This window comes from Musca vetustissima, unplaced genomic scaffold (genome assembly GCF_032173495.1).
Source record: "Musca vetustissima isolate MV318-11 ecotype Yass unplaced genomic scaffold, APGP_CSIRO_Mvet_v1 utg91773, whole genome shotgun sequence".
Lineage (NCBI taxonomy): Eukaryota > Metazoa > Arthropoda > Insecta > Diptera > Muscidae > Musca > Musca vetustissima.
In genome coordinates this window covers 69,017-133,219 of record NW_026872647.1, presented here as the reverse complement: position 1 = coordinate 133,219, position 64,203 = coordinate 69,017, and the positions used below count along the sequence as shown (strand labels likewise).

At 35.3% G+C, this 64,203-nt stretch overlaps 2 protein-coding genes across 2 annotated transcripts; both read right to left on the bottom strand.

Annotated features, from left to right (window-relative positions):
* Positions 1–8,215: 8,215 nt before the first annotated feature.
* LOC133334705 (transmembrane protein 120 homolog) lies at positions 8,216–18,231 on the bottom strand. The gene is made up of 8 exons (XM_061543067.1): positions 18,132–18,231; positions 17,911–18,029; positions 12,308–12,437; positions 12,081–12,220; positions 9,355–9,572; positions 9,059–9,285; positions 8,835–8,987; positions 8,216–8,326 (listed from the first exon to the last, which is right to left on the bottom strand). The coding sequence occupies exons 1-8, from the start codon at positions 18,201–18,203 to the stop codon at positions 8,216–8,218; spliced, it is 1,170 nt and encodes a 389-aa protein (XP_061399051.1). The 5' UTR covers positions 18,204–18,231.
* A 3,033-nt stretch (positions 18,232–21,264) lies between these two features.
* Positions 21,265–37,591, bottom strand: LOC133334810 (protein white). Its single transcript, XM_061543159.1, has 7 exons — positions 37,487–37,591; positions 23,341–23,575; positions 22,623–23,277; positions 22,435–22,566; positions 22,187–22,376; positions 21,944–22,075; positions 21,265–21,879 (listed from the first exon to the last, which is right to left on the bottom strand). Exons 1-7 carry the CDS (start codon positions 37,565–37,567, stop codon positions 21,265–21,267), a joined length of 2,040 nt encoding a protein of 679 aa, XP_061399143.1. The 5' UTR covers positions 37,568–37,591.
* Positions 37,592–64,203: the final 26,612 nt, after the last annotated feature.

Sequence of the window (64,203 nt, the reverse complement as noted above, 5' to 3'; positions counted from 1 at the left end):
TAGAAGCGTTTAAATGCCTTAAAATGCCTTTTTAGACCACAGAAAATTAAAATGCGTTTTCTAGGCGTTAGAAGCGTTTAAAGGCCTTAAAATGCCTTTTTAGACCACAGAAAATTAAAATGCGTTTTCTAGGCCTTAGAAGCGTTTAAAGGCCTTAAAATGCCTTTTTAGACCACAGAAAATTAAAATGCGTTTTCTAGGCCTTTTTAGACGACAGAAAATTAAAATGCGTTTTCTAGGCGTTAGAAGCGTTTAAATGCCTTAAAATGCCTTTTTAGACCACAGAAAATTAAAATGCGTTTTCTAGGCGTTAGAAGCGTTTAAAGACCTTAAAATGCCTTTTTAGACCACAGAAAATTAAAATGCGTTTTCTAGGCGTTAGAAGCGTTTAAAGGCCTTAAAATGCCTTTTTAGACCACAGAAAATTAAAATGCGTTTTCTAGGCGTTAGAAGCGTTTAAAGGCCTTAAAATGCCTTTTTAGACCACAGAAAATTAAAATGCGTTTTCTAGGCGTTAGAAGCGTTTAAAGGCCTTAAAATGCCTTTTTAGACCACAGAAAATTAAAATGCGTTTTCTAGGCGTTAGAAGCGTTTAAAGGCCTTAAAATGCCTTTTTAGACCACAGAAAATTAAAATGCGTTTTCTAAAATTAAAATGGTTGTCGTTAGAAGCGTTTAAAGGCCTTAAAATGCCTTTTTAGACCACAGAAAATTAAAATGCGTTTTCTAGGCGTTAGAAGCGTTTAAATGCCTTAAAATGCCTTTTTAGACCACAGAAAATTAAAATGCGTTTTCTAGGCGTTAGAAGCGTTTAAAGACCTTAAAATGCCTTTTCGTTTTCTAGGCGTTAGAAGCGTTTAAAGGCCTTAAAATGCCTTTTTAGACCACAGAAAATTAAAATGCGTTTTCTAGGCGTTAGAAGCGTTTAAATGCCTTAAAATGCCTTTTTAGACCACAGAAAATTAAAATGCGTTTTCTAGGCGTTAGAAGCGTTTAAAGGCCTTAAAATGCCTTTTTAGACCACAGAAAATTAAAATGCGTTTTCTAGGCGTTAGAAGCGTTTAAAGGCCTTAAAATGCCTTTTTAGACCACAGAAAATTAAAATGCGTTTTCTAGGCGTTAGAAGCGTTTAAAGGCCTTAAAATGCCTTTTTAGACCACAGAAAATTAAAATGCGTTTTCTAGGCGTTAGAAGCGTTTAATGCCTTTTTAAAAAAAAATTAAAATGCGTTTTCTAGGCGTTAGAAGCGTTTAAAGGCCTTAAAATGCCTTTTTAGACCACAGAAAATTAAAATGCGTTTTCTAGGCGTTAGAAGCGTTTAAAGGCCTTAAAATGCCTTTTTAGACCACAGAAAATTAAAATGCGTTTTCTAGGCGTTAGAAGCGTTTAAAGGCCTTAAAATGCCTTTTTAGACCACAGAAAATTAAAATGCGTTTTCTAGGCGTTAGAAGCGTTTAAAGGCCTTAAAATGCCTTTTTAGACCACAGAAAATTAAAATGCGTTTTCTAGGCGTTAGAAGCGTTTAAAGGCCTTAAAATGCCTTTTTAGACCACAGAAAATTAAAATGCGTTTTCTAGGCGTTAGAAGCGTTTAAAGGCCTTAAAATGCCTTTTTAGACCACAGAAAATTAAAATGCGTTTTCTAGGCGTTAGAAGCGTTTAAAGGCCTTAAAATGCCTTTTTAGACCACAGAAATTAAAATGCGTTTTCTAGGCGTTAGAAGCGTTTAAAGGCCTTAAAATGCCTTTTTAGACCACAGAAAATTAAAATGCGTTTTCTAGGCGTTAGAAGCGTTTAAAGGCCTTAAAATGCCTTTTTAGACCACAGAAAATTAAAATGCGTTTTCTAGGCGTTAGAAGCGTTTAAAGGCCTTAAAATGCCTTTTTAGACCACAGAAAATTAAAATGCGTTTTCTAGGCGTTAGAAGCGTTTAAAGGCCTTAAAATGCCTTTTTAGACCACAGAAAATTAAAATGCGTTTTCTAGGCGTTAGAAGCGTTTAAAGGCCTTAAAATGCCTTTTTAGACCACAGAAAATTAAAATGCGTTTTCTAGGCGTTAGAAGCGTTTAAAGGCCTTATATATGGGTGCTATATCTAAATCTGAACTGATTTTTTCCAATTTCAATGGGGTTCGTCCTTGGGCCAAATAAGAGACCTATGCCAAATTTCATCCAATTCGGATCATAATTTTTTTCCAATTTCAATGGGGTTCGTCCTTGGGCCAAATAAGAGACCTATGCCAAATTTCATCCAATTCGGATCATAAATGCGACCTGTACTTTGTTCACAATTTTATATGGACATACAGACGGACGGACATGCATAAATCGGCTTAAAAAGTGATTCTATGCATATTCTCAAAAGGAACCATGTGTCTATCTCGTTTCCTTTTGTCTGTTACAAACATATGCACAAAGACATAATATCCTGTACCACAGTGTGGTGAAGGGTATAAATAGATCAGATTTTAGCAAATACGTACAGGTTCCACATATAGTTTCATTTATTACTTTTCGAGCATATAGGTACACATTTTTAAGACTACCTCCATACCATCACCACCACTAAATTTAGTATCAATTACTTCCAAACACAGTTGGCGATTGGGCCTTGTTAGTAACTTTTAAACGAAAAACGATATCTTCAGCCGTTTTTTTTTCACAGCTCAGAAAACAGTCATAGATTTTTTTAAGAAAAAAAATTGTTTAAATTTTTTTTTAATTTTTTTAACTTCAATAAATAAACTTTATAAATCAAAATTATCTTCGGAATCAGAATCAGACATATCTGGATGTTTCATTAAAAGATATCTCTTGACATCATCGTCTATAATAATATTTTTTTGCAGACGAAATTGAAACCCATTTGACAATGAAGATATCAAAGGGTCTGGCGAAACTAATAAATCATTTATGATATCATTTTTCCTTAAATTTTTCCTTGTATTGCTCTAGCGTATGTTTCGATAGTCCTTGTTCCTGGCTTCAAGAGCTTCTTCGGACATTATACCAAGGTATCAGTTAAATGGTACCAAGGTATCAGTTAATTGGGTGTTATTATTATTTGATTTTGAAAACTTTCTGGGCGTGCTTCAATAATCCTAGCAATCATATGGTTTGTAATGGTACTTCAGCGAAATTATCAGTGACCGTCATGACACTAGGATAGTGTCACTAGGATAGTGTCAATGCTACGACAACGCAGTTTGTCGTAGCATGGATATATATCGACCCTTTAGCGGCTCTCTTTGACAAATTCCATGTGTACTTGATATGTCCAACATCTACAAATAGCGCCAGTGCTTTTTCATGAGACCTGCTTTAAAATAGCAATCGTAAGTTCAAATTTAAGAATTTCAGCTCTGTCTGTTCTCCAAATTGTACCAGATTTGGTACAATTCTGTACTTTTCATACACTCCCACAGTAACCTAAGTGGCAGCTTTCCGAATTCGAGTTCTAACCGTTCACTCAAGTCCACATTGTACCAAATTTTGTGCTTTTCGTACCCATAAGTACGAATTTCCAAAACTACCTCAGTCATGCACTCCAATAATAACCTTATGCCATGTTCTGACGGGCATTCGAACAACGTAGTTCGCTCTCAGAATTACGTACATGAATTAACCCGTTCATACAGCACTATTCTTAATTCATGTCATCAGAGTTTTTTATTTCAAACTTTTTGTTTCTTGTTTTACACCAAAATTGTAACATATTTGCGTGAATCACATATGGATCTAAATAGAAAAAATAATTCTCTTTCTCCTGACTATAATATCAACCCCTATCTCTCTACTTTTAATTCATGTTTTCCATTTTTTCTGAAAATATTGTTGTTTTCAATAAGTTTTTATATTTTCTCAACTCAAATGTCACATTTAAAAAATTTGAGAATTTTTGTTTGGGTTTCCCAGCTTTTGTTTCTCGTTTTGTACGCTAATTAGAACCAAGGGGAAAGAAATGCATATTGCATTATGTAGACAACAAAATTTACATCCTTCTGAATATATAAAAATTAGAATGTTGGTTACTTTTCATTCATCATTTTCAATTTTACTGAAAAAGTTTGAAAAATTTAAAAATTTTTTCATGCTGTCAAAATTAATTTATTTTCGATAAATTCTCTCAATTGTTAGAGATGGGACAAAATTCTTGGTGATTCAGAGAGTGATTCGAATTGAACAACGTACAAAAGTCGGTGTTCGCTCAGACAATTTTGTATGGGGAACTAAGTAATTACTTCATAATTAAGGGTCGAACAACGAATGAGAGAGCGAACAACGCTCGTCTGTACATGGCATTAAGTGCACATTTAAATATCCCAGCTCTATCCGTTCACCAGCATCCAAATTGTATCAAATTTAGTATCATTTATTACTTTTCGTAGACGTTAGTAGGAGGTTCTAAAACTTCTCAATTTCACACTCCAAAACTTTATTTTTAATGACAAATTTCAGGATCCCAGCCCTATCCGTTCATATAGATCCAAATTGTACCATATTTAGTACTTATGAGTTCGAATTTCCAACACTGTCTCAATCCTGTATTCTAACAGTAATTTTATTATACCCTTCACAACACTGTGGTACAGGGTATTATGTCTTTGTGCATATATTTGTAACAGGCAAAAATAATCGAGATAGACCAATGGTTCCTTTTGAGAATATGCATAGACTCACTTTCTGAGTCGATTTATGCACCAAAGTCTCTGAAAATCATTTGATTTGTACGAATTGTGGCATAGCGTATTGAATTAAATCTAGAATGGCGTATGCTAAGTTTTGTGAAAATCGGTGCAGATTTAGATATAGCTTCCATATATAGTTTCACCCGATTTTAGGTAAATTGTGCACCAAAGTCTTTGCTAATTTTTTTATTGGCATAGATATATCGTAGCTTCCATATATAATTTCGAATTATTTATGTTTATTGTATACCACATAATCAATAGGTGTCTGATTGAGATTAAATTTTAAACAGTGCAGCATACCGAATAGAGTTTGTCAAGTTGGCTTTAAATCGATTTACACAAATCTGTCCCACTGAGCGCAAACGACTCTAAACTTGCCCAAATGAAATGAAATTTAGCATAGGTTCCAGAAAGACATTAAAATCACATATTTAAGTTCGTTCGATTTCATGTCAAAATTCCTTAAAAAAGGCGACGTCTTTTCGGATACATATGTAGAATATACCCAAAGTGGTGAAGGGTATCATACAGTCCGACTTTACTACTTTCCTTACTGGTTTTTAAATATACGTTTTCCATCTCTATCCTTTTATTCAAATCTGAATTGTACTAAACTTAGTACCATTTAGTACACATAATTACGCATTTTTAAAACTAACTCCATGTCTCATCCTACAATCCAATCCTTAATTTTAATTCAAAATTTTATGATTCCCGCTCACACAAAACAAATTGTAACATATTTAGTACCATTTTGTGCTTCTCGTATCCATAAGTACATAATTCCAATACTACCTTAAATCTGTAATTTTTCATTCCAATTTTAAGTTTTCCATCTCTAACCGTTCACTCAAATCTATATTGTACCAAATTTAGTACCATTTAGTACACGTATTACGAATTTTCAAAACTACCCACATATCTCAATCCTGCATTCAAACTGTTATATTAATTCATAATTTCAGGATCTCGGCCCTATCCATTCACACAATTGTTCAACAATTTGTAAACCATTTGGTACCAGTTAGTACTTTTTTTTGTACACTCCAATAGTATTTTTAATTCGAAAATTCTGGAGTCCAGCTCTATCCGTTCACACATAATTAAGTTGTGCCAAATATAGAACCATTTAGTACACATAAGTACTATGCTTCCATATCTCAATTCTATATACCAACAGCAACCACTATTCCAAATTTTAGGTTTCCAGATCTCTCCATTCACCCAAATCCAAATTGTACCAAATTTAGTTCCGTTTAGTACTTTTCGTACATATAAATGCGAATTTCAACTGTAATCTTACTTCCAAATTTCATATATAAAATTTCAAGATTTTAGCTATATATGTTCAATATATGTAGAATTAGAACTACATTTAGTACTTTTAGTACACTTATAGGTCGAATTTCCAAAAACCCCTTTTGTACATCTTTCTAACTTTCCATCAGTGACCCACATTCCAAATTTCAGAATTCTAGCTCTTCCCGTTCGCCTAATACAAAGGGTACCATATTTCGTACATTTTAGTACTTTTCGTACCCTTCTAGTACGAATCTCCAAAAACCCAGCCTTATCTCACGCCTAAACACCAACAACAACCCACACTCAAAATTTCAAGCTTCTAACTTTAGCCGTTTCGTCTGGGCGATGATCTGTCAGTCAGTCACTCACTCACTTAACACTAAGCTCTTTTATATATATAGATATCTTTACATAATTATTACATAATTATTTGTTTTTTTTTCGAACATTCCTTATGAAATATTCCAATTATTGCCTCATAAAAATACCGTGGTGCAGTAACAAATCCAATTTCAGTGAACTAATAATTTGTATCATTGTAATATACTTTATTACTACTGGGAATTTCCTATGCAATCTACAGAAGCTCTGTATGTACATTTGTATGTATATTATTAATATAATAAATTATGTTCTACGTTATGCAGCTGTTCACAATTAATAAGCATAATCGGAATGAAGAGAATAATGTTATCAACCAACTATGAAGTAATTAATGCAAGAAAGATTATAATTTTGAATTTCCCCTAGAGAAAAGCCAGCAAAAATCATTGGCGATGACTAATACAATGAAATGGAAACAATGTATTTATATTTAAACGTTGAAATAATCAATGGGAAATGTGGAATCAATCTGATTATTGTTTTAATCACACATTCACCTTCTGGTGTGGTGGACCACAACAGTACAAAATTAGTAAATCTTATATGAAGCTAATTGAGAATCCGAATTGATCTTTGAATTAATCCAAACTCTGCACATCGTAGTATTTTTGTCAATTCTTGATCATGTACGAAGATATTACCCACCGGTCCGCTAATTTTGGTACCTTCTCCCATTTGATGCATCGATTTCAGAGATTCAGCTTTACTTCAGAAATACGCTGTGGAAGAAGAGTAAAAACACTGACATTAGGTGTACAGCTATGCTATGCTCGTTTTATGCCTTTGAGAACGGTTTCATTAAAATATTTCCTTTTTAGTACTAAAATGTCGTATTTTTATTATCTGACCATATTGAATATCTATCCATAAAAGTAAAATAAACAAACACTGTTTTCTGAAACTTCTTTCTTTATTCCATTTTATGTTTTGGTTTCTATATTATTTTTTTATCAATCACATGGAGATATTTATAAATTATTTTAAAATTGTTGTTGTAATTCTTAAGGATATTTTCCCAAAATCCATTGTTGTTTTTGTGTTCTTAAGAATCCAAAAAACGGAAATACATACAAACAAAATACTCGTTTATTATTCTAAGGGGGGATTACATTGTTATTTGTAAAGTGGGGATAATGAGGGGGGTGGCATTTGGTTTCAAAATATTTTTTTAATTAATAAAAAATATAACCTTAACAAATGAAACAATTTAGTTTAATTAAATGCTAACAGTTGTTGTTTTTTGTAATGGAAAAATAATAATACAAACAATACAATTAAAAATTAGAATAATCATGCTAACTAATTCAAACGAAAAGAGGTAAGAATGAAATGACGAACATTTCAAAAAATAAAGTAGAATTGCCCATGAAAAAATGCAAAGGACACAATTCAGGATTTGTTGTTTTTGTTGAGTGTGTATATTGGTGGAATGGGCTATTCCTGAGCTGACTTAAAGCGAAAAATAACAAACATAAATAAATTAAAATAGATGGTAGAAGGAACATTTCTTTAGAGCTTCCATTTGTCCAGAGGCATATCCAACCTTCAAGTGTGAGGGTTCCGGCTATCTGCTTTCTCTCAAGAAATAAGAAAAAAGTCGTGTTTGATTTGTTTTAGATGGTCTATGATATTGAGTTTGTTTTCTTTTTGTTGTTGTTGTTGATTTTGCCCTGAAATTGTTGTTGCTAGTGTTTTTCGGTAGGTTAGTTTCTATACTAGAAATTCATAAATATTTCATCGGTCTTTAAAATTATCGACTTTGATGAAGTGCAGCCTCTCAATTGAGTCTACCTTCATAAAAGCGGGGTTCTATTGGGTTTCCTTTGGAGCCTCAAATATCACTAGTTGTCTTTTTTATCCTCTTGAGAATTTATTGGTTTGCTGGAATTTTCTGTCACGGGTGATGATGCTGGGCTAGTTTGTGCTGAAACATCGGATTCACTCATGCTATTCTGTAATGAGAGAAAAAAATGAAATACATATTTAATAAAAAATATTAGAGAAGACGAATGAAAAAATTTTATTTTGAGGAATATAAGTGGATAACTCAACGCTGAACATAGGGGAGCTGTCGTGGTCTAATGAAAAGGTAAAGGCGAGAAGAATGTGGCAAATAGTGAGGTCAATTTCAGTACGGGAATCCACAGCAGTCTCAACTCCGATATAAATAAAATATAATGAGGGGTGACATGGGATTTCATCATTCGGAGATAGTTGTGTTTGTGAAAATGTTGGACAACAATCCAAAACGAGAACTGGTTGAATAGTTTAGGGAATAGCTCTATGCTCGATGATTTATTGTGATAGATTCCTCATTCATTCCCATACTATATTCCATAAATACAATTTATTCCTTTGACCACAATATAGATGATAGTTTACATAACCTCTCTTAACCTCTTTTTTCTGTTACTCTGCTCCAAACCCAATATTTTTTCTTTAAGCATTTTGTCAACGTACCTTCATTTGTTTTCTCAATTTCATCGATTTGCCCATACTCAATAGACGATAACGTTCCTTGGCACGTTCACGAATCTTTTCGGGTACCACCAACAATGTTGTTGTCATGTTACCAATAAACAATAATGTGAACAAACCGCTCATAACCGAGACCTGAAAACAAAATAAATCAAGAATCAATTAATAGTATAACCAACCTATTAATAGAAGTTCGTTTAACATACATGCCATGGTGCATCTGGTGGATTGAATGACAATTTATACAATGTCCATGCATTATAGGCCTGGAAGGCATAACCAATAAAGAGAAAGGGCAATAGAAAACTCAGTCCACGCCACATCCACGAATGGAAACCTTCAATGGTAATATCCATATTATGACGTTCACCCAATGCCTTTAGACGATACAATAGACCCTTTTGGTAACCAAATTGGAGATATTGGACAATACCTAAAACAAATGTGTCGGAATATTATGTTAAAATCATATTAAACAAAGTAGTTACATTGTGTTACTTACTGATATATGCATTAAAGTACATAAATTGGTTACGGAATAGCTGCCAATGTTCTCCTTGTGGCCACACCAATAATACACCAGCTGCCACTGTCGAAATAAAGTGGTGGGCCCGCCACCAGCCCTTAATACGTGAGCCATTTACTTTTAATATCGATTCGCGAATAGTCAATGTACAATAATACCAAACCAATAAGAATATATATGATAATTCCAAAGCCCTGTTAAGAAAATCAAAGCAAATGTGATGTAATTTTTAGTTGCAGAAAATGTATGCAGGGTAGGAAGGAAATGATGTGGATAATTTGCGTGTGTAAAGAAGATTAACATTTGAAATATTTTTACAGCTAGACGATACTACGATGAAGGTCATTAACATATTAAAATATCCTTGTGTACGAACAAGTATTAATTACAAGGACATTGTGTTTTTTAGTTTAATTTGGTCATGGCCTCCAATCTCAATTTATAATTTTAGTTCAGTAACAAGGTAAAAATAGAATGTATATGTAGCTGGCTTGCGACAGAACGTTTTGCGAACTTAGAAAAAAATTTCCAGGAGCGTGGTTCTTGTGTCCAAATTTTCCAATTTGAAGGACCCTGTTCCGATATGTCTTCCTCTTGATCTTTCCATCGAATTCATGGCCTTCCTCTTCTGTGTGAAGCACCAGTTGGCTCCCTTTTTTATGCCCATTCTCAAAAATTGGCATAGTCAACGTAGTCGCTGCAGCTCGACACGTCTGATTATGTCAATGTACGAGAATACAATTTACGGCTCATTCGACGGCGATATTCAAAGTAGATGTAGATCGGCTCATATATCTTAAGGAGAATTTTTCTCTCTAAACACTCCAAGAGCTATCTCATCTGCTTGCGTAAGTACCCATGCTTCAGATCCATACAACAACACCGGTAGTATCAGCGTCTTGTAGAGTGTGAGTTTGGTCTGGCGAGAGGTGGCCTTGTTTTTGAATTGGTTGGTCCGTGCCTACTGGACATTTGCGCGTTGATACTATCAGCTTGGTCTTCTCGCCATTTACTGACAGTCCCAATTTGGTAGACTCCTTCTCAATTCGTTCAAAGGTGGCTGATACCACATTCGATGTTCAACCCAATATATCGATGTAGTCGGCGTAGGGACTCCATTTGCATCTCGTACGACCTTTTTCAGCAGGATGTTAAAAAGGTCACACGTCAAACAATATATCGATGTAGTCGGCGTAGGGACTCCATTTGCATCTCGTACGACCTTTTTCAGCAGGATGTTAAAAAGGTCACACGTCAAAATGTCACCTTGTCTGAATCCTCGTTCGGTATTGTAGGGGTGCGGGAGGACCTTTCAGGTTTTAACTGCTGATCTTGTGCCACTTAAAGTTATCCTGCATAGCCGTATTTATTTCGCCACTCTGAGCGAATTGGGCTGTTGAATGCGGCTTTGTAGTCGACGAATAGGTGGAATGTTTCGATGGATTTCTGTGAAAATGGAAAAGTGTGAAAATCTGGTTTATAGTGGATTTGCCAGATCTGAAGCCGCGTTGAAACGATCCAATAATATCATTGACTATCGGCTTCAGTCGTTCACACAACATGCTGGATAACACTATATATGGGATGAGAAGAAGACTAATTCCTCTATACTTGGCACATATCGCCTTGCCTCCTGTTTTGTACCAGGGAAACAGGATGCTGATGTTCCAATAATTGGGCATGCATTCCTCTATCCAAATTGTAATAATCAATTGGTGCATGCACCGGATCAGCGTCTGACCACCCGTCTTGAATATTTCGGCTGATATTCCATCGACACCTGTTGCTTTATTATTCTTCAGCCGATTAATTGCTCTTCTGACTACATCTTTAAATGGTTCTGGGTTATCCTTTTCACCGTTACTATTTGATACCAGAAGCATTAAAAATGCTTCTTCCAGGTCCTCAACACGCAGTCTGTATGTATCACCAGGTTTCCTTATTCATTCCTACTGGAAGATGTGCCTGGAAATTGGTAAAATTTCCGGACTTCAATCCGACTCGATTTGAAAATACGTTTCTCCTCTCTTCTTTTCTCTTGATAATTCTCTCCCGCATTACGTGTTCCTACTGTTTGCAGGGTTGCCCTATACGCTGCGTTTGTTCACTTCAGTAGCATTACATGCATGCTCCTCAGATGAACTCCATGTGAATCATCATGAAGATTCCACGTGACGTGTCTGGATGAGGGTAAAACTGTTCAAAATTCAATGACGAGGATGTACCAATGTATGGCTACATCTACACACCTTGTTAGATAACCGGCCTTAAATAAGATGAATTTGTCTTAGCGGTGGCTTGGTGGGAATCTGAACATCATTACAGTCTTCCATGTGTTGAGCACTGTTAATGTTATAGCTCCTGGCTCCCCTGTTTCCAATTTCAGACTACGTGCTGTTAAACAGGTGCGTATGGTACCAGGTAACTAGCCTAAAACCGATTCTGATAATACAAATTTAAACATGTGGAGTCATTGCACGTCAAGCTTTTAAACTGCTTTAAAACTGAATCTTGTAACTTCGGAGATTGTCTAATACAAAAATAAATCTTGGGATGGATGCTGAAAGGGTTCTAAATTTCTCTAATGCTAGACTGTCATTGTCATAATAGTTTTAAAACTTCTCAGTTGAATATCTAATCATAAGTTGCCAATTTTTTTGCACATCATTCCAATTACACAATTCTTGTTTGTCCCAACTCACCTGTAATTAAATATTAAATTTAAAAATGCCAATAACAGTCCAATGACATTGAGTATCAATTTGAATTTTTCATATTCATCTTTGTAACGGACTTTGTCATTTCTGTTCAATATCGAAACATTTACATCACCAAGAATTATCTAAAAAAATAATAATAAATAATAAAAGTTATTTAAAATTGTATTCCTAGAATTTGATTAATTACACTCTCGATTGAGTTCGCTTACCCTTAGATAACGTCCAGATTTTGTGGGTAATGACTGTTCAATTTCATGCAATTGTGCTTTACGTTTAAGAGTATTTTTTTGAAGTTCGGCAACTTTTTGTTTTTCCTCTTCTGATTGGGTATTTCTAAATCTGTAGAAACAAAATAAATAGAAACAAATAGATATTGAATAAGTAATTTATTATTTTTATTTTTAAAATTAGTTATTGATACATATTAGTCAATGTTTTTTTTTTAATTGTCCAAAAAAGTCATATTGCAAAAAAGTTAGCAATGTATTCTTAATCGGTTTCCAGAAAACATCTACACATATACATATATTATATATGTATGAGTGATTATATATATACAAAATGTTATCACTATAATTATACATTTCTTTTTTAAAATAGGTAATTTAATAGTTGCACTAAAAATATATGGCATTGGTCGTATCTACTTTAATGGGGGCCGCCGCCTTTAACAAGTGCGCGATCGATTGGAGGAATGATTGCAAAGGTCATGGTTATTGCACAATAAAAAAACAATTATAAATATAAAAAAATAATATTTATTTTCTAAGGTTAATTATTTATAATTTAAAATTGTATATTATTATTAAATTGTATTGGTAACAAAAATTCGAAAATATGCTATCGTTTTTGTCAACACTTTTTGCATTATAACATTTCACAGAAGGGTATTTACTGAACAACATCATACTCTTTGCGAGAGAAGAGTGACTTTGCTTTTAAATTTTTTTCTCTGAAAAGAGATGTTCTGGTGTGATGCCAAATGTCCGAACTGGTTGAATTTAATACGTAGATGCACAATTTCGCAACAACATTTAACATAAATACAGCATATCAAGCAACGACATTTGTAAGCCACATTACCCAACATGCCTGATGAGCCGCTTAACCAACGGCGAAATGCTTCGCATATATATGCTGGGAATATAGTATCACTACGGTTTTCCTTTTCATTGCAAAAATTTTTCCGAAGTTTCTAAATCTCTATGAAACCGGAATAGCCAGTTCGGTTGAATAATAAACTTATTGAAATGGGTAGCTGTGTATATGGAGGATGTGTCAAAATATGGGCCAAAACCGTTTTCTGCAAATATGTTTTATATGTTTTCACCCTCCTAGAACCCGAATGCCAAATCGAGTCACTTCGGTTCGTAACGCTGAAAGCTGCCTTAATATACCGAAAATATGGCGGTGTCGTTATATGCATATTATTTACTAAAAATCAAAGGATAATTTTGCACATTAAGATTTTTATTGTGGCTTATATGGTCTCCGCCGAATATTTCGAAGTGTGCAGTGGATTCGAAATCTAAGCTAATAACATGTTACATGAACAAAAATGCTCAAAAAATCATGTATCAGCCTACAATCGAGTCTACGATATAAGTTCCAATACCCTATGTCAAGTTTGTAAAAATACTTCATAGTCCTCCTATGTGAGATAAATCCGAACAATTTCCGAAGTTTGCAACCGACAGTCTGATACTTAAGGATGTCTACCATGTGTTACGGCATCTATCTGCCAGAAAGGTACGAACGTCACACTTTCCTGAATGCTGATTGGCAACTTTTTACCAGAGTTTTTTAATCGCCGCTTCAGAGAGCTTTTCATCTCCTCCGATTGGCGGAGAGCTGAGAAGAATGTCGGAAAAATACCCAAAGTAAGACCAATTTCCCAGAAGAGGTAACAGTATAGGCCAGTAAACGACAGAAGCTTCGTTGTGCGACCCGTGAAGACCAAATGGTGAGAGAACTTACTCTTGAAGTCAACATGCTAGCATGCGAGCGCAAAAGGAAGCGAAATGGAATTTATTACATCGGAAAAAGCATCCTCCCAGTCTTGGAGGTACCCCCATAATTTGCGAAGGAAGGTGTTGCAGATGCAATTGTTGCAATTTTGTCGTTAGTATCCCACATAGTTCCTAAAGCCTGGAAAAGTAAATGGGGTGGCAAGGATGCTAGTAGATGTGAATAGAGGTCGATTTCACACTTGAAACGCTACATCTCCCATCAATGAGAAACAGTTTTCCAGTAACCCATCATCAACATGGATTTCGTAAAATATGTGGTATTACAACAGCATTTCCCCACAACTAGCCATCAGAAAAGGAAAAAGAGGTTTTTGAGAGAATGTCCGTAAGGATTCGGTCTTATTTTCGAAATTGACTGCAGCAAATTTGGCCAAGTTTCATCATAATCAGATTTCATTTGCGAATCAAAAAGAAATTAATTACTCCACTTTATTAGGAATAGAGATGTGTCTAATATTTCCATATCAAATCACTCGAGTTAAGCTCTTAACCAAAAAAATAAGTAATAATAATACAAAAATCTACGCAACGCTTCCTCTTGGAGATTTCAATTGTATTTTACGGGACGTAAACCAGATAGAACTATATTTCCAAATGTGGATACAAATCACACACACGAACTAGAATGCACTTGCATTTGTAGTTATTGCAACAACTGAAAATAATATATTTGGTGATGTGAACTTGTGCACGTTTTTGAATAAAACAACAAAACTTTTTCCACTTTTGAAATTTGAACATTGGATTTGTTTTGTTTTTCGTTTCTATTTTTCCTGTTGCTTTTTTTGTGTTTTATTATTATTATTTAACAATAATTCAAGATAACGATTTATACTTGGTAATTAGTTATTAGTGGTGGTCAAACACCGGCTAAGCAATAAAAAATTATTACAAAATGCCAATTAAAAAAAAAATAAAAAATAAAAATATCTTTGAAGAAAATTATGCTTGGTATCCAATAGCCATAATGAATGGCAAAAAAAAAAAAAAAAAAAAAAAAATTTGTTATCCATAAATGAAAATGCAAAAACAATTCTTTTCTAGTGTTCATCGACAAGAATTTTGATAAGAATACATGTATGGGTATATTAATCAATATACAATTGCTGATATAATGTGTTTTTTTATTATTTATCAAAGTGTCAGCAAATTAAACAGAAAAGAAAACATTGGCAGTAATGTTTCAAAGTCCGTAGATATATCTATGAACAAGAAATTTTCAGAAATAGCAACAAGAAATCCTCAGGTGCCAAAATAAATATTTTAAAAGGTATTAGTAATGTTAATGATATTTGAGTGTCACGGAGGGTGCAAATGATTTTGGTGGAAAGTTTGCATATATGGTGTGGGAGGTAAATCTAATCTAATTCTAATTAAATTAAAATTATTTTACATACTTAATCGGTGTTTGGGGCGATGATACAAATCTAATCTGATTCTAATTTTATTAATGAATAGTTTTTTATACATTGACGATCTCACCTTCTTTTAGTCTCTTTCGCTTATTGTGTATGCCATAACATTCATACATTGTATTAATAATTGGCTGCTTTTGTTTCTTGATATTACTAATATTTTTCAAAATAGTTTCCTTTCGTGCTGGTGATTCAATAAATTTAATATTTTCATTTTGCATCTGCTGCTACTACTGATTCATTTTGCTTGGGTTTCTACGTCAACAAAACAAGCACACTATTGATTTCCACCAGGGGAAAATTCACTTGGAATCAGCATCTTTGTCATAAACATTTATATACGTCGTATGTATGTATAGTTCATGCATAGCTTCCCAATTTTTTTTTGCTGCCAGATTTATGAGAACGTGATAATTTTGAAATTTTCTCAGGTTCAAGGTTAAAAAAATTCCGTCGTCATCTGCAGCAATCTTCCCTCAATATAAATGTATTCAGTCTAAAAATAGAAAACTATTTTCCAACCAAACACAATTTGTTTGGTTATAGAATGTCCCATGTTTATGCATGCAGTTGTTGAAAACAAATTTTCAAATTTATTCAGATAAGATGTGGAATGATTTTGAGACCCCTTATGAAACTATAATTGGACTTTTTGATAGACTGATAGGCGGCTATATATAAATACTAGACTAGAAATAAAAGAATGTGCCAGAGTAATCGAGGGGAAACATATTGCACTAAGTACGGAACAATGTCCCATTATCAAAGTGGAAATTATAGGGTTAAGAAAATTTTATGAAATTATCCAAATACACTTGAAATTTTTTGAAATATAATTTAACATAAATAAAATAATATTCCTTGTCCAGCCCTCATGCCAGAAATCTATGTTTTGATAACCCAATTGTCTGTAATTATGCATAGGTATGTTTAAAAGATTATCGCGGTTTTTAGTACTTTACTGGTTAAAATAAAATTTCCAGGAATGATGAGAACAATATTTAGTCAGGGAGATATGTTGACAATTTTAAGTTGTTATAACCTCAGACTTATGGTTAATGCAGGGTATATACACCTTTTTGTTATATACCTCGTTTCATTGGGCCAAATCCGTTACAGATAATTTAGAGCTGATTTCCAAATGTCCGTCGGTTCCCCTGTCTGGCCGGCTGGTGCGCATGATAACGCTCGAAAGGAATAACAGATTTAATCCAGATTTTATACACCGTTCTTCCAAACTTATAGTTCGAAGATGGGGTCCACTCCTTCTGGTACCTGCCTCACAAAATGGCCAAAACTTCGAAGATTATTGATTTTATATTATCATGCAAACGGACTATCAGAAATGAAACAAACTTTGCAAAAGCTATTAATTTTAGCAATCCTATATAAAGTCCGAAGATGGGACCCCATCAGCCCACTCTTTCTGATTTCTCCCCCACAAAGGGCCCACATTTTCAATATTTATAAATCCAATATTAGGCAGATATAAAGTCCAATTTGAGCCAGACTGTGTCTTCTATCATAATATTTTTTTTTTTTTTAACTCAAATAAAGTTCGAAGGTTGGACCCATCGATCCACCCTTTCTGGTACCATCCACGCAAAAGTTGCATGCATAACCTCACATGCATTGTTGATAATTTTAATCGCTTTTTGAGCTTCGGGTCGATTGTTAAGGAAATGTTGGCCTACCCCGGGAGATCATGATTTGGTTTAATATTCGTAACGTCGTAACCAAAACGTAATTATTTATGCATTGGATACTTCAGTAAGTTGTAACATTCTGAAAATACGTTAAATCGAAAATATATAAAAAAATATTTATAATATACAGTACGAAATTTACTTAGCCAAATACTGTCATCTATGCCCATTAGATGCTAACATTGAACACATTATCAGAAGTCCTCAATCAATCAATCAATATTTGCCAAAGCTGAATTAGTTACCCAGGAAGTTTTTGTTTCGTCATCATAAGCACCATGACATGACTTAAATATCACAATCAATGTCATTAATCCCGCATACAATTTTAGCATGGTTTTCAGTTTTTGCGAACTATGTCAGCTAAACAAACATTTGATCTATACACAAGACCCCACTGCGAACTTTTTGAATGTTTATTTTTTGTATTGACAACACACTTCATTCATACTACGTTAAGTAGTATATTAGCCAGCTACTAGGCAACCGGTTTGTGTAAAACCTTTAGTACCCTAGCCTTGTTTTCGCATATCTTTACGATAACCGAAACATCATATAATCACTTTATCTTAATTTAAAGTCCAAATTTCAAAATATTGGCGGCGATACGTATTTAAAATTCACATAAACACACACACAAACACGCATTGCTGTTACTTACTGTCTTAGAGATGCGCTGATTTGATTCATGCGATATCGCTGATGTTTGATTTCATTGAAACATTTGTGTTGGTGGGAATGTAGCTGTTCCAATAGTTCAATATATTTACGATTGCATTCCTATAAGAAAGAAGAGGGGGAGAGACATAATTGGTTAGCCAAAGTTGTTCGGGAGTAGGTCGTATTTGAATTCCGAATAAATGGAATTGTACCACAACTCACCTCTAGATCTTGAAACTCACGATTGAGTTCATCCCATTCACTGACTAGGGTGTCAATATTATTTTTGGCCATTTTGTGTTGCTGTTGTTATGGTCGTTTTCTATTGTCTTTGCCAACAAGGCGAAAATGTTGGATTGTTTTTGGGGGGTTTCTAACAAAACGTAAGAAAAAAGACGTTGTTCCAGGTTTGGTCAATGCAGTTCGGTACAATGCCAAATAATTGAAACAAAAACTATTCAAATCCACATTTGGTGGCTCATATATGCTTCACCGGTTTGTTTCTTTTTTATTGTTATTTTAATGATGGCCAACTTGATGAGAGGTTCTTGAACTTTCCTCGACCAAAGCTTTCTGCAGACACCACACACGCACTTCAACACTTCTTGTGTTGTTATAATGAGTTAAAATTTAATATCACCTGCTGTTGTCTTTCCAAAAAATCGAAAGAACAGAATATCCTTTTGTTGTCGGTCGTTCGTCGGCATTCCAAAATTAGAGGGGTTTCCACGAAACAGCAATGACAACAAATAAAGGCATGCCATGTGTTCAGTTGTTTTTGTTTTTATCCGTTGTTTCATCATTTTGTTGTGTGTTATCGAAGTGGAGATTAATATGATGTGGCGCGGGGCACACATTGTAGGTGGAGGTAAAAATATATGGGGAAAACGGGAAAAAGAAATGAAAATAAAAATATTAGATATCCAATGGAAATATTTTATATTTCAGAGAGCGATACTTCCCCCATTACTGGGGTGATGCACTCACTACTCTCATTTAATAAAACGTAAATTTATTTTTTTAGATTTGCTATAAACAGCAAAAACAACGAAACAAGGTAGTTCGACATTGACTCTGGGGGTCAACAACTACCTAGACAGCATTAGTCAATCTCGAATTGTCTGTCGTTCTCGATCGTCCACCACCTCCATACCTTTGTAAATTATTTAAATCTATCAAATCCGCAACTTTTAGTCCATGTCAATCCACCAGTAATTTACGGGCAATGGATTCTTCCCCTAGGCCGCCTTGTTGCTGCTGCTGTTATTCTTCTCCAGCAAAATACTTTAACAAACTAAATGCCCGATTCGCCGACTGACTGGCTCGTCGCTGGCTGATGATTGGGGTTACGTTAAACGAATGTCAAAAAATGTACCTTCTACGTGTGTTGTTGCTGCAGCTGCTCGCGCCGCTGCCGTCGTTGTTTTACTTCTGCTGACGTCGTCGCATTCGTTTGACGGACGACGATTTGCAAAAAAAAAACATACAATAACAACAACACTGTCTGCCAGCTCGTATACAAAGTGTATGCATATAATGGACGGACAATCATCCGCCTTCCCGCTCCGTTGGACAGATATACGAAAACAAGCAATTTTGTTTTAAATTTTTGTATTGTTTTATTTGCTTGCTGCTTGATTAGATTAAAAACTCACACAGCCGACGAAGAAAAAAATTCCTAGTCGAGATGATTGATAAAACCAAAACACACATCACCCACCCCCTCTAAGTGAACCCGATGGCACCCCATACACAACACAAACAGTACAGCGCACTATCTTTCCTGCTCACCGCGGTAGGTAATAATAAAAAATGGACAGCGGTAATCGACAAAATAACATGACAACAATAACAACAACTATGCGTCAATATGAAAAAAGCTTCGTTCGTCTTGAGAACATACGATTAGTAGAGCAACAACAACTATACACATGAACACAACAGAAAAAAACAACGTCAACAACGTTGATGCCAGACACCATCGTCACGTCATATAGACCCGGCACAACAACATGAATTAGTTTTATTGTTTTTGTTGCAATTTTTCTTTTCACGTCATTCCACGGAAGTGCCAGTGCAAAGGAAATACACAAATTAAACACAAAAACATATTTAATTTATTGCGTTATTACACTCTTTTTGTTTATTTTTATTATCACCACTGTTTGTTTTCAATTATTTATTTAGTGCATTTTGTTCTTGTTTTTTTTTTGGTTCAACATTTACCCGCTGTTCTCATCCAAACAATCTTCTCACCGGCTTTGACACTTTAATTTTTTTCTCTGCTAGCATCGATTAGGGAGAAGTAATTCGATATGTTTTAACTAATCGATTAATCGTGGGGATTTAGTAATAACACAGTTGAAAATTAAGGTTATTTTCTTTAAAAGCTTTTCGCGTATATTTTTTGTTTTAGTTTTTAGACTGAATGGCATCAAGAATTGATGCTCTTGTACAATTGTTGTTTGCTGTCTTGTTACGGTAAACAGAGTGCAACTAGAAATCCCTATGTATGATGCGCTGTCACACGACAACAACAACAGCTGAGTTTGCATTTCTATGGTTAAACAGAGTTGCCCAACGGCGGAATATTCACTTCTTCGACAGTTGTATAAAAAAGTAGTTGGATGAAATACATGTGAGGAAGGTTGGCAACGCGAATGTGTATAAACCGTTTCTTTTGAAAACAAACTTTAATTAATATATGGTTAATTGGGATTGTTATTGGAGAAATAAAAGTCGGCTACTTTCTATAAAATCAATATTTAGTTAATGCAAAACACAATATAAACAAACAAAAACACTACACTCAGAACACAACACCTGTCCTGGGAAGAGACTATAGATGTCTTACTCCTAGATTTCGCTCTCCCAACCATGGTTTCGAAACCTTTCAACGTACAAATTTAATTGGAAATCACGTTTGGTCTGGCGAGAGGTGGCCTTGCTTTTGAGTTGCTTACTCAGACCATAGTAGCATCTGTTGGCTAACACTATTCTCCTCCGGATTTCAAAATTTGGATTTACAAATGTCCGTTCCTTCATTTGTACCAACGATTTGAACCAACCTTTGCTCAGCCTATTATCTTTAACAAGCCCAGATGAAGTCCGAATTTGGGACCCATTTGTCCACTCCTTCTGGTACCTCCCCCACAAATTATGAACATTTTGTAAATTGTTTAGATTTCCTACTCAAATATTCACTGATTTTTTGGATACCCATCTATATTTTTAACAATATCCAAAATAATACACAAACATTTTTATTATTTTATTGAATGGAAAAAATGCAAAAAATATATATACAACAATTATTAATACTATTATATCCCGATCCAAAGATTGCTAACTTTTTTCATTCTTTACGACTGGCACGCCATCTCAATGCAAGATATGCTGAAATTCTGAAAATCAATATCAGAGCAATTAGTCCCAAATAATCGAATGGTAAATTATTCTCCGAAAAGTTCAACGTCTCCAAAATAACTTTGCCCGAACTGGGACAGGTGGTGTTCGTGGAGGTGCAAGTAATTTCACCCGGTTGTACATCGGCCCATTGATTGATGAGTAAACCTTCGTTGGCATAGCGGAACCAAGAGAAATACGATAACCATTTAAAGTAGACGGGCACCGAACCGGAATTTAAGAAGAAACCACCAAATAGCAGGAATGGTATGGTCACCGGTGGGCCGACAGATAAAGCCATTGATGTTGAGGAGGAGGCACAGGATATGAGGTAGCCAAATGATGTGGAGACATTAGCCACCAGGGTAACCAGGGCCATGGCAACAAAGAAGTGTATGAGGCCAGGACGTAAACCAATCATCGGATAGGCGATGGCAGTAAAGACAAATGGTACAACTAAAAACAACGGCAGTTCGGCAATGGTTTTCCCCAGAAAATAGGTGTCACAGCGATACAGACGACTTCGAGTTTCACGCATAAATACCGGCAGTTCAGAAGTAAAGACCTGTACAGGGAGAAATATTTTTTTTATTTAATACAGGATTTTTATACAATTTGGAGATACTTACATTGATCACGGCAAACACATTTTGGAAGGTCATGTTGGTGAGAAACAAGAAAATAGCGCCGTTGATATTCATGACGCCAACTTGGGTCAGTGGCTGATTTAAAAATATTAGACCAATCAAAATGGCAACCATCTGAAAAGAGGAAACACAATATTTGATATTATACCAATAGAAACTCTTGTATATATAGGAGATATGTAGAAGGTCTTATCAGCCTGCTAACTATAATGGATCACCCCTTACCGTTGTTTGTATCAGTCGCACTTTAACCAGCAAAGGTTCCTTCAATGTTGATATCCATGAACGCCAGATAATTGCACGGAATTGAGTAAACCAGGAAGCCTTGTAAGTGAAACCATTTTCCTCATCTTTGGTAATAGCATCAGATTTGGCAGCTATCTTCTGGACACTTTGTTCCATTTCCCGGGCAACTCTGCAATTTTCAATAAGTGTTAGAAATAACTTATTTTGGGTTTTCAAAATCAACTAACTTTCCCACAGCAAAATTGTCACAAATCTTTGAAATACGATCTCGAGACTCCACCTCACGACCCGGTACTACGGCCAAAACTTGAACATAGAAATCAGCTGGATTGTAATTGTTGGGACATTGGGCGCCAATACTAAACAGAACAAAAATTTTAATGTGGTCTCATTTCCAATATTTGGATCGACTTACAATGAAAAGAAATCGACTGCCTCATTTGGAGTACCCAAAAATGCCACCCTACCCTCAGCCATTAACAAAATTTTATCAAACAATTCAAATAATTCCGATGACGGCTGATGTATGGTAAGTATAACAGTTTTACCTCGCTGCGACAACTTCTTCAAAACCTGTACCACACTGTGTGCCATAAAGGAGTCCAAACCCGACGTGGGTTCATCGCATATCAACAATGGTGGATCGGTGAGAGCTTCTGACGCAAAGGCCAAACGTTTACGTTCACCACCTGACAGACCCTTAACACGACCGGGTACACCAATAATCGTATTTTGACATTTACCCAATGACAAATCCTGTATAACTTGATCGACTCTTTGGATTTTTTGTTTTTGACTCATTGTGCGGGGCATACGAACGGTTGCCTGGAAAATCAGGTGTTCTCGTGTCGTCAACGAACCAATAAATAAATCATCCTGCTGGACATAGGCACACCGTGCCTGCATTTCCTTAGCATCAACAGGTGAGCCATTCAGCATACGCATACTGGATGGGGAAATGGTAACACCACGAGCCGACCGAAAGGCCAATGCATTGAGGAGGGTTGTTTTACCGGCACCGGAGCTGCCCATAACTGCTAATAATTCTCCCGGATATGCAATGCCACACACTAGGATTGGGAAGGAAAATCAATTCAGAATATATTTGATAATTTAAAATTCACATTTTTTACCATTTTTAATTAAATGCTTCCTCGGCTTGGGTATGTGCCTCTCATTACAGAAAACTCCTCTCACACGATTCATCAATTGCTTCCAATTCGATCCCGGCTGGTGGACTTCTCCAAATACATCCAAATTATACCAGGAGTATGTGAGTTTTTCCGACACGGATTCATTTGAGGCCAACGATCCATAGCTTTTATTAAATCCAGAATTTATGGCCGACTGTTCCAAGGTTCGTTGGGGCTGCAAAAGGATGGGGGATAGAATTAGTTTGAAGTTGAGATCATTTTCTGTAACTGAATGCTCGAAATACAACTGATCTTTCCGAGCAGAAGCCAGAGGAACTCTAAAAAGACAGTTTCATGTCTAGAAACTTTACAACTAATATTCGGTAAGGATAAATTGAAAAAAAGGACCGACTTGTCAGAGCTTCAATCCTATTCCCATCTACGGAAGGCTCGTCTTCAAGTACTATCTAGCTCAGTAGGGTACGTTTTAATCAGGTCGAACAACTCTAAAAAACCAACGACTTACTTGTGTCTAGACTTTTGAATCGTTGGATTCCGGTCACAGAAACAAAATACTAAACATCTGAACTATGTTCGATATGGTTTCAGAAAACTCTCTATGAGCGTGATGTTATTAATTACATTTTGGGGTACTTTAATTTTTTTATTTTGGAGACATTATCACTACTTCTGACGTAGAGGGTTGATTTGTAGAAGGTCTTCAATGAAGACGATGTATTTGAGAGAAATTATTAGATCAAGTCCGAAAATAAGAACCATCGTTCCACTCTCTTAGGTACCTCCGAAAAAATAATAACCTGTGTGTAATTTCGTAGACCTCCGCAACCATAGGCTGAGGGTACATATTTTCATCTCGATATACACAAGGCCACCTGGATTTCTCCCGATCGAACAACGATAAATCAAATCGATTCTCTTGTGATAGACGGAAGGCATTCATCCAGTATTTTAGACGTTCGATCGATACGAGGAGCGAATATCGATTCGGACCACTACCTTGTAGCAGTCAAGCAGTGGTGCGATCTAACACATCACGGAAACTCGACGTCGAACAGCTGCAAACTCAACAGGTAGCAGAAACTTACTCCGCTCATCTTACCCACCTGCTTGACGAAAGCACTCCTTGCCCCGATAGTAATATAGAAACACCATGGCAAAGAATTGCCCATTCCCGACAAACTGCAGCAAAAGCAACACTACGGTACTAAAAACCATCATTAAGAAACATATGGTACGATCAGGAGTGTGGTAATTCTACTGATGTGAAAACGCAGTGTATACGGTAACCCTGCAGACAGTAGCAACGCGCTATGCGATGGAAAATTATCGAGAGAAAATATAAGAGGAGAAACGTATTTTCAGAAAAAAAGAAGAAATAACAAGAAAAACGAGAGTGTCAGCAAATCGAGTTATACCGAATGAAGTCCGGAAATTTTACCAACGAGTAAAACACCAAACCGAAGGCTTTGGTGTAGGCACATCATCCTGTAGAGATAAAGATGGTGACAGATGTAAATATCGTGTTGGATTTGGAAGGAGAATTTTGGAAAGCTTCTGGTATCAAATAGAAGAAGAAGATGCCCCAGAACCAATAAGAGATGACGGTATAGAGTGTGTACCACCTAGCCAAGATGTGGTCAGAATAGCAATCAATCGGCTGAAGAATAATAAAGCAGCAGGTGGCGTACTATTCAAGGTCGGTGGTCAGATGCTGGACAGGAGCGTACACCATCTGATTAATACAATTTTGCTAGAGGAATGCATGACCAATGATGCTAACCTCAGCATACTGTGTCCCGTACACAAACAAGGAGACAAAGCGATATGTGCTAACTATAGAGGAATAAGTTTCCTTCCCATCGCATATAAAGTGCTATCCAGCGTTCTATGTGAACAACTGAAGCCAATGGTCAATGTCATTTTTGGACCATACCAATGCGGCTTTCGGCCTGGAAAATCTACCATAGACCAGATTTTCACACTGCGCCAAATCCTGGAAAAGGCCCGCGGAAAAAACACATCGACGCATTCCATCTATTCGTCGACTATAATACCACATTCCACAGTTATATTCGTTCGGAGGTGTTTTAAGCCATGTCTGCGTTCGACATTCCTGCAAAATTAATACAGCTACGCAGGAACAAGATCAGCAGTTCAAGTCGAAAAGGACCTCTCTAAGCCCTTTAAAACCGAACGGGGATTCTGATAAGATGACAGTTTGTCGTGTGACCTTTTTAACATCCTTCTGGAAAAGGTCATTCTAGAGGCAAAGATGAACAGAAGTGGCACAACACATGTTATTCACCTACGCCGATGACATCGATATAGTTGGTCGAACAATGAGAGCAGTAAAAACCAAAGTGGGTCTGGCAGTAAACGGCGAGAAGACCAAGCTGATGGCATCAACGCGCAAAACGTCCAGTAGACTCGGACCAACTGTGGAACTTGAGAACTACAGCTTCGAGGTAGTTAAAGACTTTATATACCTTGGTACCGCCATAAATAAAACGAATGGCGAAATTCGGAGAAGGATTGTGATGGCCAACAGATGTCTAGTAAGCAGTTTAGAAACAAGACGCTGATAAAACCCGTGATGTAATATGACGGTGAATATATCGGTCGAATGAAGCATGTCAGACGTATTGAGTTGAAGCGATTACGTTGTTTAGGTCATGTTGTGAGAATGGATGAAGATGCCCCAGCTCAAAAGGTATATACAAGCCAGTTCACGCAGAAGGGAAAGGCCACGAATTAGATGGAAATATCAAGTGGAAGACAACATTGCCGAACATGGTCTTTCAAATTCGAAAAACTGCGCAAAAGACCGACGCATCTGGAAATCTATTTTAAGCTCGGCCTATGGAACGAAAGTTTTGTCACAAGCCAGCTAAGTAAGTAAGTAAATTTTTACCCTTTGTGGTGGAGGTACCAGAAGGTGTGGACCAATGGGTCTCATCTTCGAATTTTTAACTAAGTTTGGAATATTCTTCTGTTTCATTTAAAATTATAAGATATTTTTTGTTTTGAAAACATTCAATTGTCTAAGAATAATAATATTTCCATCTCAGTCCCAAACAAAAAACTATTCATTCCGATACTACTTTTTAAAAATCATTATCTTTATATCCAGACAACATATTTTTTATCTCTATGAAAAACAGAAACATTATTTACTCGAGATTTGTTATGTCTTCGCCTTATATGCATTTCATTTGTTATTAAATTTTTCAAAAAAAAAAAAAAAAACACAAAAAGAAAATTGAGATAAACAAATGTTAATACGAATGAACATGGTAATTGGAGATGGTAACTTGGCCAAGCATCGTCATATCAATGTTGGTGCCATAAAGACAAGTTATTTTCTGGATTTTATATCTTGCGTTTTAAAACGATATTATGTTTTAATTTGACTAACTCCTACGTTCTCATTAGGGGACTTATCATAAAAAAATTAAGCACTCAAAAAACATTTTCTACCGTAAAATACAAAATTTTAAGAGAAAGCTGATGAATTAAAATGGAATAGATTTTCATGGTTTTGTAGGTGGCAATTTGGAGAATCTTTTTTTTTATTGTATCTTCGTTTTATTTAAGGTAACAATCTGTTTTTTGGATGTATGTTCGAATGCATTGAAGTGTATTTTCTATAATGAAGCTTGCCTGGCTGCTTGGCTAACATTCATTCTTCGTCCATTGTTGTGGACCATACTGGGTCTTGTTTTTTCGTCCATTGTGACGAACAGATGAATTTGTTATCGAATGCAGAAAAAAGTGAGAGCAGAAATTCTCTGATTGTTATATTCTATTGCAAATTGAAGTGGAGTGTGTAGAAGCATAACAACAACAACAAAAAATTGTATCATCAACATGAATAACAAAATGCAAAGGAGAGTAAAAAAAGGAAACATACCAAATGTTTTTTTTTTCACCTTAACAGCAGATAGCAGTTGAATTGGAATTTTTTAAACGATTAGATTTCAATAATGTAATACCCTCAATTTGCAGGGTACATACACTTTGCTACGGCAAAAATATGCCTCATCGAAATATTGGTTTTAGATCCATGCATTGAATAACATTCGTTTCCTATAATTTTGAGTTGATGTGCTAATGACCGTCCGTCCGAGTGTTTGTCTGGCTGGTACACACGATATCTCGAGAAGGTAGTATTCGATTCCACACAAACTTTAATATTTCTTCCAAACATAAATCGAGTTCGAAAATGGGGGATATCGGTCCACTCCTTCCATTACCACCCTCACAAAATGGACAACCTTTTTCTAACGAACTATCCGATTTTAACTAAACTTTGCACAGCCAAATATTAGGTTGGGGGAAAAGAAATCAATTATGAATATGTCAATAAAATCGGAGAAATGATCGAAGTTAACTGGCATGTTAGCAGGAGCTAAACATCGACCATAAAACAGTTTTAAACCAATTACACAACGTTGGATTCAAAAAGATAACTCGATGTTTGGTAGCTGCACCAATTAACAGAAAAAAATAAGATGGATCGAATTTCCATCTGCGAAGCCTTTGCCAAACGGAATGAGATGGACCCACTTCTTGGCTGGAGATGAGAAATAGTCAAAGAGTGGTGAAGCACCTCAAACGGTGGCCAAACCCAGACTAACGGCCAGGAAGGTTCGGCTGTACATTTGGTGGGACTGGAACGGGATTATTTATTATAAGTTGCTTCCATATGGCCAAACGCAAAGCCACACACATCTACATTGACTCACCAGGAACTTCGGGAGCTTGGATGGGAATTTTTAATGCATCCGCCATGCAGTCCGGACTTGGCACTAAAAGATTGTCATCTTTCTCTTGCATTGCAAAATGTCTTTAATGAAAAAAAATTGGTATTTAGGGAGGATTGTGAAAATCGACTACTAGATTTTTTTTTTTGCAAATAGAGAGCAAGACTTCTATGAGAGAGACATTATGAATTTACCTTTAAAATGGCAAAATCATTCCAAAAATGGTGCCTATTTGGCCCGATATAAATGTACCAAATTTAGTACCAATTAGAACACATTACAACGAATTTCCAGACACTCCTCAATCCCACACTCAAACAGTAATCTTAATTCAAAATTTCAAGATTCCAGCTCTAGCGGTTCACCAAATCCAAATTTGGTACCATATAAATTAGTTACGATCCCACCTCCAAATTCCAAAACTATCAGTTCACCCGAAATTACACCACATTTAGTACACATAAGTACGAATTTTCAATATTTCCTCCATAGCCAAAATATACACATCAAAAGAAATCCTAACTCCAAATTTCATGATTCCAGCTCCATCGGTCCACTCAATTCCATATTAGATCCCATTTACTAAACATTAGTACTTTTTTCCAAAAACTTTCTGCATATCCCAATCCTACACCCCAACAGTGACCCTAACTCCAAATTTTAGGATTCCAGCTCTATAGATTAAAAATGTACCAAATTTAGTACCATTTGGTAACCATGGTTAAGAATTTCCAAAACTACATCCATACCCCAATCCTACAACCCAACAGTAATCTTATTTCCAAATTTCAATATTCCAGCTCTACTCAAATCCAAATTGTACCGATTATAGTACGATTTAGTACTTTTCGTATACAAAGGTAACAAATTCCAAAAGTACGTACATATCCCAATCCTACACTACGGCAATAATGTTAATTTCAAATTTTCTGGATTCTAGCTTCATCCGTACTTCCAAATTAAAATTGTACCAAATATAGTATACAGTACTTTCTTTGGAATAGTACCATATAGTACTTGAGTACACACTTCCAAAACCATATCGATGCTACATCTCTACCTTGTTTCGCATTCCAAATGTCAAGTTTTTAGGCTCTATCCGTGCACATGGTACGAAATTGTACCAAATTTAGTACATTTTAGTACTTTTCTTATACTTATAGTTTGAATTTCCAAAAAATCCTTCAGTACATCTATCCTACACTCCATGCCTGAATTTCATTTCAAATGTAAGAGTTTTAGTTCCACCGGTTCGCCAAATACAAATTTAAGAGTTTTTACTCCTTTTGTTCCGTTTTAGCATGAATTTCCGAAAACCCAGCCTTGTCTGACACCTTCGCATTAAGAGTGACCCTCACCCAAAATTGTTCAACTCTCTTAATACGTTTTCCGAATATTTGGCACAAATATAATTCACATACATTTATTGCCTTTTAATTACATATATTAAAACACCAATGACCTTGATTGCAGTATAATTTTACTGATTTGGAAGTTACGAATCACATTTGATTCTAAACACTTTCATGGAAGTTTTTAATATAATTTTACAATTCAGTATTATTCTAAACAAAAAAACATTTTAGTGCGTGTCTTCTTGTAATAACAACACAGCATTATTATTGTTACAATTTTGTTGTTGTTATTGTTGCTAATCATGCATAACAACTGTGCCAATTCCATGGTCAATGGCTGTATGGAAAAAACTAAATATGTGAGCTATGTATGTAAATATAAACATGTGCATGCATGGATGTATGTATGCATTTATTTTTTTGTTATTTCTGTTCTATATTTTTGCTGTGACATGTGTTAGGAAATACACATGATTGTATATATACATACAATTACACCTACACACACACATAGATTCACATGCACACAATTGCAATATTCGAATACATAACAAAGCATTATTTACCGACCGCAAAATAACCTCCTTTTTCCTCAATAAGTGTGGAGCTGCTGCCGCTGTTGCTGCCGTTCTTCAAATTCTATTGTGTGCAGCAGATATTTTTGTGGTAGATGTGTGTGTGTGCATTAGTATTAGAAAAAAGGAATATTATATATATATATATATTGCACTTTTGAATATTAAATATTTTTTACAATTACACACATTTGTTATGAATGAAAATTGTCATAACAACGACCGTTGCAAAAAAAAAAAACACAGATTGGTCAATGGACAAGTGAACGAACAAAGGCGATTGTTAGGATTTGTTAGATTATGTTTCGAAATCTTTGCAATATTTGAAAAGTAAGTGCGGTTAGAACATTTTGAATATATGAGGAGTACGGTGTGTCATTATGGCGGTTATTCTAAAATATGGATCTATCTAAACTAATAAAAGAGTAAAGTAATTGACTGACTTAACGATTCATCGACGCTCAGATGAAACGGCTGGAGCTGGAATCTTGAAATTTTCGGTGAGGTTCACTCTCAGTCCCAAGTTTCAGCTAAGGCTGGGTCTTTGGAAATTCGTACTAGAACGGAACGAAAAGTAAAATGAGGGTCACTGATGTAGTGTAGAGCAGATGTAGCAAAGGGATTTTGGGAAATTTGAACTATATGTATCCGAATAGTACTAAGATGTACTGAATTTCGTACAATTTCATAGCATGTGAATGGATAGATCTAAACACATGAAATTTGGAATGCGAATTAAGGTTGGGTAGAACGATCGATAAAAGGTGGTGGTTTTGAAAGCGTGTAGTCAGGTACACGAAAAGTACTAAACTGTACTAAATTTGGTACAATATGACTGGTGCGATATGTAGATAGTTTTTAAAATGTATAAGTACACATTTTTAAATTTTTAAAATGTGGGAAGAAAAATTTGAGAGCAGTTCACGGAAGAAGATAGCTATGCATCGAACACGAAGCAATTAACAAGAAGAGTTCCATTAACGACGCGAAGAAGTAAAGACGTTCTAAAGACGGCTTGCATTACGATTACATTTCATAAATTTTTTTATTGTTTTATACGAATTTCCTTTAATAACCCTGAATTAGTGATTATATTGTTTAACCCTAGACAAAAGCTTTATATCATTAATAAAGAACCCTGATATATGTGTACGAAAAGTACTAAATGGTACTATATTTGGCACATCCTGGGATATTGGATTTTGGATAAATCGATAGAGCTGGGATCCTGAAATTTGGAGATTGGCGTATATAGGACGTTTTGGAAATGCGTACTAATGTGCACTATATGGTACTAAATTTGGATTTGAGTGAACCGATAGAGCTGGAATTTTGGCATGTGGAGTTAGAATAACTATTGGAGTGCAGAATTGATCTACATAGTAAATTTGGAAAATTCAAACTAATGTGGGTGGACCGATAGAGCTGTAATCCTTAAATTTGGAGTTAGGGAAGGTTTGAAAATTTCTACTAATGTGTATTATATGCTGAAACTTTAGAGCTGGGAGCCTGCAATTTCGTGTTAGAATCATTTTGGGTTGTAGGATTGGTGTATGTAGGACTTTTTGGAAATACGTACTAATGTGTACTATGTGGTACCAAATTTGTGTTTGAGTGAACCGATTAAGCTGGAATCTTAATATTTGGAGTTAGGATCACTGTTGGTGTGTAGGATTGAGCTATATATGAAGTTTCGGAAATTCGAACTTAATGTAAGTGAACCGATAGAGCTGAAATTTGGAGTTAGGGTCACTGTTGGGGTGTAGGATTGGGATAAGCAGGAAGTTTTGGAAATGTATACTATATGTTCCAAATGGTACTAAAATTGGGTCATTGTTGGGGTGTATGATTGGGGTAAATAGGAAGCTTTAAAATGGTACTAAATTTGGGACATTGTTGGGGTGTATGATTCGTACTAATTTGCATTAAATGGTACCAAATTCGGATTTGGGTGAACCGATTGAGCTGGAATCTTGAAATTTTGAATTAAGATTGCTGTTTGAGTTTGGTTCTGTTTGTACTAAATTTGGTATAATTATAAAAAGGATCGGACTGGAATACTGAAATTGAGAAATATGATTTTTATTGCATTTATATGCATGTGTACTAAGTGGTACTAAATTTGGTAAAATGAAGTTTTGGGTGAACATATAGAGCTCGAATAATGCAATTTGGATTACGTTTTGGAAATAAGTACTACAAGGGTACGAAAGGTAATGAATGGTGCCAAAATTAATATAGAGCTAAATTTGTGTTGCGGTCTGAATTTATGTGTAGTGTTGAGATATGGAGGTAGTTTTGGAAATACGTACTATATGATGACAAAGGAACTAACTGGTACTAAAATTGTAATTGTGGTCAATATTAGTGTGTAGGCAGAATAGCTCTTCTGTGAAAACAAAATAATATATTTAGACATGTTTAAATAATTCTCACTTTCGTTTACGAAGTAGGGGCATATGCTAGTCTATATATAAAAAAGAGTAAATTACGAAATTTTCAAAATGGCTTATAATCAAGGGCCGGACGGCTTTTGGTGATAACTGACATGCGTGTAGATACGAGAATCGACAAGCATCTAGATACGAATATTCTTTAGGAAACGTGAATAATGATTGACATTATCATCGGTCCAGAAGCAATGTTACATAAGCATATAAGCATTAAGTATTAACTTTTGAATTTTCAAACTCGACAAGCTTTTGGAACATGAGGAGAAATTATCGCTCTCATACATGTATAAAGTTTGGCAAATCAGCTAGAAGTTAATGATTTTTGAACCTCTTCACATCCTTAAAGCGACTTTCAAATTATTGGTAAATTATAATATAATCTGGTCTTGAAATCTTTCACTTTAAAGACCACGCCGCCTTCTAGGGATAATTCCACATATCGGGATAATTGTGATTCGACAGTTTTTTCTTAACTTTAAAAAAAAGATGGAGACCTCTGAAACACTTTTGGCTCTCTATAATCCAGAAACACACCTGGCTCCCTATAATCAATAAGAATTTGTGGACGTCTGGAAAAAAGAAGACGTTCCTATAAAAAAAGAGAACATCTGTCTTGTACGAAGATAAACCGCATGGAATTAACCTTTAACTTGGGAGGTGAAATTTTTGAACATATTTTTTTGGATGTGGTGTAAATTTTACCACAAAATATTAGACATTAAAATATTAGTCTACAGAATTCATTGAGGTCCTAAATAAACCCATTTCATGATCTATTCCTTCTATTACCCGGTTTAAATTTTGTACTGGGGCACATTTTCAATCTATTCCATTGGATTCCATTTTAAAAAGAAATCCTGATACAATTTTCTATTCCAATTTTTTTCTTATTTCCCTCTTATTTAGTAATTGACGGGGTAACAACACATCCATATAAGTTGGTTCTTCTCGATTTATTCTTTTGTGGCAAATTTTTCCGGGACACTATTTAGTTGTTATTGTTGTGGATAGGTTTATTTTTTTCGTTTCGTTGCTGGATGTTGCTGTTCGAATGTCTCATTCAATTGCATCCTTGTCGTATTTTTTATGCTACCATAGAGGCATAAAAATGTATTTGTAGAGAAAAAACACACACACATACATAAACAAACTCATGCACTGATATCAGCATATTGAAAAGCATGTAAAATAATAAAGTACCCAGTAGGGATATGTGACTAAGAATTTTACAAAGATCAGCTGTTGGCAAGAGTTTAAAAGGTCGCAAATGACCTTTGATCATAGTACATTTGTCCATTGCCCTTACCAAAAATAGTCAGATTTTCATAATATATTGTCCAGGAATATCTAAAATTTTTTCAGTACCGGAATTTTCTTCTGAAAATATTTACTACTCGCCACAAGTCATGTTTTTCCTAGTGGCTATTTTTGAGATGATAGAAGACAACATTGTATTTGACCAGATATGGACACTGGATAATACTTGTATTCCATTTGAAGTCCGTCCATACTCATTCGTTCATTCATGCATAGTTGCCTTCATTCGGCCATTCATTCATTCATTTGTACGTTCATTCAACCGCTCTTGTATTCATATCATCCATCCATATGTGGTAGGAGGAGAAAGTTATGGAGAGGAAGAGGAGCTACTGGAGCTATATACAAGTGCCACTACAAACATATATATGTGCTTTGTTAGGCATATTGGACGAACACCCACAAACAAACTAACATGAACAGTGTTTTTTTTCTAAAGAAACTGGACAACAGATGATGGTGTCATTGGTCCTTCTTGGACATATTGTTGGGTAACAAATGATTGCGGCACTCGGTTTGTTGCACCAAGAAATGACCAAAAAAACTAACAAAAAAGAAATTTATGAAACAATTCCAACCCAACAACAAAAACAAATGAACACATAGATTTGTGTCTATTTTTCTTTCATTCACTGTGGTGCATGGCAGCATCCCAATCACCTTTCCTTTCGCCCCCTCAATTTGACATATAAAAAATATATATGTATCTGCTAGTTCTCCGCATGGAATAATGTAATACAATTGTTAGACATTTTTGTGGCCAAATTGAAATGCACACAATGACAAGCGTACACGAGACTCATCAGACAGCTCATTGTTGTTGCTGCTGTTGGTGAGTGCGCTAGCCGGACAACCGTTGCAATTGTCTGTTCGATGTTCAGTGTAGACCCCAAAAGAAATTTCCGCCAAAACTGACAATGGTTTTCATAATAAAGATGAACAAAAGAATGTCGGCTGTTCTACTCCACAATTTAGCTAACGCTTATACACAGAGTAGAGGAGTAAGCAGAAATTTAGTATGTCCTCAAACCAACATAGCAATTTGTTAGAAGAAACATGTCACTTGACGGTAAAGGAAGTTGTTAAAGCGGTTATCGAAATATTAAATTTAGCAGAAAATAATATATTCACATTTTTTTTGGAGATTAAAGTGATCGATATATGAAAGGCATAGTTCATGAAATCAATGAATTGGTTCCTAACACGAATTTGTTCATAGAAACTATGAAATAATTCGTAAAAGTGTTCATGGCATTTTTCATTAAATGATCCATAAAAAACATAATGTTTCTATGAAACACTGATGTAGCAAATTAATTTCTATAGAATGGTAAAATGATTTGTAGAGGCGAATAATTATTTATAGGCTAGTTTATAAAATTACGTTAAATAATTCATAAACGTTGCATAGAATCAATGAATTGGTTCAGAGAACATATAAGTCCGAGACGAACTTGTTCAAGGGATCTATTCCGCAAAAGAAACGATCGGTAATAGGTATGGCTTTCGTTTCAACTATTTCCTTTGCTCCAGTCGTTTTTGATCGTTTATTTTTAAGCAACTATTAATTTTTCTTCCCCTTCATTTAGTTAATCTAGCTAATATGATTTCATCCGATCAAAAGAAATAAACGGTAATAGCCCCGACCCGTTCGTTGAACAATTTTCTTTTGTTACAGTCTTTTATTTTTCCTTCCTGTTAGTCTTTTTGGGAGCATAAGGTTTCAACAAAGCATCGCGATTTTATTCGTAATTTCATTATTTTTCCGTTAAGTAAATGATTGGTCTACTGTAGTCTGTCCTAGGTGATGAAGCTGTCATCTATCGTTGCCTAGAAACAACTTATCCTTGTACTATAGTGGTTGGGGTCGTTGCTAATTTAGTGTTGGCATTCTTCTCTGGGTGGCGCTATATCGTTTTTTATCCTTTTTATTTGTGATCGATATTAGAAAAGAGGATTTCGATATTTTTCACCTGGAGGCGGATGTAAGCAAATATTCGATAATCACTTTGGAAAATGAGAACCAATGATGTGTACTTAAAAAAAAGAAAAGTTCATAAATCAAAAGACTACTTCAACCAAATTCGTAGAATAAGAGAATAATTCATAAAGAACATGAATCGGTTCTTAGAATCAATGAATGATTCATTGCAACACTGAACCGGTTCGTAAAAATAATGTATGGTTCATAAATGCGCAGACATTCACGTATAACTATTAATAAGTTCTCAGAGCCGAAATAAGTATTCAAGAAAAACTGCTAGATCGACTGTATAGATACCTATAATAATTCAATGAATAATTAAATGGTTCTTCAAATATTCAAGTAAATTCAAAGAGCTTAACTTCTTTCAAAAGAGTAGAGGTTCATAGAACAGAAGAAATTTTTCAATCGAGAAAAATTATCACAAATTCAGATAATAGCTAATATAATTATGTAGTAAATCATAGAAAATGGATTTTAAACCAAAACAAAGAATTTGTAGCAATAAAGGAAGATTCATAGAATTAATGAAACTGTTCCTAGTATTTATAAATGGTTAATAAATTTGTTGATCATTACGTATAATAAAATGTTGTGTGTTTTACCGTCATAGAATAGTGTGAGAATAAATAAATGGTTCATAGAAACAATGAAATTGTTCATGAATTCGAAGACTTTCACTTTTTTCGGTTCTCAAAGCCGGCTCATAGAATTTCACTAAAGCAAATCGAAAACTATGTTCATATATCCAGATAATTACTGACAGTAGTATTTAAAATCAAATGCCGGAATTTATAAAATGAAAGAATAAATTATAATATCTACAAAAGGTTGATAAATTTCCTGGTAATGCTTGGTAAAAGAATCATTGAATTGTTTATAGAATCAATGAGCCGTTCATAAAAACATAGAATGGAATGTAGACCGTAGATTGTCTCATATGATAAATTTATAGTTCATAGATTCAATGAACAGTTCATAGAATCAATGAACAGTTCATAGAATAAATGAATAGTTCATAGATTCAATAAATACTTTATACATTTAATGTTCATAGAATCAAGCATAAATAAAATAAAAAACTCAGAGAATGGTGTAAATTATAAATGAATGATCTAGAATAAATGTATGGTTCATAGAATTATGAACAAATTCATAAAACCAATGAACCACTCATATCTTTATAGGTAATTTAAATTTTATGAATAGGCTTAGAATATTAGGCAACCCTTGAAAGTATTCCGACACTTTCACATTGTATTGGAAATTTATATTAAAACATTGAGATTTTTTTCGAATATTTTACTGAAATCTTCTTTCCACGTGATCTATGTATGTATTTGAATTTCACAACTCACTTCTTGATATAAATCAAACAAAAGTGTTATCTAAAACGTGAACATTTTTTTGCGTTTTACAAAGTTTTTTCTTTTTCTTTTAAATTTATGTTGAAATTCGATACCGCAAACCACAATTGAGAATAAGGGCGCCATCGATTGCATTAGCAGCTATACTTTTTTTCTAAGGCAACTGAAAAAGGGCGTTCTAGTCAAACGTTCTAGTTATGCGATTTAATTTTTAATTATTTTCATTCATTAATATTTTTTCGAAAGATAAGAAATTTCACTGAAGCAAATCTCAAAACGTCTGGTCAGATTATTTCACAATTTTTACTCACATTGTTGAGATTTTCGACAGATGCTGCGGTACGCTTTCGTGTCGTTTCATCGATAAGCAAATCTTGATCTTCTTGACCCATTTTAAGTGGTTATTAATTGGTTCTAGATTGCAAATTCGTTTACACACACATACACTTTATTTGAAATGATTTATTTGAATTAATTTGTTTTTTTTAAATATTTTTTTATTTCTTATTTTTAGATTTATTCCGTTGAGGTACGCGTTTAGACCGCTGTTGTTCGCAGGGCTATCATTACTAACTGATTGAATGATTAACTGAGAAGAAAAACACAGAGGTAAGTAACTAAATGAGAAGGAGACGATAACAAATTACAGTTAGTTAATGTCGCCGGGCATAGTGTTGCTGGTGCCGCTCCTCCCTTCACATCTTATGCTTTATTTAGTTAGTTAGCCCTGTTAGATAGACAGACGTTTTGTTGGCTGCAGCAAGCGAGCAGTCAGTCCGCTAGCCAGTCATTCAGCAGCATAGAGAACTTTTATGGGTGCACTGCATGCGGATAGACACAGTACGATTTTTGTTGTCAGTCAATTGGAGCAAATGCTTGGCGAGCAGGGCGGCGGCGGTAAAGCAATCCAGTCAGTGTGCAATGGAGATGATGTACACAATGGAGACAATTGTGTAGTATTAGATATGTAGATGAGATTGTGGAATGGTATGAGATTAGATGTCGCGTTTCATGTACTACTATTATGAAGTACTTGGACGGGATGGTTTGGAGGGGATTGGTGTTATCAAGTATGATATGAGATTACCATTAATGCACATAAAGAAATGTGTTTTTTTTATTTATTTATGGACAAAAATTTTGGATATGAATTTTTCTTCGTACAGACAGAATTAATTATTTTTAAAGATAAGCTAAGCTAAAAATTATGAGAAGATAAATGTTGAGGGCACAAATACACGTAAATGTATTGAAATGTATTTTTTTAAATAATGTTGAATTTTTGGGTCACTATTATTATGATTTTATAATCTGAAAGTAGATCACTTACTTCAAAATACTCAAATATGGGGTACACCAAGTCGAATCCGATACTTTTATACCATACACAAATATGTTGTCAGGGTATTATAGCTTTGGTTGGCCCCAAGTGTTTGTAACGCCGCGAAATATTGGCCCTAGACCTACCATGTAGTGAAAATATTGCGATATATTGACCAGACTCTGAATGTAGTTCCGCCAGTGGAAGTTTTTTAGAGTATCATATGGTCGGCTCTGTCTGACTATACCGCTCCGCTCACTGGTTTTATTTTATTTTTACCCATAATGTGTTTGTCGTCGAATATTTTAAAATTTTGTGTCATTCAATTCCATTCAATCACAAGATGGAAGCCTTTAAGAAGTCAAAACACGGATCTATATTGAGGGACTTAGATTGGAACCGAAGTTGAGTTAGTTCGACCTCACATCATATGAGTTTTGTAGTAAGAAGGGCTCCCTCCATCATGGAAGACAGATATCGTTGGGAAATTATCCAAATCCTGTTCAACACCATATACAAAAAATACAAATCAACTATAAGCTGAGGGGAACCTACGAATCATAATAGAACTACCTATAAAATGAAGAACTCACCTGTACCTACTGTTCATCGATCTCAAAAAATCTCTCTACATAACCGGACGAACTCAATATGGAAATAGTTGAGCAAGAGTATGCGGAATCTCATTTTTTCACACAGAAATATAAGCCAACCCTTTCGAACTAACGCGGTTGTAAGACAAAGATGTCCTCTGTCTCCCCGACTCTTCATAAATTGAACCGGAGTAAGAAGGGTAGAAACTTCATGTGAATATCTCACGTCTACTCGCGGACTTAGATTATGCGGATAATTATGTCTGATGATGTCTTAATATGCAATCAATGTTGGACTTGGCCATGAAAATTAAAAAAATCAGTACAGAAAACATCATGCTTGATAGCCCTGCGGCTAGGAAGCACTGTAAAAACAAATAGTGGTGCAGAAATGGACATAATCAATTGGCTAAACAAAACTAGAGTAGCGTTTGGACGACTGTGAGGTATATAGAAAAGCTTGTAAAAATCGATTCTGTTATACGGTAGTGAATCCTGACTTGGGTCTAACACCATAAATAAATGTCTCAGGATCGTAAGCAGAATATTCTGACCCAACACCATAAGTAACGTAGAGCTATGGAACCAGGAACATATACAAAAGCAGATTAACCGTACGAAATGGATATCGATTGACGCATTAAGAAAAATTTCCTTAAGGAGACCCCTCCATTCTCGGGGTCAAAATTTTTGTTGATATAATTCGAATCTACACTAATTATAGAATGTGCCTACAAAATTTCAAATGAAAATCTCAAGAACTCTTGAAGATATAGCCGATTTATTGTGTCAGCATCAAGTGACGGCTAAAGGGCTTATCAAACTTTAAACGCGTTTTTCTCTAAACATTTTTTTGCGAATGGCGGGCACGATAACTTAAAAACTAATAACCCAATCGATTACAAATTTTTACACGTTTCTCTGTGAGTGTATAGCTATCGTATGAACTAGGATAAAGCCAATCGGTGAAGATCTTCCCTATTTTTTAACTTGGTTTCTGGTAAAAATCGGCGATTTTCCAAAAATGGGGGGGGGAGGGGGGTTCCCTTAATATAACCAACATATCGTTAGAATGGAATTTCCAATGATCACGAAATTGGGAAGAAATGCCTGACGATCAATAACCAAAGGACAATGACACAAAAAACCTTACATGGGAAGATCCAAAAAAGAAAACTATCCGAGAGGTTTGAAAAGTCCATCAACATACCCAGACAGAAGCAGAACTTGAAGGCTATGTGAGAACAGGGTTCAATGTTGGACATTTATTCTACAAAAATGTGTTCAACCTTACTAAAAATACGGTCAAAACCTTCCAAAAATAGGATAATACCTTTATAAGGGTTTCATATATACCATAACATGGACCGATATATCTCATTTTCAATAACAAATATCCTCGGAGAAGCAGCAATATGCTTCCAAATGTTCAAATATATATGGTGATTTCATCTGGCAGACGGGTGTAGCAAAATTGACATAAAATTGTATTTTAATCAGGATGATATACATGTCATAGTGTCTTCGATTATTGGGATGATTGGGTTTTTGTTTCAATTTTATATTCATGTACTCATGATTCAACAGTTATGACTTTTAGAGGCAAGCTGGATCGTCGATAGATAACATCGAAGTGTACCAACTCGAGAAATTTGACCTTTTGCAGATTGTGTTATTTTTACTTAAAAACTTAGTGATAAAGAAGGGACAATACAGTTTATCAGTGTAGATTAAGAGCAGAAAAGATGGGTGTTTTTGGTGAATATATACGGGAAAGGTCAATATATGTCTGGACGCCCTTGAAAACTTTTTACACAATTTCAGAACAGTTATACGGATTTCTGCCCCCAAGGATAGAAACGTCGGCTAGATATTTAATGCCAAAAGCCGATGGTGTACTTTTAAAATCAAATAATATAATATTGATTTTTCATTTCTCATTTTTTCTATTTTATTTAAAAAAATATTTTTTCAAAAGAAAAAAAGACGACCATTCCAAATTTGTTTATTTTTTTAACTTTGTTTTTTTTCAAGTGTATTTCTTTCCATATTTTCCTAGTGTAACTACAAACAAACAAAAAATGAAAACCATTCCAAACCACTATCGCCACAGTCACCGCCACCACTACCACCGCCACCTTCAGAGTACACTTAGTGTTGTGGTCTATCTTGGCGGACATGTACTTGCTAGTTGGAATATTTGCATTTTGATAACTTTTAAATCGTTTCATCTTATTATTACAATTTTAACACTTCTCTCACGTTTCTGTTCTGCTTTTCTCTTTATTTTAAGTTTTTTTTTCCTATGTATGTATGTATGCGAGGGAGAAATAAACAGTGTTTTTTAATAGGAAATGAATTTGTTCTACAAATGTAATATGGGTGTACGTTTGTAAGTATTGCACGTAAAACTATCGAATTCTAATACTTCGGGAAGCAGAACAACTGGGAAATTATACATCAAGATGTAATGCCAACCTTTAAATTATTCCTCAGTTCTATGTTATCTAAAAAACTTTAAGGGGTCGATTTTGAAGGTTTAGGTCCCATATTCACATTGGATAGAAAAAACTGTAACTGTATGTTTGTGGAAAAATAAGATCCAAAGAACGACGAGGTATGGGCAACATCAGCAATATTCTCAGCTGTGATTTATCGAAGTGTACGAGTTTTATTTTTCATGTTACCAACTTGTCCATCATTACGATCCGACATAATCATTCATGGCGATCCAATAATGCGTTAGTTTTACGAACTTTGACTGACATTTTTATACCTCAATCTTATTGCTAATCAAGGAATCCGCTTGTTTTTGGCAAAAAGACCACCCCAGGTTGAGAGGAAAAAATGTTATATATTTCTAATCTGGGGACTTTGAGCTTTACACCAGTAAAATTTTTTATCATTGTGGCTCGCGGTTTACAAATGACCTGAGGTCAAAGTCAAAATGTCATGTTTTTTTTCTGAATAAAATTTCTATTTGAAAAATAGTATATAACCTTGAAATGTCTAAAAGATTTACATGAAATCACGGTTCATTAAAGAGGAGTCGTATATACAACTCATAAATATGACTTTGAGTTCCAGATCCTCGTGCCAAGCAGTGCCAGAGGATTTTTTTTATTAATAAAATTTTTAACAAATTTGACCGCCATAACGGTCCGACCTATTAAATGTTTACATTTTTCTTGCAGAATCGTAATCAGCGTCACCTAATATGTGATATTTGTTTATTTCATAAACCTTCTGCTCTAGTTTTGGCCAGAAAATGGAATCTCTGGCCTGTAGTGCTATGCTACGACAAAAATGTTTTTTTTTTTTCAAAATACGGTTTTAGAACCCAAATTTCATTGGACCGGGCCAACATAAAAAAATTGGTAAATCTCGTATGAGGCCAACGGAATATTGACTTTTAATAAAACATCATAACATTTATGTCAGACCTTCGTGAAATCTGAATATGGCCAACCAGTCCTGCCCTTTTGGTACATCACCAAAATTTTTTCAACATTGTAAAATTTTTTAATCTTATATCAATAGAATTGAGTGTCCGATTCAATTTCAACTTTGCACAAAGTAATAATTTCACCAGAACCAGACTACATCGAATATCGTAAATTTTGTACCAAACCTTCATCAAGTTCGAAGATGGGTCTATCGGACTTTCCACTACTTCAGGTACCTTCCACAAACGGTAATAATTTTGAAAACGTGATATTAACCAAATGGAGTTTCCGATTTATACGTTAAATGCCCATTGGACCCATCGGACCACACTATTCCACACAAAGGGTCAATATGTTGAAAACCTATGATGCGAGTAAAAGAACCGATTAGGCAAAATATTAGGTTTGGGAAAAAGATATCCATTAGGCCGGTCGTCGAAAATGTCAATTAAAAGTTGACCGGCATGTTAGCAGTCGTAACATCGGCCAGGAGCTAAAAATCGACCATAAAACAGTTTTAAATCATTTACTCAGAATTGGCCAACAAAAGAGGTGTCGTCTAACAGGACAACTCTAGGTCACACACATCTACAGTGATTCGCCAGAAACTTCGGGAACTTCATTGGGAAGTTTTAATGCATCCGCCATACAGTTCGGACTTGACACCATGCGATTATCAAATCGGACATTCCGAAGTCCTATAGCTCATATAAAAAATAATCGATCTTTTTCCACCAACCTAATATTTTATTTAGATTTAGAGCAACAGTCGTATAGGTCCATAATTTGTTATATCTCCTCCCCCTACATACATCAGTCAAACTACTATAGCTCTTGGATTTTCTGGAGAGCGGAAAACCGTAGTCAGAGAATAGAAAGCTTTAAGAGTAAAAGCTACCGAATACCGCGTTAATCATAATATAACATCATGTTGGAAAGCACTGCTATATGGTCTGTTCCCGAACTGCAAGAATCTACTACTTTTTACTACGATAACGAATTTTCCTTTATGATATCGAAGAAAATAGTAAAATCGAGTACATTCTTGCAATACGGGAACAGACCAATAGTATATACATTCATATGCCGACTATATGAGGATGTTTTTGTGACTGACAATTATCAAGGCCTTACTGGAGCCACTGGACAACACCATTTTAAAAATGTGTAATAACCTTCGGTTAAAACAATGAGTATTTTACCATCCGTGATATGGGTTAAGGAACTATATATATAAATTTGTTCGAAGTTAATGATACTCAGTCGCATATTCTTTTCGTCTTTGTATTTCAATGATTGGTCTTTTTCCGCACTGCAAGAAACTACTACTTTTTACTACGATAAAAAATTTCTCTTTATGATATCGAGCAATCTGTTTATTGTAAAATCTAGTACATTCTTGTAGTACGGGGAAAGGTCAGATATATATTCGTTTTTGTTTTGTGCCAAAACAAATATAAACTCCCACATAGCATCCTTAATGCGAAACATTACATCTAAATACATCAAACTTGTTGAATTACCTTTGACATTTTTATTTCCCGCATCTAGCCCCCACCCACCTTGTCTCTCAACGCTGTCCAGTGACGTCACGAACAATTTGCATGCGGTCAGTTTTTATTGATTCCACTTCGTTGTAATTGTTTTTATTGACACGATGACGTTGTCGTTTTTGTGATTGTCGCGACCGATTCGTGCGATTTTCCATTGTGGCTTATGTTTCAATTTTGCAATTTACCACCTACTGCGATTGTGCGGTCAGTTAGTTGTTGGGCTCATCTGTCGATTATTTCTATATGTGAGTGAGACTTGTCAATGTGTGTGTGTGTGCGTTTGTGTTTGTCAGCATCATTTGTTGTATTGGTTAAATTAATATTAAAAATAAATTTTTCCAAAACAAAAAGAGAAAAATCGTAACAGAAATATCCATTAATGCTATAATTTATTAATGATGGCATTTTTCCACTTTTGTTTTATTGTCAGCTCGGCAGTCAGCCCGCCAGTCAATCCTGTTGCTGGCTGATGATGACTCGACCGGCTAATGATTATGCATGAGAATGTTAACACATTTTTAAAATTTTGTTTGTTGTACAATTGTATCGATGTGTTTTTGTTGTTGCATTGGCTGGGGACGGGTCATATTAACATTTGCCTGCTAATATTTTTGCCACTCGGCCGGCGAAGGACATTAAATATTGGCAATGATGTACGATATTTTTATTTGAAATTCATGTTTACAGGCTAGGCCACACACCTCGACATTCACTCTGTATTTCATCTTGGGAATAACATCCATTACATGCTGTAATTTGAAAGAGTTACCAACGTTCACGCGTTGGTCTTTGGCCAATCGCTGACGCTGAATGGTTATCTTCTTGCATTATTTATTTTAATGATAAAAATTAAAACAGAAAAAAATCTGAAATCTGTTTTATTTTTTAAGCTGTTAAGCAGCTAAATAAACATGGATTAAAAATGTGATATGCGGTCGCAATTGCAAATAATTTATTTTCAAAAAATCTTTAATGCATGTATTCTGTATGTGTGGGCATTTTCAAAATGTAGACTGACATATTTGTTGTCTCAATGCCGGTTTGATTCAACTGGAGATGTATATCTTTGTTGATATATGATATTTAATGGAACCGTGTGGCAAAATTAAATCAATTTGTTTGTCATAATGTGTTTGTGGGGGTATACCCAAAACAAACACGGTTCGACCATGTTTGACCCCCACATCTACCACTAGTTTTTGTTTTTTCTGCAATGCTGAATCCCGAGTCTGGAAAATATCCCCTATGTGCATCATTATAATGAAATCTGCCGAAACTGTATATGAGACGAAACACTAAATTCTAGACTTTGGATAAACTTTGTGACATCGAACGAAAACATATTGGGATCTATATCTGCATGCTAATCGATTGGGATGAGTGCTATGTCGGAATCATCCATTCTATCACCTCATGGATGGGATTCCCCTAGGGAACCTCGAGGTCAGACGGGAACGAATTGCATTGACATCGAAGCTGTCTCTCAAACTATGGACAAATATCACGTGAATGCATCTCTTGGAATCCAACCACCATCCATAGCAGCAGAAGTACGACAACTACCTTGGCAAACGAGAGTGGTTTAGACCAACATATGAGAATATGGTGCAGCTGTCTTTGTTTGTTTTGGGCTTGAAATAACTGCACGATATCAAACATATGCCCTGCATATAGACTAGGACCTCATGAAGCTCTTTTGTCGCAGTCAGTCTGGTTACAATAACAACATATCGACTCAAAAGGTTTCATTTTGACCGGAATTGATGGCTTATCCGACGTAGAGTCCTGATTTGGCAACCTTTTTTATTCTCACATACAATGTAAAAATGCGAAATCGTGATTTTAGTCGCCAGTAGCTTTAAAAATCATGCCTTTAACAGCTTTTCCTTAAACAATTACTCTTTTATACATTTTCACACTTAAGATAAATGAAAATGCCACATTATCGTTTAATCTGTAAATCTGTCCTTGGCATCTTTAAAAGATTCGTTCGCATCCTCACCCTCCATTTTTTGTTGCCAATCCATCAAACAATTATTGTTGTTGGCCACTGATCCGGTTGGTGTTCGTTGGCCTGTTGTTAGTCGTGTTATTATTTCTTTATTTGCAGTGGTTGTTGTTGCTGTTGTCGTTGTTGTTGATGTTAAACAGTAAATAAAGTTAATTTTTGAGCTTTGTGCTGGGCATTGATTAAAAAACTTTACGTTTTAATTGAATTCGAGTAATGAATGGACTGCAATCTACCAACTGTGCTGTGTTTTTTTGTTTTTGTTCGTATGTCTGTTGGTATGTCTGTTCGTTTGTTTGTTTATTGGCGGGGGAGAATGCATTTCTGAATGCCATTGTATAGGGGGTGAGAGACCGTGGAACATAAGTATTAATTAATTTATGAAAATTGATATGGATGACAGGATATTTGGGCCAAAATCGTATATGTTTTATACAAGCATCTTTACGCCAATAGGCGTGAAGTTGTTATGAAAAAAAATCCAATATTCTTGAATGCCATTTACAACATTATAATAATTTTCCAATATCCTTTAGGTATATATGCATTCATTTTTTCCAAAAACATTTAGGCCAAAAGTTTAGTTTTTTTTTAAGGAAAAATCCTAGAACCAAATATCTTGGATTTTTATGAATATTTCGTCCAAAGATTTTTATACCAATAAGCAAGGATTTAACGGCTCTGATTAGCTTTAATATGTCACCTGGGGTAACTACATTCATCATCTGTTGAAATAGTGAGCTGATATGTGCCTCGAGTACACCCATAAGAACTATAAAAAATGGGTTGAGGCGTCGATAAGAAATATCGGCAGAAAAGAAGAAACGTATTTTCAAAAAAAAAAAGTGAAAAAGCGTTAAATTCGGCCGGGCCGAACTTTAGATACCCTCCACCATAGATATACTGACAGGTACTTGAAATAAAAATATAGGGAACATACCAAAAAGTGTACCTAAACCGACATTTTTACAAACCGATTATGTTTCTTAACACTAGAAAGACGGGAATTTTGTATATACCTATATTGCCTAAAATCGGTCAAAATGACTTCATTCTGATTTTTTTAATATTTGTTACATTATTTACAATCATACAAAACGTTGTTATTATTTGTTTTCGGTGGTAGGGCTCTCGGGTTTCCCCTTTTGAAAAATAAGAGCGCGGACAAAACGTTCGAAAAAAGAGGAAGACTTTACTCTAAGAGTGAAATCGACTGGAAATATAAAATAAATTTTTCCCGATTTGTGTGTTCGTATGTGTTTCTAAAGCAAACGGGTTTCGATGTTGTTGTACCGATCTGGTCATATAAGAAATTTACTTTATACAGTAATAAAAGTAGTTTGATTATTTAATATTTCAAAAAGGTCAAAATGACCACTTTTAGGCTATTTAGGTATAGCACATGTGAATACGGGGAATGAAAGAGGGGAAGAAGCAGCTACTATGATTAATAAACTACATGTGGTACCAAATTTTAAAAAGCTGGTTTTAAATTGTTTTTGTACTTTTTAAAAACCAAACTTGATTAAAAAATGTTTGATTTAATTTGTTTAAACAATTTTTGATTTCATTCAAACTTTGCCCATCATATTATTTCTTCAAAATTAGTTCATGTTCGAACATGGGGAATATCGGTCCACTCCTTCTGGTACCTCCCATACAGGGGCTAGACCTAAATGCGGGTTACAGATCATATATTTGAATATATATATATAAGGTTAATTTTCGAACCATATGTTCTAGTTTTTTCGTATCTTCCGCAGATGAAATGAACCAAATCCAAATACGGAACAAATCATATAACTATTTTAATATAAAAAGGGGGTTATATGGGGACGACCCCAAAAAAGGGGTGAATATTAAAAATTTTTGGTAGGGAAATTTGTTACCATATACGACTACAAAATTCCAAATTGCAGCGAATTCGGTTGAAAAACGCGCTCAAGAACCCCAAAATACCGAAAATTGGGGGTACCCTATGGGGGCTATCCGAAAAAAGGACCTATTTTATAATTTTTTGTGGAGAGATTTGGTTAAGAAATAAAAATACTAAATTACAGCCAATTCGGTGGAAAAATATGATCAAAACACCCAAAATACTGAAAATTAGGAGGTACCGTTATATTGGGTCTACCAGAAAAAGTGGACCTATATTTATAATTTTTTGTGGAGACATTTACTACCCAAATTTCATCGTATTCGGTTGAAAAACACGCTCAAGAACCCCAAAATACCGAAAATTGGGGGGTACTGTTATATGTGAGCTATGCCTAAACGTGGACGGATATATCCCATCTTCGAACTTGACCTGCCTGCAGACAAAAGACAAACCTATGCAAAATTTCAGCACCCTATATCAATTCCTTTAGAAGATAGCGTGATTACAACAGACGAACGGATATGGCTAGATCGTCTTAAAATTTTACCCTGATCAATAATATATATACTTTATAGGGTCGGAAATGAATATTTCGATGAGTTACACACGGAATGACAAAATTAATATACCCTCTATACTATGGTGGAGGGTATAAAAAAGGAAGGAAGGAAAAACGTGAGCGTTAGCAAATAGAGATGTACAGTCCGGAAATTTTACCAACGAGTAAAACACCAAATCTTTTGTGAGGGCACATCTTCCTGTAGAGTTGAAGATGGAAACCTTGTGTCAGATACAGATAGTGTGTTGAGTATCTGGAAGGATAATTTCGCATAGCTTCTGGTGTCAAATAGTGGCGATGAAGAAGATAGCATAGAACCAATAAGAGATGAAGGATAGAATGTATACCATCTAGCTAAGGTGATGTCAGAATAACAATCAATCGGCTGAAGAATAATAAACCAGAAGGTAACCGATGGGTTACCAGCCGAACTATTCAATAACGGTCGTCAGGAGCATGTATCAGCTGATTAGTACAATTTGGCTAGCAGCATCATGTGTCCCGTGCTCAAAACAAGAGACAAGACAATATGTGTCAACTATAGAGGAATAAGTCTCCTTCCCGTCGCATATAAGTGATATCCAGTGTGCTGTGTGAACGACTGAAGCCAATGGTCAATGGCATTATTAGTCAATCATACCAATGTGGCTTCAGGTCTGGCAAATCCACCATAGACCAGATTTTCACACTGCGCCAAAATCTGGAAAAGGCCACAAAAACACATCGACACGTTCCACCTATTCGCCATCCGCTCAGAGCTGTTTAAAGCCATTTCTGCGTTCAGCATTCCTGCGAAATTAATACGTCTATGCAAGAGAACTTTACCTGGCACAATTTCAGCAGTTAAAGTCGGAAATTACCTCTTGGTCGGAAAGGACCCTAATATCGAACGGACAAGGTGACATTTTGTCGTGTGACCTGTTTAACATGCTGCTGGAGAAGGTCAGTTGGCCCAAAGATGCAGATGTTTGAGAAAAAAATTCTCCGAAAGATCTATATGCCGATCTGCGTTGACGGTGAATATCACCGTCGAATGAACCATGAGTTGTACGATCTATTCTCGGACATCGACATTGTCAGACGTATCGAGCTGCAGTGACTACATTGGCTAGGACATGTTGTGTGAATGGATGAGCACGCCCCTGCTCAATAGGCATATAAAAGTCAGCTTAAGGAGAAGGCCACGGCAGACGGGGAAGGCCACGAATTAGATGGAAATATCAAGTGGAAGAGAAGATTTCGGAAAATGGAGTTTCAAATTGGAATAGCTGTGCAAAAGACCGACGCGACTAGAATTTTTTTAAGTTCGGCTTTCGGAACAAATGTTCTGCCACAAGCCAGGTATTTTTGGATTGTGGGGATAACGATTTAAGAACCAAGTGTAGATATATAAGATTAGTTTTTATAGATCGAAACATGGACTGCTACAATATTTGTTTATGGACCTAGGCGTGGATCTTTAAGGATATTTTTAGAGACCATCGCGTGGACTTTTGGGAATGATTTTTAAAACAATGCATTTGTAAGAGCCTGGATGTTTTGGATTTTTAAGGTCCGAAATATGGAGTACATTGTTACTCATTCCGCTTTACTGTTCACATAGCATCCATTCATATTTACATATGTGTATGCACATTATTATTGTTGTTGTTTTTATTGTTGGCCAGTAAATGCATATTAAAACTGAACAAAAATCTACAAAAGGGATTTATGTACAGATTGAAACGTGAATAATTTGCCATAACAAAAACAAGAACAAAAACAAAAAAAAAAAAAAAAAAAACAGAAAAGAGCACACGAAGCGTATTATAAGTGCGCTCATAAAACATGCAGTAATGTGTTGAATAAATAAATAAATTCCCTCGTTGAATTATATGAATGTATGTATGCATGAATGTGGGTGTATGTGTGTGAAGTGCGTTAAGGTGATGATAATTCGGAAATTTAAGATAAGTTTTCTACAGGAAAAAACAACTTCAGAACAATAGCAGAAATTGTAGGTTAAAAGGTGGGGAGATAATTTAATTTATTATTTCACAAGATTGTTTTCAGGATAATAAAAAAACAACATTTAATGCATATTGTAGGAACAGCAGATTCCTAAAAAGATAATAAATATTATTTGTAGAGGTGGTTTAAAAATCATAATATGAGTAATTACCAACAATTTATTTATCCACATTTTTCATATGACCATTATTTCGCCATGTTTAAGCCCTTAGCCTTTGGGCTAATTAGGGTATATAGACGTTGCTTCGATAAAAATGTCATCGGTTTTAGAGCTTAGAGTTTAGTCAGTCAGTCAGTCTCTCCGGGAATAATCGATTTCTTTGTTATACTTTTACCAAACCTATATCCACTGCGAAAACGGGATTCATCGGTCCCGATCTAGAGAATAGAATGCCCTGAAATCTTCATAAAAACTGAAGATGAGGCCCATCGGTTTACTCCACCTTGTACATCCCCCAAGAAGAAATAAATACTACTTATTTATTGTCTCCCAAAGCTTGTTTAATTCTTTGATTTCGAATATTTCTCTATGCAATGAGCGTTGTTCTATATGCTTGCATGCATATCGGTATTGTATGTAGGGCAAATTTGTTTATGTTTTGTTCTCCTCCTCTTATTTTGGTTTTTTCTGTTTATGTTTTTTTTTTTAGCTGCACTTTGCCATTATCCACATTATTTGCGAAAAGAATTATGATAAATATGAAATTACAAAACCAACAGCATAAAATACTTTGCAAATATTTGCAATGCGGTTTTGTGGATAGGTTTGATGTTTCGTTGGCTTGGTCGGTTTTTTTTGTCGGTCGGTCAGTTCGACAACGAAAGCAACGTTTATTGCTATTATTGTTCCACCCGGCGTTTATTTTAAAACGCTCATTAAGCTGCATTATAATGCCCAATGACTGCATGCATGTACGTTGTAGTTTGTCGTACCGCTAATCCTGTCGCTGCCACGACTATTATTGCTGTTGTTTTCGTTGTCGATTATGTTGGCTTTTTTTTGCAACATATTTGACTTCCTCTCACTTTTTGGGTATGGTATTTACTGTAAGCCTGTTTACCACCACCTCTCCAAGATATATATTTTTGTTGTATTTTGATTATTTTAAATTGTTAGGGTGGTTCGATACAAAATGATTGAATATTGAATTCTGTGTATATATCCACAAAACAAGGTCTCTTGTCTATAGAAGAACTTCAATATGTTTTCTTTTTACGCAGGTAATTAAGAAGGAATTTTTGTCTGTAAAGAAACTGAAGGAGGCCTTCAAAATATAAAGGGTGTTATTCAGATTTCTTAGTGGAATAATAAAATTAAGAAGCATTTCCCTTCATAGAGTCCTGACGTGGATATCCTCTTAATGGTGGATATATTCACAAATGAAATTAAGAAGCATTTCCCTTCATAGAGTCCTTACGTAGATATCCTTTTAATGGAGGATCTGCAATCTGGGAGGAGGTCTTCTGTCTCCAGAAAACAAGAAGCAGTATTAATGACGCAATGAAAATAACTTTTTATGTCTATTGAAACCCTGAAGGAAGCCTTCTTATTGTAGAGAACTCGAACAAAGACTTCAGCCTATAGAAGCCCAGAGGCAGGCTTCTGTCAGTTGAATATCTATAGATGAACTTAATTTGTGGAATCCTAAAGACCATCTTATATTTATAAATTACCTGAATTTTTATTTTCAAAATCCTTAAGAATTTCGTCTATCTATAGACGTCCTGAAATCTTGCTCATCTTGATGTAAAGGCCTGAAGAAGGCTTTTTCTGTGGAAGACCCGAAAAAAAATAAAATGTGTATATAACACCTGCAAAGAGTCTTCTGTTTATAGAGGACTTGAGGAAGATCATCCATTTCAAGAGGAATTTAGGACCACCTTCTGTATATATAAGTTCAGAGAGAGAGAGGCCTGTCGAAGATCTGAAGTCATGTCATTTGTTCATAGAAAAGGTGTTTGTAATTTGGTTATTTGACACGAGTAAAAGCTTCTATTTATGGGACACATGAGGAAATTATTTTATTTGTAGAGGAACTGAGGAAGATTTTCTTTTCATAGATAACATAAAAAAGATTGTTTGTCAGTAAAAGATCTGTGAAAGTTATTTTATGTATAGAAGACCGGGATTGTCTTCTGTCTACAGATGATATAAATAAAGTTCTGTGAAAGACCTGTAAATGTTATTTTGCTTATAGAGGATCTGGATAATGTCTTCTGTATATAAAAGACCTATGGAAGATCTTCTTTCTGTGGAAAATTGTAGAAGATCTTATTTCTGTGGAAGAGTTTGTGAGGGTGTTCTGTCTGTAGACTTGGAAACCTTTTTCTGTATCTAGGAGACGCGAAGGAGGTTTTGAAATAAGCTATTGTGTTTAAAAAATTACCTGAGGAAGGTTTAATTTTTATATGAGAGCTGAGAAAGGTGGCTTTCTAAATTGAACTGAATAAAGGCTACTGTATGTAGATGACCTGAAAAAGTTCTTCTATTTGGTTACTACTGAAGAAGGGTCCGCGTAATAGTAAATCTGAATAATCCATTAATTTTATATGACCTATAGGACTTTATTTAACATGCTTCGTTTGGTGCCATTTTAAAGGCAGCTTCATAATGCTTCTCTCGTAGAAGTCCTTTTCTCTATTTCCAAAAAACTTCACAATCCTCCCTAGATACAAATTTTTTGTCATTAAAGCAATTCTGCAATGCAAGAAAAACATCATAATCGCTTAGTGCCAGATTTGGTTGCTATAGAATATCCTTTGAAGGCATTTGTCTATAAAGGAAGATATTGCGGCCAATTCTGGCCATTTCTGAAGATCTTCAAACGGTGCAGGTGTTGACAGTACAGATCTCATATTAATAAATAATAAAAAATAATAATTTGAGGTGCTTCACCGCTCTGTGACCACGATCGTTTTCGCATAAGGTTATCGTGTGTGATCTATTTCTCATTTCCAGTCACCATGCGTTTAAGAAATGAATCTATCTCATTCTGTTTTTCCAAGTCTTTACAGGTGGAATTTAGGTCCATCCTTTTTTCGTTTGGTTACTAGAGAATCTGAAAAGTTATTTGTATATGAATGCTTTTGAAGGATTGTGTTATAGCACATGCTCCTCTATCTATAAAATTTACTACTGAAGATCTCTTGCAGATTTTGATAAATAATTGTGATTTAGTATCGGTCAGGTTTTCTTTTAAATATATGAAAAAGTTCTTCTGTGTAGGTCTGATGATAATTGAATAAGGTGACCATTCGAAACTACAATTTTTTGCATGCTAATCGGCAATTCCGTTCTTGACTATTATACGCTTTTAAATACATATTGTAATTGTTATTATTGTCCTTGTTATTGTTGTTGTCGCTGTCGCTGCCGTTCGGTAGCCAAACGTTTTTATTGCTGTGTGTGTTTTTAGTTTTATTGCTTTATTTGATTTTTATGAGAAATAAAGGTTTTAGCGGTTATTTGGTCAGACGGCTAGGGGTCTGGTCAGACAGCTCAGCCAACCAATTCCGCCAACGGGAGTATTGGATAGATGACTGGCAGGATGGATGTATGGTTAGTTCAACGGTTGATTGCCTTAAATGGACATCCTGGCGGCGTCAGCAGCGGCGTCGTCATAGTCGGTAACTAAACTACTAACTAAAGATGAGAAGATGAACGACACTGTGGTAAGGCCATCAGGCCACAGGGAACGTTGATAGTGATGGCTATTGGCGGTTAAGTGGTGGTTCAGTCTTTATTATTTGCCATTTTGTGGTTTAGTCGATTTTACTTTTCTGTTAGTGTGTGTGTGCGTTATGCTAAAATATAACTGTGTAAGTATATGGGCGACAGTGTGTGCGTGTGTGATATTCTTTATTTCCATATTTGTGTATGTGTGTATATATTTACACACATAAAACTTAAACAAATACAAATAATGTAAACAATCATGCAAACAAATACGTAAACATACATACCTTGTTTTCTTACAGTGGACGTTTGTATGGCGGTGTGTGTGTTTTTTTAACAAATAAGCAATTTTTTATTTGAACTTAATTAAAATGTATAAAAATCAAATCATTATTTGAAATGGGAAGCACAAGTTGGCAGTTATTTTTTAAAAAATAACATTTGAATGTCGAATAAAATTGATAGATTGATAGATAGTTTCGAATTTCTGAAACCCTTTAAAACCCACATGCCAATTAGGTCTATACAATACCTTCTAATTTCAGTTAATTCATTTTTATAGACAGAAATCCTTCAGGATCCCCAAGAATTGGAAAAAAATCTGTTCCCACCTTTACAGCTTTTAGAAGTCTTACATAGCTAGAAGGTAATCTAATGGAGTACTTTCTAGACGTGTATAAATATAAATATATATAAGAGTTTCTAAAGGTCGTTATCCTTTCTTGATATAACCCATGAATACCCCAGTTATACCCCATGAATACCCCAGTTTTCTTACAAATACACATTCCGAAAAATAATTTTAATTGTCTTACAGGCACAACACAATTTTTAACTCACTTAGCGATTTTCATAATATTCTACAGCACTTTGTGGTCTATAAATAATCAAGACCCATTTTGGTTTGGGCGCCTTGGTTCATCACCAGCCATTAGTAACAGCTCGGCCGTTGCCAACATCAAAATCAACGACAATGTCGACGTCTTTATGATTTAAATACTCCCGGGCACAAAACAAAACACAAAAAGCAACAGCAGCAACAACAACGGCAAAAAAAACACGCTGGCTGATGATGACGTATTTCCTACAGTTCTTTTGGCCGACTATACAAATCTGAATGTCTGGGCCTTCTCCTGTGTTTGGGTGAGTTCGTCGTCGTCGTCGTTGTAGTTCTGGTCTTGTTCGCTGGTATGTTCTACATTATGACGTCTTGTCTGTTGCAATATAACGGTGACAGGCGAAATTCTAAAATATGTTGCAAGTGTTTGGGTGAGCGTGTGTGTGTGTGTGTGAGCGGTGTTTCCACTGGTCTTGGTCTGGTCTCGTTGTTTCCAACAGGAACGAAACAAAAAAAAAATTAAACGTGAATTCACGCACACATCAGTGCACCGAGTTTTTCCTTTGAATTTCCCTCGGAAAAAAGTAACAACAACATCGACTATTATTTCGCTGTCTTTAGACCGGCCTAGGAGTCAGCTTTTATTTCGAATATGATTTGTTGTAACTTTATGTGATAGTTGTTTTTGCTAGATAGTGTCTATTTTTTAAATTTCATTAAAACGAGAGGGAATTTTTATTTTTTAGGAAATTGTGGAACTTCGGTGAAGATGAATGGCCCGTGGAAGACCTTCTATATATACATACCAGTGAAAGTCCTTCTACATAATGGAATTCTGTGGAAGGCCTTCTATAAAATATAAAATATTGAATGACTTCTCTATGTAGAAGATCTAAGGAGGACCTAATAAGTAGAGACCTTTCTCCACAGGCCTTCTATAAAAGTCCTTCTACAGGGTTTAATATACTTCGGAAGGTCTTCTATCTGTGACAGATCCTCTATATTCAGAAGTCCTCAAGAAGGCCTACTATATATGTTGAATACCTGAAGAAGCCTTCTATTAAAAAGGATCTTCTTCAGTTATTCAAAGCGTTTCTATGGTAGATATTCTACTTAATGGTGCTCTACCTAAAAAAGTAAACACACACATCCCTACACACAAATGCCATACTGAATCTAAAAATAGACGACAACACGGTCATTTGAATGGTCATCGCATAACAGCGATACCAACAAACATGTTATGTTGATTCTCTGCAAAGTAGAGATGCATAACAGTGGAGTTATGGCACATGGTTACATGTTCCGCCACAACATTTTCTGAGACTTTAAGAGAATTCTCAAACAGAGCGTACTCTAAAAGTACTTAGGCTTGACGTTGTGGATGTAACAAAATTGGGAAGAAGGGTTTTTTGTTTAGTGGATTGATACATGACTCCCTGGGACAATATCCCAAGCAAAAAACTAAGAGAACTGATGAGGATTTGTGGCGAAATCCGAAACTATAGTCTTCTCTGCCTTAGTAATCAATGTGACCATAAATCACTTTAAAAATAAAAATCTTGTTGTTTTTATTAAAAAAAAAGCAAGAAAGTGATATATAAAAGACTTGTGGAAGGGCTTCTATATATTGAAGTCCAGAGGAAGTGATTCTATGTACAGAAGATTTATATATTTAAAACCAGAGAAGCCCTTTTGTATATGGGAAATTGTATTATGATATTCTATATAAAGAAGACCTTCTATTAAGGGTCATTAATATTAAAGATCATTAATATATATATAAAAACCTGGAAGATCTGTAAAGTCTTACTATATATAAGATCTACATTTATAGACCTTCGGAGTATTGAAGATTTGAAGAATACCCTATGTATAGAATACCTGTGGAATGTCGTCTCCATGTTGCAGACCTGGGGAAGGTCATCTGCATAGAATGTAGATCTTTTGAAGGTTTTCCGTATATTTGTGAATGCTCTTCTATGGTGGTTCTCTTTAGAGAAATTCCTGGTATCCCAAACAAATTCCATTCTCATAGCACCCTCTTAAATCATACATCTCTTTAAACAATTACACATCAACACACACACACCCAAACATACACACCGTAGTAGATATCGCGTCAACGAGTTGAATGCAACACAAAGTATGAAACACACACACAAACATACACGCACACACAAAAAAGTGTCCATGTCAAAAAAGTTTACTGGCGGATGCCTAAAGGAAAATTTGTTCCTTTCGCTTTGGCATGACGAACAACGAAAGGCGAATGAACAAAAACAAAAAGGCACACACACAAAACACACACAGGCAAGCAAACCGAGCGACAAGCAACAGCAACAACAAAAATAAAAAGCATTTCCCATTTCCGCTTCCATGTAATATGACAGAAACAAGTGTTAATGGTTTGTTGTTGGTTGCTGTTGCCGCCGTTGCTGCGCCAGCATAGGAACCGGTTCTCTTCGAGACTGGCAGCAGCAGCAAACACACAAATGACTGACTGGCTGTTGTCGGTCTTTCTATGTTGCTACTAATATTTGGTTCGGTTGTTGTTGTTGCTGCTACTGTTGCTGTTGGTTGCCACTCATAGTTGCAGTAACATAGCGACGCATCGCAAACACTTTCTCTTCCTCCCCCTGTTTTTTTTTGCTTTAAATATTGCCTATCTTTCATTCATTCTTCCATTCTGGCATGACTACATCATGTTCAGGTTATTGTTACAAATTCCAACGCTAATGACACCAACCGGGCCCTGCTCCTTTTGCCCAGCCTGTTATTACATGTCCTCCCAACATTACTTGCAATCAATTGCCAGTATTTTGCTGCGCCATAACTTTCCACCTATTGGGAGTCCCGACAATTTTGTTGTTGTTGCCGTTGTCGTTTTCGTTGTTGCTGCAGCTGAGAGGTTTTGTAACTTTGGTTGCCAATGCAAACTAAGTTGAAGTTTTGATTAGTTAGAGCCTTGTACCTGTCAGTTTTTCAGCTGAGCCATACATTGATTTGATATGTTCGGTTTGGTATGTGTGTGTGTGTGCTTGTTGGTGTGTATATGTTGGGGCGTTAAAATTTGGTTGGATTACAAGTTTTGCCAAAGGAGTGAAAAAAAGAAACATTGACAAAGATTTAACGCAGTTTTGGGGAATTGATTTTTGTTTTATATTTTTTTTTAAAGTTGAGACGGAAACAAATTTGGAAATGGGGTTTTCGAGTGGATTGTTAAAGCACAGCTGAAAGTATTCCTTAAATGTGTTATTTATTTTATGAATACAATAGTGCGACGTAGGGGGTTATTGATACCAAGCAACGGCTCTGATTGGCTTTAACATGGCAAGGCTAGGCTTATCTTGGTCACTCTTTAATCTCAATTGTGGACACTGACCTCCCTGCGGTGTCACCTGGGGTAGCTACTTTCATCATACGTTGAAATAGTGAGCTGTTATGTGGCGCGAGTTCACCCATAAGAACTATATAAAAAAAATCGGTTGAGACGTCGGGTTAGTTGCCCACTCTCTGAAAATGCAACGAAACAGAAAATCAACGATTTGCACTTGGAATGTGCGCATGTTGACCAGAACAGGCGCAGTTTTCGCTATCCGTATAAAAGCGAAGTTATTTTACATCAGTCTTATTGGCACCCATGCTCCGACGGAAGACAAAGAAGAACAGACCAAAGACACATTTCACCAGTGCGTAGAAACAGCATATGACCGCAATGACATTAAAATTGTGCTAGAAGTTTTTAATGCAAAAATCGCACCGTTTAAAAATTAGGCCTCCATGAAGAAACATCAGACAACGTAAGAAGTCAGAATAGAAATTAATCGGCTGAAGAATTATATAACAGCAGGTGCCGATGATTTACGAACTATTCAAGCCCGGTGGTCAGAGGCTGATCAAGAGCATGCACCAACTGTTTAGTACAATATGGCTAGAGGAATGCATGCCCGACGATTGGAACCTTAGAATCATGTGTCGCGTACACCCAAAAAGTAGACAAGACAATATGTGCCAATTATGGAGAAATTAGTGTCCTTCTCATGGCATATTAAGGGCTATCCACTATGAACGGCTATTGCGCCTTCAGTCCTGGCAAATCCACCATTGACGAGATTTTCACTTTGCGCCAAATTCTGGAAAAGACCCATGGAAAATACTTCGACACATTCCACCTTTTCATCGACTATAAAGCCAAATTCGACAGCCCAATCCGCTCAGAGGTGGTTAAAGCCATGCCTGCGTTCGGCATTCCTGCAAAATTAATACTGCTATACAGGATAAATTTAACTGGCACAAGGTCAGCAGTTAAAGTCGGAAATGACCTTTCGGAGTTCTTGAATACCAAACGAGGATTCAGATGAGGTGACAGTATGTCGTGTGACCTTTTAAACACACTGCTGGAAAAGGTCATACGGGATGCAAATGTGAACAGAAATGACACGCTGTACTCCAAAGGAAACGAGATAGACATATGGTTCCTTTTGAGAATATGCATAGTATCACTTTCTGAGTCGATTTATGCATGTCTGTCCGTCTGTAGATGTTAAATTGTAAACAAAGTACAGGTACATTTATAATCCGATTTGGATGAAATTTGGCACAACTCACTTATTTGACCCTACTGAAATTGGGAAAAATCGGTTCAGATTTAGATATAGCTCTCATATATATTTTCGTCCGATCTAAGGTAAATGGGGCACCAAAGTCCCTCTATATCTTTCGATTTGCACGAAATTTGGTACAGAGTACTGAATTAGGTCCAGAATGATGTATGCCAAGTTTCGAGAAAATTGGTTAAGATTTAGATATAGCTCCAATATATACTTTCGTCCGATTGAAGGTAAATGGTGCCCCAAAGTCTCTATATACCTTTCGATTTGCATGAAATTTGGCACAGCGTACTGAATTAAGTCTAGAATGATGTGTGCTAAGTTTCGTGAAAATCGGTTCAGATTTAGATATAGAATGATGTGTGCCAAGTTTCGAGAAAATCGGGTCAGATTTATTATAGATCCCATATATATTTTCGCCCGATTTAAGGTTAATAAGTCTCCAAAGTCCCTATACTGAATTGGGTACTGAATTGGGTCCAGAATAATGTGTGCTAAGTTCCGTGAAAATCGGTTCAGATTTTGATACAGCTCCAATAAATAAAGAACCAGAGATTGGCCGACCCGCACACAATTTTGTACAATGTACTGAAGTTACTATAACTTTTCGTGTGTCAAGTATTCTTGAAATTGGTTAAGAATTACATATAGGATCCATTTTAAGTAAATGGTGTACTAAAGTCCCATAGCTAGGCCGATTGGCAAAACGTACTGAAAGTAATATAAATTAATCTCGGACAAGATTCCTTGAAATCGGTTCATATTTAGATATAGCATAGCTTCCATATATAATTTCGACCTATTCATGTTGATTGTAAACCAAGGAATCAATGGGTGCTTGATTGATATTACATTTTAAACAGTGAAGCATACCAAATAGCGTGCGTAAATTTTGCTTAAAGTCTATTTACAAAGTATGGAATATATTGCAGAATGGCATGTGTAAGGATTGATGTTAGTCGGTTAACTTATAGATAAAGATCGCATTTTTAAGTTCGTTCAATTTCATGTCAATGTTCCTTCGAAAAGACATCTGTAAAGATACATATGTATAAAAGATACATATGTATAATATCCCCAAACTGGTGAAGGGTATCATATAGTCGGCACAGTCCGACTTTACTACTTTCCTTACTGGTTCTACTTAAAAAAGGTCTTATATATTCACGGAAGTTATGTGTATAGAAAACCTATCTACAGGATATATATATTTTATAGGTAGGAAATTGTTCATGTGTTTGTGTCGCTTAAATATAGTTTTATTTATATATTTTTTAATTTTCATAATATTTAACTATTTTCAAAAAATTTAAAACCCAATTGAAAATAAAATCTTAACAGCAAATTACACCGCTAACAACAACAATTAGTGTTATCGAAAATGTTCTAACCATCTTTGCCACATTTTATATTTAATTATATTCCTAAAAACAAACCGCAGTAACCAGGAATTCTTTGCAAAAAATATATATTACAAGAAAAAATAAAAACAGCAACAACAATGTATAGAAAAAATTGTAAACTTACAAAAAATTATTGTTCAAAACAAAAACGACAAAAAATAACTACAAAACAAGTAAGGACAGTGAATGCAGCATGCATTCGTTGAGGGAGAGGGGGAAACTACAACAAGTTAACCGTCGACCATCATCATCATCATAGCCTTAAAAGCTGAAGGAAGATACAAAATAACAAGAAAAAAATGAAGGAGAACTCCATTGGTTTCTCTTAACAACACTAATTGTAGGTTCATCGGCAAAGTTGTCTTAGTTCGTTGTTTTTTTTTTGTTCCACAGGACTATTGCTAACAAAATTCCTAATATTGCCACAAAATAGCAAAGGAACAGAAAAGAAAGCATCTAAGCTAGAAACCACCAAGCAAACAACTAACCAACCGCCCAACCAACCATCCATCCAAACAAGCAATGAAACCATTGAGCCCATCCATGAGGCATCCATTGAAGTAACTTTTATTCATTCATGGTCTAAGAAAAAAAAACAAAAAACCAGGAGCAGCTCCAGCAAAAGCAATAACAATGGAACACGAAATATCCGTGGTTATATCATGAATTTGCAACAATATTGAATTTGTTTAGTTGCATCCTGAATCATCTACTGGTACAGTTACGAAATGAAGACGATACAATGAGGTAGAGATCTTTGAGGTGCTTGCTTTATTTTGTTTTTGTAAATAACAAATGAAATAACCTACAGTTGGTTAAGTCGGCACAATTCGCTGAGCTCTATGGGAGGCGTCATTCTATTGATATCCTTAGTATGCTATCCACGAGTTGTCTCTATGACTTCTATATATATAGAATGCCTTCCTCAGGCCTTTTACAGAACTTATATTCTCAGACATTTTTCTAAATATTGAGGGCTTTCCACAGATCTGTTTAAATTTCATATACCACCAAATACTGAGAGCAGGAGTTATGTAAGTCAAGAGTGCGTATGACTAACATTTAATGGATTTCTTCTTCCCCACCCTTATATATATATGACAGACCTTCTATATATTGGAGACCTACCCCAGCTCTTGTACATATACATTGGCCTTTCGTATGAAGTCTTTTTTATATAGAAGGCCATTCTCAAAGATTTCTCCAGACTCTCTACGAAACTTCTACACACAATGGCGGAAATAAATAAAAGCGGGTACTAAAACATAAAATATCGAACAGAATCGAAATTAGACACTCGACGAAAAAAAAACATTTAGTAAAAAACATGAAACATTTCAATAAGACCAGCCAGAGATCTACTATGCAATATGGGTCTCCACAGGCCTTTTAAAGATAGTAAGCCTTACACATATCTTCTATTTATAGGGAGGCTACCACGTATTAAATATATAGAAAGTTTTCCTTAATTCTTCTGCATAAGACATTTGACATGTCTTCAACAGATATTTCTTCTCTCTATTAGAGCTTTACTGTATTTAAAATAATTTGCACTAAATAATATTGTAGGACTTCTATAATAATTTCCAAACATTAACGAAATGGTCATAGTATGAAAGGATTTCTACAACTCATATAAATTCCTAGAGTTCTCTTTGCAGATATTTTAAAATGCATACGCCACCTAGCACCGAGAGAGGAAGAGAGAGTGACGAGAAATTCATTGAGCCCTGGGTGCGTATGATTTACATGCGAAAATGATTTATTTCAAGTTCCCTTATTCGAATAGGGTACTTAATATTTCTCGTTAATCTCATCCTCGAAAATAATTCACTTCTCAGTTTAAGCCAACAACACACTTTAAAGACTGAGAAAAAATAAACATCTTCTCTAAACTACATTGCCTTATTTTCCCCCATTGTCCACTGTGTGGCCATAGCAACAAAACTGAGAATCGCTTAAGATGTAAGGGTTTCTTGTTGTTGTTGTTGCTGCTTTTTTCTACTTTTCCTTAATACGACTTGCACCTTTCTTTCTTTGCTGTCTTGACAGCCTGCACTATTAAAATGGCCAGACAGGGAAGGACAGGATTCAAGTATTTACCATGTAACCGGACAACAACAGCAGCAACAACAACTTTTGTTCCATCGTATAAAAGTTAACAATTAATTTGTTTCCTGTTGTTGTTGTTGTTGCTATAGAAGGAAAAATCTCTATCTCACTTGGCCTTTGTAATGGGGGAAATTGCAAATATTTTACAAAGAATTCAAAAGAAAGCAATTAAAAATGTTTAGAATCGTTTTATGAGAGTGTGTGTGTTGGTGAGGGTGCTGGTGTATTAAATCTTTTGTTTAAAAAATAGTATTATTATTATTATTTAAGAAAAGTTAGATAACTTGCAGTGTATAGAAATATTAGATGTTATCTTACGTTGGTGGTTTCATAGGAAATGCCAGACGGTATTTTAGATCCCCATATTTTTATATTAACACTTCCTGTTAGAACAGCTTTTTCACGTGGCTCCAATGGAAGATGTCATAAATTGTTATAAAATAAGAGCTCAGAGGTCAACTGTGGTCACCACCTCGAGTTATAAAACGATTGGGAAATTTTCTCCGTCAAAGGGCAATGGATGTGTTGCTTGTGTGGTGCGTAGTGCACTCTTGTTGAAAGTCATAAAAATCATATCCCTACAGCTCTATCCATAAATCCTATTTGTTGATCCAACATCATTTTTGAAGAATGTAAGAACCAATGACATCGGGGGAGAAATATACTATACCAAATAGTCACACTTTTCAATAATAACATTTAGATTTTCCGAGCCCTTTATCCCATATTTGAGCTTGTTGTCACAGGGCCTCATAACCTTAACAAGGACCGCCTTAGGTTTGTATATTAACTGAACTCTATAATGCACATGATCCTGATCTGTATGCAAAATATGGTCTTTGTGTATGGAATGCCGAATTAAAAAAAAAAAAACGAGTAATTGGGAAAACCAAGGGTTTCTTTAAGGGAACTCCACCCATTCTCGATTTTAATTTTTCAAGATTTTCAATGGGCTGGTAAATCAATACCAATGCTTGTTAAGGTTTGTAACTTTGCACAAGATTTAAAAGAGAAGAA

Excerpts from the sequence above, each read along its gene's own strand:
- LOC133334810 (XM_061543159.1), bottom strand. The coding sequence starts at position 37,567 with ATGGGTCAAGAAGATCAAGATTTGCTTATCGATGAAACGACACGAAAG. Across the intron at positions 22,076-22,186 it reads TGCGACTGATACAAACAACG|ATGGTTGCCATTTTGATTGG; the intron begins GTAAGGGGTGAT and ends TCCTCTTTTCAG. Across the intron at positions 21,880-21,943 it reads ATGTGTTTGCCGTGATCAAT|GTCTTTACTTCTGAACTGCC; the intron begins GTAAGTATCTCC and ends CTCCCTGTACAG.
- LOC133334705 (XM_061543067.1), bottom strand. The coding sequence starts at position 18,203 with ATGGCCAAAAATAATATTGACACCCTAGTCAGTGAATGGGATGAACTC. Across the intron at positions 9,286-9,354 it reads GTACTTTAATGCATATATCA|GTATTGTCCAATATCTCCAA; the intron begins GTAAGTAACACA and ends CATTTGTTTTAG. Across the intron at positions 8,988-9,058 it reads CACCAGATGCACCATGGCAT|GTCTCGGTTATGAGCGGTTT; the intron begins GTATGTTAAACG and ends TTTTGTTTTCAG.